General features: G+C 37.1%; 1 long non-coding RNA gene and 1 pseudogene across 1 annotated transcript; one reads left to right on the top strand and one right to left on the bottom strand.

The window, feature by feature from the left end:
• Positions 1–34138: 34138 nt before the first annotated feature.
• LOC145111723 (uncharacterized) lies at positions 34139–35089 on the bottom strand. The gene is made up of 3 exons (XR_013710347.1): positions 34562–35089; positions 34406–34463; positions 34139–34245 (listed from the first exon to the last, which is right to left on the bottom strand). It is a non-coding gene; the product is annotated as an uncharacterized LOC145111723 (long non-coding RNA).
• A 16869-nt stretch (positions 35090–51958) lies between these two features.
• Positions 51959–53535, top strand: LOC145113266 (E3 ubiquitin-protein ligase AIP2-like; annotated as a pseudogene).
• The last annotated feature ends 18554 nt before the right edge of the window (positions 53536–72089 follow it).

Genomic DNA, 72089 nt, shown 5'->3' with positions numbered 1-72089 from the left:
TGACTGGGAGGACCAGATTCAGGCACTGAATATTTCAGGACCTGAAAATGCTCACTTGGCTCAAATCAATGATATTCCTGTGGAAGAAGCTGAAGTTGATCCTGAAGAAGAGATGATGGAGTTGCAGTTTTCCTTTATGGTATCTTCTACTTCAAAACCTGAAAAGAAAGAGGTAAGTCAGTCTTCTTGTTCTCAAACATGCATTGATAATGTTAAAAATCTTCTTGAGCATATAGAATTATTACGTAGAGAGAACAAGGACTTGAAATATGAAAGGTATCAACTTAGGAAAGGACAGAACCCCTGAAGGCTGAATTAGAAGCAAAAACCAAAGACTTTAGAAAACTTCAGGAAGTGTATAGCAATAAGAATGCGAATTATAGATATGTGACTGAACAACTTGCTGAGGTAACTGCTGAGCTTGACACATTGAAAAACAAATTTGAAAATGCAGAATTTACTTTTAGAAAATTTGATGTGTCAAGTGAAGTAGTTGCATCCATGATAGAAGATAATTTGCAATTCAAAGAGAATCAGCAAAAGGGTTTAGGATATGACAAAGTGCCTCCTCCTTATAATCATAATTATCAGTTTAAGCCATTGACTAAAGAAGAGATGGACAGAGAACCATTTCTTAAATATGGATTTGTGTCAGGAGGTAGTATTAATGTTGAAAGTACTAATGTTTCTACTTCTTCTGCAGATCAACCACTAAGTCATTGCAAGCAAGCAGCTGAAGAGAGTATGTCTGATAATGAAATTGTATCAAAGTTTGATGACTTAAATTTTTTTCGATATATTTGATGATATCTTTGATAATTCTGACGTGGATGTGCCAGAAAGTGTTGAGCTGAACGATTCTAATGCTTCTACTTCTTGTGCAGGTAAAGTAACGGAATATGAGAACAATGAGAAAACTGTTGAACAAACCAATGTCCCCTTGAACTCTAAATTTGTTGCTTCGAACTCAGTTGCTTCTGATCAACCTTCCGTTGAGAAGTACATGCCACCAAACCAAGTGAAACAACCGACTTGCTGCAAGTGTGCTTGTGGGAACAATCAGAGACGAGGCAAGGACACGCCACCAGGGGCAGGAAGAAACAATTTCCCAGTGAAGAAAATGACATGTTTTCACTGTGGAACACCTGGACACATTGCCAGAAATTGTCCAAATCGCGCATACGTTCCCTACTACGCACAAGGCTGGCCGAACGCGCCAAGAGGGAGATACTCCAAAAGAAACCCCTCGAGGCCACGTTCAAGTAATGGCGAGTGGAATGCCATGAAGGGCAATAATTCAAATCCTAAGGCCAAGAATCCATCTCCCAAGGTCAAGAAGGGAATGCCAGTCAAGAAGCAAAAATCAAAGTCATCTCAACGATCGGCTTCCAGTTCAAAATCAAGTGTCGAGGCACCCATCCGCTCGAAAAAGAAATGAGTTAAACCTGACTACAGATGGGTTCCGAAGGTTCACTCTCCTAAATCTCCTAATGCTTCTAATATTTCTACATCTTTTGTTTGTGATAAACAGGATATGTCATGGGAGAGAGTACCGTGCAAGGATGAAAAAGGTCGACCCAGTTTCAAAATGGACTGGGTTCCAAAGACCAACTGATCCCGTTCTGTGTCGGAGCAGCTATGGAGGCATATCATCAGACTTCGATTTGTTGATAGTGGCTGTTCCAGGCACATGATAGGAGGCATCTCTCAACTGTGCAACACTCAGAACTTTGTTTGAGAGTATGTGTACTTTTCGAGAAAGGAAGAAAGGAAGGGATCACACATGGGGTTTGTGCTTAACGATGTGAAGAATTTTCGGATCTGTTATGAGATTATGCGTGCTGTTCTCAGACCTTCTGGATGAAAATTCAATTGGTGACTTACGGTTTGAGTTTTCTTCTCTATACTCCTGAGTTTATCTTACATTGATTCATTTCAAAGACATTTTTCTTTAATTTCCTTATATGTCTTTCTTTAGTAGGTTGTTTTGGGAAGTGATATGAAGTATAGTGCTAAAGGGCAATTTATGATGCGTGTAATACACTAAAGCCGAATTGTCTAGACTATGTATTCAATGTGCTGGTAGGCACAAAGGATTCAAAAGGACTAGACATTGATTGATCATGAAAGGACTAGACAATATAGACTTAGATAGTTTCATTTGGATTGACCATACGACGCTCGTGTAGATTGAGTAGTGAGATAAATATGGGAACCTGCGAGATACACTAAAAATTAATTATCTAGAACTGTGGCTTAACTCTTCCTTGATGTATGGACTCATGTTCTTAATTCCGGTATTGATAGGGCAACTGGGGGGTTCTGATAAAGTAGGTCTGTAAGAAATTATTTTCTTGCTTTCTATCTGTCAGTCATATGTTGTTTCCTTTGCGTGATTGGAACATATCCGACCTGGATTGCAACATATGCAGCTCTAATTCTATGCACCACCTTATCTATGAAATTCTTTCTATCTGTTACCCATATGTTGTCCCCTCTGCGTGATTGGAAGATCCGACCTGGGACACAGCATATGCAACATTCTATCTCTCTAAACCCCTATCTATGTTAGTCATATGTTGTTCCCTCTGTGTGATTAGAAGACATCCGACCTGGGATACAACATATGCACTTCTATATCTGACTTCTTTCTTAATGATTGAATACTCACCTAAAGTAAGGAGTTCTTTGGAAGTTCTTGATTACCGGGGTATATCGGGAAGTGGGAAACACGTTCTAGCACATCTAAAATTGAACCATTTAATAGGTTGTCTGTAGATCTTGCTGCTTAATTTAAGTGGACAACAATATCCTTGGTCGTCGTCAGCTAAATGTCCATTTAGGAATATATATCACAATGACTTGTCACTTATAATCTGTCCAAATTGTCAACATCCTTTGTGTTTAAGTGGACCACAATACCGGTGATTGACCAGATCTAGACATGCAGGTGTGTGATGATAAACAATATTGGATTGCTTGACAACTTTGATCCCAAATATATATTTTTTTTGTTAAATTTGTTCATAGTTTTCCTCTATGCACAAATTTAGGGGGAGAATTAAAAAAAATTCAAAAATCAAACAAAAATCAGAAAATAAAAAAAATCCAAAAATAGTGTTATTTCTATTTTATTTCTTGTTCAAGAAAATCAAAAATCCAAAAATATTTTGTTTTTGTTTTATTTCTTTCAGAAAATTAAAAAAAAAATCAAAAATATTGTGTGCTAAGTTTTCTTTTAGTTTTGTTTTGTCTTAAAAGTGAATTCAGATGTAGATGAGACTCATGGAGACTGAATCGAAAATTTCTAAGCCAAGGCTTCATCCGTGAGCATCGAAGAATTCTCATTCGAAGGAGCAAGAAATGAATATTATTCTTTCAACATTCAATCCTTCAACCCCAGAATCAAGGTGAAGTTGACTTGAAGATTATGTGACAAGTTGCATTGAAGCATCATCAATGAATTTGCTGCTATTCTTGAACCTGCTGAAGTGATCAAGAAGTTTCGTTCTCTATTGTTCTTTCTGAAGATTCTCAAGCTAAAAGTGCTATCTTTCAAGAATCTTATCAAGAAGCCTCCTCACCCAACGTGCGTTCAATGCCAAATTCTGAAGAAAAGCCCAACTGCTCAAGATGAAGTCATTCATTGAAGATTCATATGTTCATCTTGATGTCATGAAGAAATTGAAGATTAAAGCTGAAGCCAAGCTCCCATTGAAGATTGACGAGAAAAGCCAGCTACTTTTTAGGGGGAGTTTGTTGGGTCAGTTAGAAAAGAAAGCTATAAACCAAGGGGGAGATTGTTGGGTCAAAATATTGGTTTATACTTTGCTTTTCTAGGAAAATATATTTTTATGTAGTTTTTGTTATTTGTGTACAGCCGTACTCCTGTGTACGACCGTACACTGGTGTACAGCTGGTGATCCTATATATAGGGTGAGGGGTGCATGAGAGTGTAAGGCTAAAAAAGAGGAGCATGTTCTAGAGAGAGAAACTAGAGAGAAGAATAGTGTGTGAGAGAGAATCTTGTATAAAGAGCATCATTCATATCTTCAATACATTCAAGATTCAAGATATTCTTCTTCTCTTTCTCTTCTATTTTGATCTGGCATCATCCGTTTGATTGAGATTCCGCACCATCAAACGGATCTGATTGATACACAAGCAGATTGGGGACTTACAAGTGGTATGCATCATCCTCTAATAAGCAAAAGTATCTATTCAAGAGGAACTCAAATCAAAATGTTCGTGGAGGCCGACCCCAAATCACTGTTACAGATCTTGAACCGAGATGTTTTGGTGGCACATACGGAGATAGATCTGGAATTGTGTCATGGGGATATCATGATGAATTGAAATTATGGCTTGTAACGGAAAAGTGCCAATGTGGAGTATTACAAGAGCATACATGATTTCAACTCTTTTACGAGAGTTGACATGTCTGAACTTGCTGATGCTCCCTTTCTCAATCCAGGAAATGTTCCTCAAGCGACTAAATTCAAGCATTTCCTGGAAGATCAAGTAAAAAGGGGATTTCCAAGTATGAAGACTGCTGAATCTTTTCTTAAGACCCACCCTGACGTTCTTAATCCAGTGACTGGCAAACCTATCCAAACTGTGATGTGGCCAGCCACTAATCAAGTGAAACAGATCCCTATCTTGCAAAAATTTCATGATGGTTCTTTAAAAAACATGTTCTACTGGGTATTTGATGAAGCCACAGCTTCTGCTGTCATCAAATTCCCAGATGGCTATTTTCGTTTGTTTGACAAGAAGGATCTTCTTCAATTTGGAAAGCAGGATATTCATCAATTGGCTCTTCATCAAATCCAGGTTGCCGAAGAGATCTTTGAACCTGCCTCTAAGGAATACACTGGAATGGTTGCGGAGATCATTAAGGAGCAGATGTGGTGTGGGGTCATTGAGGGATCTGATGTACTAATCATTGAGAAAAACTGAGTTTATGCTAGCCACAAACCAAGGGGGAGATTGATAGGTCCTAATATTGTGGTTTGGGCTAGGCATCCATCTGTATAAGTCTTGATAGGGTATTGGGGTTTTGTTTTGGTGTTTGTAACCTTTGTATGGCTGTGTACGGCCGGACATGTGTGTACGGCCATACACCCTGTGTACGTCCGTACATACGTGTGCGGCTGTACACTCGTGTAGTGCTGGGTATGCTATAAATAGTAGGTGTCTGTGTCTGTATTATGGTGACGTATGTGTGTGTTTTCCAAGGTGTATTTGACGTTTATATGATATAAATGTGTGCATGCTTGGGTTATTTCTTCGTCTACTCCTTCTAAACTCTGATTGATTGCAATATCATTTGATCACTAATTTAGATCTTAGAATTCGGGACTTACACCTGTTGAACAGGTCAAAAATGGCTAAAGTGAATAAATTAGCCTGTTTGGTTTTTTTTGAAGATTTCTCTTTAGAGAATGACAGAACATTATAACATTGTTACGGGAGTGGGTAGGTTCCTTCAAATTATTGTAGCTATTCTTTTGTATTGATAGGGTAAAAAAGTCATGAGAAGAAGTACAATGGGCTATCTGTGAGGCCAATTAGCTAAAAAAATGTTGAGATATATGTTTCACTTCTCTTGCTCCATTTCTCAATTCCCGTACTACAGTAATAGGTCCAGCGTTTACCATTAAAAGATCATACACTTGATCTTAGAATTTGTGTGGCCCAAAGATTTCATTATGTTAGAAAAACAAATATAGATCACCTGTATATTTGATGTGAACATATAAAATTAATGTTGGTTTAGGAATACTAAGAGATACTGAAAATTTAAAACAATAGCAACTCCATTAAACAATCAATATTATTTTAATAAAAGAACATTATCACATTGTTACGGGAGTGGGTTGGTTCCTTCAAATTATTGTAGATATTCTTTTGTATTGATACGGTAAAAAAGTCATGAGAAGAAGTACAAGGGGCTATCTGTGAGACCAATTAGCAAAGAAAAATATTGAGATATCTGTTTCACTTCTCTTGCTCCATTTCTCAATTCTCGTACTACAGTAATAGGTCCGATGTTTACCACTAAAAGATCGTACACTTGATCTTAGCATTTGTGTGGCGCAAAGATTTCATTATGTTATCAAACAAATATAGATTACCTGTATATTTGATGTGAACCTATAAAATTAATGTTGGTTTAGGAATACTAAGTGATACTGAAATTTTAAAACAATAGCAACTCCATGAAACAATCAATGTTATTTTGAAGTGTTATTATTAAGTTTTACATATTTTTCCAAGATTCACAAGATACTAATTATCTATCACTTCATACCATATAAAAAAAACAAACATTTATAGTATAATTTAATAAACAAATATCAATGTTATTAATTTATTAAATAGTATACAAACCATTTTAACCATTTATCAGTTCATATGGTTCTAAAAAATTATAACATTTATAAAAGCAAAACACTCTATGAGTTTCACATTTTCATGAAAAAATAAAATACAAACAACAAACAAGTATAATTATTTTTACTCTACAAGTATACATACAGTTTCAAGTACAAGAGAACACTACAACACTACACGTAAACTAGTTAATACAGGGTTGTGAGGCACTACTTCAATTGTACCTCTTGGGGTGCGGAACTAAATCCTACCACAGTATAACCAGAGTCTCATGGAGGGAGATCGTGAGATTTGTGAATAGATCTATTCGGGACTGACAATCCTACACCTAAACTGCTAGCTACAGTTAGGCAGGAATGCATGGGGTGACAAATGTTATAACGTCCGACGCCTGAAGAACGTCATAGAGGTCACTAGGTCATATCAAGCATGGTTATACCAAACTCACAACAGTATAAACTAACCATTTGTTTACGGGATTTCAATTCTTCAAATAATTTTATTTTCATTAATAGAACTATCATACACTACAACTGGAGGATTCCAGGGAATACAAATACATGGTTTTATTTTAAGTAATAAAACTACTATACATACTGGTGGTAGCCAGGGTTTTCATATAGAACACATTATACATTACTGGTGATAGCCAGGGTTTTTATACAAAGGTTTTCATACAGAACACACTATACAATACAACTGGTGGTAACCAGGCATGCTGACTAACATTTTCATATACTACTACAGGATACGGTAACGAACGTACATTTTGGTCTTAGGGTTTAAGACTACTTTTCATTACTAAAGAAAATATTGGATTTTCTTGAGAACATGCAAACATTTTACAGATTCACAGACATGTTTTCATTACAAAAACATACTTATGAACTCACCAGCTTTAATGCTGATACTCTTTCAAAACCGCTTGTATTCTCAGGGAACCGGTAGACAGGTACACCCGCAGGCTTTTGAGAAGACGGAGCGTATAGAGTCGCGTCTTTTATACTTTTGTTACACTTTTGCTGTTATACAAACTATGTATCAAACAGATGTAAATACCTTATATATATTCAATGTAATGGTTGTGTTTACTTTGGTTACTATGATGCAATTGTTGTGATATTGTACATGACGTCGTCCGCCCCCGAACGTTTCCGCCGTTCCGGTTTGGGGGTGTTACAGATTGGTATCAGAGCATTGTTCATAGTGAACTAAGTAAATCAAACCTTGCATGATATACAACTATAAAAACTATGGGGCCAGAGCGCTCTGAACTAAAAGTATACTTTTATAAATATAAGTATTTTATAAGAAGTATACAAGTATACATACATACCAGAAGCAGTATCACAAGAAGAACAAAACAAAAGTATTTAGATGTTGGACACTGCGGTCAAACCTGGGCAGTCATGTATTCATATCTGGGATAAATATAGCCTGATCAACTATATTTATTTGAGATATGACCAACATGTGTTTGGGAGTGATAGTGATGTTGCGACAAGTCTAAAACTTACCAAACTCCATACAAAAGAGATCAATAGAACATAACACACAACCTAAAATACTATAGGAGTATTTTATCTAGAGCCAAACACATTGTAGACATTTCATTCCAAGTGTTTCTAATTATTTTCTAGCGATTGTTTACTTGTATTAGTAGATTTCCTCTGTAAAATCGCTTAATAGAACACTTTATCTATCAGGTTGAGATATATCTTGTTCAATATCACCTGACTTCTGACCACTATAGAGGACTTATCTTCATTTTCCTCATAAATTATTATAGAGAAAGATGCCCCCGAAGAAGAAGTCCAACCAAAAGAACAACAATCCTCCACCACCGCTACCTCCTCAGTTCGACCCTACTGTGTTCCAAGCAGCAGTTACATCTGTTGTGGCTGCCGCCATGTTGCAGATCAATTCTAGCAGCACTAGCGGGTCGGGTAGTGGTACACATCCCCTTAACCTCGATGGTAGCCACGCACACCCGAAGGAGTGTTCCTACAAGGATTTCATGAACGCGAAGCCCAAATCCTTCGACGACAATGGAGGAGCCATTGCTCTAACTTGTTGGTTTGAGAAAATCGAATCAATATTCGAGATCTGTGCATGCCCCGAGGCCAGCAAGGTAAAATTTGCCACATGCACCTTCATCGATAGGGCACTAAATTGGTGGAACAGCCAAGTCAAATCCCTAACTCTTCCGGTGAATGCCATGAGTTGGGACGATTTGAAGGAATTGATGCTCGCCGAATACTGCCCATGGGGCGAGATGCAAAAGCTGGAGCAAGAGCTGTGGAAACTGAAGATGAAGGGTTCCGACATTGCTGCATACACTGCTAGATTCAGTGATTTGGCTCTACTTTGTCACGGGATGGTCACCCCCGGAGAGAAAGAAAGTGGAGAGGTACATTTGGGGACTAACTCCCCCAACTCAAGGGAATATTCTGGCCGCTAAACCACTTACCTTTAACAGTGCCAAGCGTCTGGCACAGACACTGATCGATCATGGAGGTAGCCAAGACTCCGTGACAGTCATTCCTGAGTAGCCCAAGGAGAGTGGCAGCAAGAAAAAGTTCTGGAACAAACGGAAAGGGCAAGCTTCGCAAGAGCCCTCGAAGAAACAACAAATATTGGCAGTCCACGCCGCTACTGTTCCTACTGTCGTTCCTGCTGCTCAAGCACCTCCCAGTAGATACGCTGGGAATCTGCCAAGGTGTGACAAATGCAATATCCATCATCACGGGCCTTGCCGTGACATGCAATGCACCAAATGTGGCAAAAAGGGACACACAGTCCATTTTTGCAAAACACAAGCTCAACCAACCAATCAGTCTCCTGGAGCTGGAGCAGGTCAAGCCTGCTATGGGTGTGCTGAAACAGGGCACTACAAGAGGAATTTCCCAAAAGCAACGACTATTGGAAACATAGGGAAGGTGCTAGCTATGGGTCAGGAGGAGGTAGTCGCTGATCCCACATTAGTTACGGGTACGTTCCTCCTCAACAACTCTTATCCATGCATTCTTTTTTATAGTGGTGCGGAGAGGAGTTTTGTCAGTCATGCATTTAAACACCTACTCAAGCATAAATCCCAACCTCTAACCAAAATATGATGGGTTTTGAGCATTCTAACACTCCTACTGTGACATCCCCATTTTCACGGCCAGAAAAGACCGATTTTGTTTATGCTTTATAAAAATCAAAGAACTTCTTTTAACAAAAATGTTGCGGAATTTGTTCACAGAAAACATGATAAATAGGTTATCAAAGCATTTCCGAGGAAATGTATTTTTATTCATTTTCAAAACATTGGGATGTCATTGTCAATACAGAAACATAAGCATAAACAGAACTTACATTATTTACACTAGTGATCTACATCTCTTTTAAATCTCTCAGTGTAAAGTAGCTTCGTATCGACACCTGTGATACAAATAAGCTTGAGTGGATCAGGTTGGGAAACCTGGTGAGTACATAGGGTTTTCAACCCACAATAATATAATTATTATGTTTAAACAACAAACAATCAACCCCATTTACCCATCCCCATTATCTTCCTTACTCTCAAGGGTCTACCCTAAGAGTCATCTATTCGTTTATTCCGAAGTACCTTGCTTCCAGGGTTATAAGGCCAGCACTAAGTCCATAGCTGCCAATGCACTAATTCCATAGCTGCAAAAGTTCTTTCACCGGGTACTAAATCCATAGCTACCAGTGTAGGTACTAAGTCCATAGCTACCAACGTTTATCTAACAGGTACTAAGTCCATAGCTACCAGGTACTAAATCTATAGCTACCAACACCTAACAAGTACTAAGTCCATACCTACCTATGTTTACCTAATAGGTACTAAGTCCATAGCTACCATCATTTGTCCAATAGGCACTAAGTCCATAGCTGCCGGTGTTTATTTATTGGGCACTAAGTTTATAGTTGCCAATGTTTACTCACATCATCTTTTATCTCTCATCATTCATCTACCCATGTTATACCCAACATATTTGTAGATATAAAATACATATACAGTTTAAATCATTTAAAACATGTATAAAAATCTTTCACCCAACATAGACAACAAGTATTCAGACAATATGCACACATAGCACGTAATTTAAATAAAATACTTCATATCTGTGTAAGATGAAAGTAACTATGCACTCACCTGATTAGGTGGTGACTCGGTACTTGAACAGCGCTTCGTTATCTCAAAACAATTTTTCCTTGACCAAAACCTAGTATCAATACCACTAGGGTTTAGTGTTAACGTTACCCGTGACTAATTAATAGTCTAGCTATTATTATTATTATATAAGCGTTAAATAACACCCAATATAACTCATAATAATAGCCTAAATAATTATTTTAAGGACCTAATAATATTACTATAATTATTAAAAGTTATATTAAAAATTGCGTAGGCGTAGCTCATTTACAGCGGATTTTAAAGAAAACCGGGCTTTGCTCGGAGCAGCGTTTCCGAACCGAAAGACCCTTTTTTTCTCGGGACTCCGGGAGCCTCGGGGCTTCCTTCGGGTGCTAGGGGGTTAACCTAGACTTTAGGGGGGGGGGGTTTGGGGTCTTAGAGAGAGAAAGAAATTAGAGAGAGAATGAAGAAATGAGTGAGAAATCCGGAAAGGCTCGCATGGTATTTATAGGGCCGAAGCTGCTGGGAACGCGCTGTGCTCCTCGGACCTACGCTGGGCGTTCCTCGGACACAGGGCGTAGACTTCCAACGCGGTGCGTTCGTACGATACGTGTCTGAAGCCTGATGGTGCGACGTGGGCTGCTCCGAGACCAAGCAATCCGAACGCGGGGCGTTCCTTCTACATGCTGCGTAGCGAGGCCAGGTGTCTCCATCCGAAGCGAGGCCTGTGAACATCAAGGGACGGTTGGGATAGCGCCACGTCATCGATCTAGCAACAGCTTCACAATTTTTCCTTTCTGACTTCTAAAAATCATAACTTTCGCATACGAGCTCCATTTTCGACGCTCTTTATATCCACGCGTAGGCGGGAATGTACTCTACAACTTTTGTTTAGACTCCGTCGGCTAATTTTGAATTTATTTTAAATTTTATATTTTTAACAGGCCGGGACAGGATTGGTCTGTTAAAAATCCATAACTTCTTCATCCGACGTCCGTTTTCGTCTGTCTTTTTATCGTTACACTACTATTAACGAGATCTTCGATTCTCGTTTAGGTTGTGTCGGCTAAAAACCGCTCGATCTAATATTCGAACTTCGGGCTGTACACTGCTAAGCCGAAACTTCGAAAAATCATAACTTCATCGTACGAAGTCAGATTTAGGCGTTCTCTTTATGGACGCTCTCGGTTTAACGTTTTCTACGACTTTCGTTTAGATCGCTAAGGCTAAAAGTCGCTCTATCATAAATTCACTATTTACGTCTCCCGGTGCCGTGCCGGTTTTGCCGTAAAACTTCGACGAGTCATAACTTCTTCGTTATAACTCGGATTTCGGCGTTCTTTATATGTACGGAAACCTTGAGACATATTCTACAACTTGGTTAAGATTATTTATTCTAAATAATCTTTTGTCGAAAAGTCGTTTTCGACCCCTATTATCTCTAAATTGACTAGCCCGGATCTACGGGCGTTACAATTATCTCCCCCTTAGGATGATTACGTCCCGGAATCATCAACGAAACAGGGCTCACATGATGACTCCATACGTTATCTCTTCATCCTATGTGATAACCATAATTTTGATGTTTCTTCGAACGAGTATCTAACTCTTAGACTCCTTGACTACAGGCGGTGCTCGATCTTGCACCCACTCTCTATCTCATGTTAGACTTCTAATCATGATCTTCATGTCACAATCTCGATCTTTATTGGAGACTCCTTCTTTAACAAACTCGAGATAAGTTTCTTCATTCGATTTTCATAATAGACCGATGGGTCATGTTCTAATGACCTCTCATCGTATGATGCATTACTTGGACTCAGGTCTTTTAGAGTCAAATTCCAGAACAGACTATACCTTCCTTCATGTTCTTATATGATTTAATCACATCCTAGTACGTAGTACTTCTAACTACAAGTTTCTTACTTTAACAACGATCACAATCGCTTTGACTATCTTCAATCTTCTGGCTTAAGTCGGATGCTACATCAAACTTGGTTCTCTGAACCACATAACATACTCAGCGTAGTCGGACTCAATTTGATATGACCACTAGGGTCGGAATAACAATCAATTTCTTAGTCATTACCGAAACGATGGTAACGACATACTTGAATAAAACGAAATGAATTGCTAGCTCCTTGGTAACCTTGTGACTTTCCCTGATCCAAGCGTAAGTCTTCTACTTCCGGTAGTATATGCATCTACTACCTTTCACACCTACTTATACTCGTCCCAAGTATTGTCTCGTAGTCCCCAAGTCATCAAGAAAATCACATAACAGTTTAACACATCAGATAACAAAACGAAGGCTTTATTATTTCTTGAAACTATTACATAGGTGTTCAAGTTCAGCCTAGTCTATGCCTCTAAAAGGCTACATCATATGATTCTATCCCTTTGGCTACTTCATAACTCGATCTTCGGGTATGAATTCCTTATCCTTGATTCCTCGCGTTATTGTCTGCTTCGTCGAGGATCATGTGGAATGCCCTTTGTAACGCCCGTGTTTCTAATCTAGGCATTAATATTGACATAATGGTCTAGGTTAACCTTTGTAACTCATTTGGAAGAAATGAAAGGGAATTATGTGAATATTATGTGTTTTATGCTTAATTATTAGGGTTTAATTAATTAAGAATAAAAATGAGCGTCAAAAATAAATATTAGATAAAGCCGATATCAATTAAGAAACTTGTAGTGGGCGTGACAAGGATTACGGACATATAAAGAATGCCGAAATCCGAGTTATAACGAAGAAGTTATGACCTGTCGAAGTATCGCGACAAAACCGGCACGGGGCCGAATGTCGTAAAAAGTGAGTTTTCGATAAACTACTTTTTGGCCTTAGTGATCTAAACGAAACTCGTAGATTTCGTTAAACCGAGAGTAAGTATAAAAAGAACGCCCAAATCTGACTTCGTATGAGGAAGTTATGATTTTTCGAAGTTTCAGCTTAGCAGTAGACAGCTAAAAACTCGAATTTTAGATCGAGTGATTTTTAGCCGACACGACCTAAACGAGAATCGAAGGTCTCGTGATTAGTAGCACAACGGTAAAAAGTCTGACGAAAACGGACGTCAGATGAAGAAGTTATGAATTTTTAACGGATTTCCTGTCCCGGTCTGTTAAAAATAATAATATAAAAATTAAAGTCAAAATTAGCCGACAAAGTCTAAACAAAAGTTATAGAGCGTAATTTTACCTACGCGTGCATATAAAGAACGTCAAAAACGAAGCTCGTATGCGAAAGTTATGAATTTTAGAAGATTTTGGCACAAAATTCGAGAAATTTCGCATGGATGAGCTTCACCCGGAAATGCCACGTCACCTTCGCTCGTAGCGCGCCACGTGTCCGAATTGCTGAGTCACCCGAGGCCAGCTGGCGAGGCGTGTTGCTTCCTGATTCGACCGAAGGCTCGACCCTCGCACATCCGACGCGTGTGCAATGACTCCTCGTATCCGAGGTGCTGGACCAACTGCGGAGCAACGCGTGTCCGAGCTTCGCATGAGCCGCGTGGCCTTCGCTGCTGCTGCCACCTGCCTCGCTGACTCGCCCTTCTGATCGGCCGACCTCGCATCCTCGCCCTATAAATACAAGGCCTACGAGCCTTGCCGAGGAATTTTAGACTTTTGCCATTTTTGACCCGCAAATCAATATTTTTAGCATTTTGACATCCCCCGATGCCCCGAGATCATTTCCAACGCCCGGAACACGTCCCGGAGTGCCCGAAGGCCCGGAAAATTTATTTTCTTCGGTTTCGAAGCTCGACCCTCGTAGAGCCCGGTTTCTCAATAAAACTCCCGGTTTTATTAGAAAAGTTCGTTTTAGGAAACGAATTGCTACCCGATTTTCATTAAATCAAGTGAGTGTATAGTCACTTTCACCTTACACATAGATATGAAGTATTTACCTTAAAATACATGCTATGTGTAAATATATTAATTGTTTATTTGAGGTGACTGTTGAATTGATGTTTTATACAAGTTTTAAACTGTATATATATTTTTATCTACAAATATGTTGGGTAAAACATGGGTAGATGAATTAGATGATGTGTGATGAAATAAAAGTGATGAGAGGTATCGATGTTTAAGATGATCTAGTCATCTAGCAGAGTATAGACAACGGCCACAGACTATTTTAGATAGCCCAGTGGAACGTTAGTAGACTTGTAATTGGTACGTATGTTTGAACTATATGTTCATTAGGTGTTTTTGAACTATGTGTTCATCTATTAGTTCTTCCTTTTGACACTATTACGTGTCAGGGTACGGGAGCGTACTGGAGTACTTTATCAGTATTTTCCCTATACTTTTATTTGGAAGAGATTTGGAGTCTTTGTTCTTTTATGAAGTGATTGGACAAGCTTCATGAGTTAGTGATATAGATCATGAGTTAAATAGTGGGTGTGTGATGAAAGGTGAGTTGGATAGATGAGATGATCAGTGATATAGATCATGAGTTGAGAGTGAGTGGTGAAATATGGGAAAAGCTTTTACCCAAATGTTGGCGTGAGTGGTGCAATATGAGAAAGGCCCTTACCCAACGTTGACCCCCGTCATTCAGCAGAGCAGGGATGACAACCATGGACTGTTCTAGACGGTCTGCGGAACACTAGCAGGCTCGCAACCTGTAGGTGTTAATGGACTTGAGTGTTCATTCGTTGTACTCTAAAACCCCCGTCATTCAGCAGAGTATGGATGACAACCATGGACTGTTTTGATGGTCTGTGGAACACTAGCAGGCTCGTAACCTGTAGGTGTTAATGGACTTAAGTGTTCATTCGTTGTACTCTATTCCCCTCATGAGTGCCTTTAGGGCATGTAAGGCTGGGGAAACCCCTTAAGTATGTTCATTAGCTGTATGGAAAACCCATTGACATGTATTGCGGGGAAAACTCCCTTGGGAAATATCGTCGATAAATAAGAGCTATGGACTTAGTATAAGGAAAACCCATTGACATGTATTGCGGGGGGGGGGGGGGGGGGAACTCCCGTGGGAAATACCGTCGATGAATAAGAGCTATGGACTAGCACATGGCGACGATGTGACTTCGTGCCTATTTGACATAAATTGCTGAAGGAAAGCAATGTTGTTATCTTGTTGGTTGTTTTATGTTAGGATGTCTTGTTTGACATAACTTGCTGAGGGAAAGCAATGTTGTCACCCCGATGTTTGTTTTATTTGACATAACTTGCTAAGGAACCCCCAAAGCAATGTTGTCACCGTTAGTGATAATCCTTAGGCTAGGTCCCTTGTGATAGTTGTTTTAGGGACGTAAAGTGAGGATAATGGGAATGGGTAATTAGGGTTATTTTTGGTTGGTGAAATTAATAAATTTATTATTGACTGAGAACTTAATAAGTTTATTATTTATTGTGGGTTGAAAACCCTATATGCTCACCAGGCTCCCAAGCCTGACCCACTCAGTTTGTTTGTATCACAGGTATCGATACGAAGTTGCTTTACACTGAGAGATAAAAAGAGAAGTAGATCACTAGTGTAAATGAATGTAAGTTTTGTTTATGCTTATGTTTTTGTATTGACAATGACATCCCAATGGTTTAAGTGAATAAAATACATTTCTTCGGAAATGATTTGATAACATAGTTATCATGTTTATCTGGGAACAAATTCCGCAACACTTTTAATCAAATGATTACTCTAAAATTATTTTAAAAGCATAAATTAAATCGGTCTTTTCTGGCCGTGAAATTGGGGATGTCACAGTTGGTATCAGAGCATTAGTTTAAGCGAACTAGGAATTTGTAGGATTTCTAGACTTAAACTTAGAATGCTAAGTGATGATTGTGAGATGAGTGTCTACCATAATTTAGGCACGAGCATAAGTTTATTTTAGGAAAGATGCCTAAAATGTTTTATGTGTTAAATATTTTATGTTATAGCTATAAGGATGCCTTATATGCTATTAATTGTTCGGATCTATGGTCTGTTGCCGACCGGATCTGGAAACCTTATGTGTGTAGGATTCTAAGCGTATGATTACGATATTAGAACTAGCATATAAACGTTTCGAAGTGATAAGGAGATTTATACGTCTATCGTAAATAAAGCTTTCCTATCTTAAATTCTCGCCCAGTACACCGAACGTTTGCTTGAGTGTACAAAACGGTATGGTGAACACTCGTAGAGAATTGAGTAGTTGGTGTTGGATAAGGTGTCTAAGTCCATAACTATTTCTGGTATGTACTTGACCCAACCCGGCATGGTCCATTTGGGTTGCATGGCACCATGCAATTGGATAAACTAAAATGAGAGAAATAACACTTATGGTTTATTAATATATTATAAGTTCTAATATATTAATAATATTATTTAATTAGTTTGATCAAGAATTAATTTAGAATTAATTAAGTGATCAAAAGATAACTAATTAAATATATGGGTAGATTATGTAAATCTTCCATATCTTATATAGTGGGCTAAGAGGCTCCATGGATTATCAAATTGGGTTCCACCCATAGGATGCTCCATGGGAGTTACAAACCCATGGGTCATGGAAATGAAGAGTCATGACACATTACGGTTTACATGGTGTAACCCTAGATGTGTCAACACTATATAAGAAACTCATTCTCCACCAAAATAGGCTACACTAAGAAACAAGAGGGCTAGAGCCGATTTTGCAAGTGTAAGATTCTCTCAAAGTTTACTCCTTTGCATTTGGTGTTGTGTGAAGCATTTGAGGCATCACACTTGGGGTGCTAGGCTCACAAGGTTTCAAGGATCATAATCAACAACAAGGTAAGTTATTCTATCTTTCATTCAAGTTAAAAATGTTCCCCATGTATGCTAGATAGGAATATAACCTTGGAATTCAACTTTGCATGATTATTAGACAAACATAGATCCAAGGTTATTAGGGTTGTATGTACACTTAGGAAGTGTTAGAATGCTCAAAACCCATCAGTGGTATCAGAGCCTAGGTTTGTTTGTTGTTTTTTTTTGTGTGCAAACAGCTTGAAAAAAAAATCGTTTTTCTGTTTTTTGCTCGTATGAAAGTTTGCACAATTGTTGCTGGAAATGGACTAGAAACATTACCCTAAACTATTTTGATGTTTTAAAGCTTGTTTTAGATGGTGTAATGTTTATGCTAATCCATTTACAATGGCAATTATTAAAATTACAAGTTTTTTTTAAGTGTAATTTTTGATTCTTGAAAGTGTTCATATTCATGTTCTTGAACTTATGAAGATTAGATGATCATAGGAATTGTTTGTAACCTTCATGGTAGTTTAATTCATTATCATAATGTGTTTTAATGGAGTCCATAACTTGTCCTCAAGTTATGGAAAACCAAAAGTCTCACTTTTATTAAAGCCATTAAAAGAACACAAGAGTTATAAAAGTGAAGAGTCTTCATTTTTATTACTCAATTAATTCATAAGTTATAAGAAATGAAAAGTTTTGGAAGTTTACAAAACTTGCCCTCAAGTTTTGGAACATGTAAAGTCTTGATTAAAACTTTAGTTCCAACCCTTAGAATTTTAAAAAGTTAAAATTCAACCCTTATACTTTATAATATTATAAGTTACTAATATATATATGTATAACAAGTCGTCTTACCGCTAGTACGCCTCATTCACGAAGCCGGTCTATAAGGGGGGTATAAGGTTGTTGCCTATAAAATGGCAACTTAATGGGTGTCCACTCTCACCCACCGCTTCCTTGATCGGTGGAGGGCCGTTAGCTGAACGGGTAAGACAAGGACTTATAAATTCTCATTAAAAGTATGATGAATATTATAAAGTAACTAAATGCTTTTATTAAATTCCCAATCTTAGTTACTTTAGGAAAATGTGAATAAGGTGCTAATCCATGAAATTACACTTTACACTTTGTTTAAGTCGTTGGTGGAGCGTGTGTGGTTAACCGGCACACTAACTTGGACTTAACAAGGTAGGTAAAGGGTGACTTAAGGTTTACCATAGCATCGGTGGAGCGTGTGTGGTTTACCGGCACATCGATTGAGTGATAAACCTTGAGGGTACCAAGTGATTTGCATGGTTACTTCACACCTCGTTTTGTGATCCTCGGTATCCCAGTCACAAAACTTGGAGCGCACACTCGAGATTGAAACATGCCTTTGAAAAGTTCATTAAATCTCAAAAAGAATCTAGGAATTTCTAAGAACCAATTAAAAACCTAATATTTATATTTCGTTTTTCATGGTGGAAATTGGTGAATCGTCATTCACCTACATTTCAAATATGTTATAGCTTGGATTACGGCATACCTCTTCTAAGTTATAATATATTGTGATTGGATCCTAGCCTTAATATTAGATTTGGGTGTTTTATTAAGGACTCTCTTAATATCTAAACTAATCTTGTCCTCTTCTTTCAGATGTCTTCAAACAATGCTGCTTCTGGCTCTAATCCTAATGGCTCCTTTACCCTTATGAACTTGTGTGGGAAAGTCACTTTTGATGGATCCAACTTCAATGAATGGATCAGAAACATCAGGATGATTACCCGCTACGAGGACAAAGAATATGTCCTTGACAAGGAGCTTAAGGAGATTGATGAGACCACTGCAACTCCCCAGGAGATCGCTGAGTTCCAGGCACATGAAAGGGATGCTACAAAAGTGGCATGCATCATGTTGGCCACCATGACAGCGGAACTCTAAAAGTCCTATGAGGACTTCTACCCTTTTGAAATGCACCAAGATCTGATGGAAAGATACCATCAAAGTGCACGACAAGAGAGGTATGAAATCATATGCTCTATCATAACAACCATGATGAAGGACGGGGAATCCGTCACGAGCCACATGCTGAAAATGAAAAGGTATGTGGATCGGTTGCTGAAGCTTAATGTGAACTTCCCTGAGGAGCTTGCAATAGATATCATTTTGCACTCCTTACCATCGTGCTATGATCAATTCCGCATGACATATCATATGAATAAGGAAGAGGTCACACTAAGCAAACTTCAGGGACTCCTCAAGACCGCAGAAACAGGTCTTAAGGGTAAGTCGGTTGTTAACACTCCTACTCCAAACTCCGCCCCGGTTTTGGCAATCGGGAAAGGTAGAGGGAAGAAGAGGAAGAGCTCTTCGAAGGGTACCAAGGCTAGGACCCTTGATGGCTCTTCTTCAAGTGGAACCAAGAAAGGTTTTGTCACTCCTTCTCCTGACCCTAAAGAGGCTGAATGCTTCTATTGCCATGAAAAGTCACATTGGAAGCGGAACTGCCCAAAGTACCAGCAAGATGTGAAGGATGGGAAAGTTAAACCCAACCATGCAGGTATTTACACTATCTTATCTAATAACTCACCCCATTCTAACTCTTGGGTCCTTGATACCGGTTGTGGTATTCATATCTGTTCTGATTTGCAGGGACTAAGAAGAAGTGAGAATGTGGAGCATGGAAGAATAAACTTAATCATGGGGAATAGGAAAGCTTTACCTGTCACCAAGATTGGAGTTTATACTTTATCGCTAAGTAGTGGGTTTACTTTAGATTTGAATAAATGTTGTTATTCGCCAGAAATGGCAAGAAATATTATTTCCTTTCATGCATTGTATAAACAAGGTTTCACCTTTTCATTTGATAATGAAGTTGGTTCGATTAATGCTTTCTTTAATAATGTTCTTTATTTTAAAGCATTACCTTGTGATGGTGTGTATGAAACTATATCTGTGGTTGATAACTTAGGAAATAATGTATTGTGTATTGATTCTGTTAATGATAATAACTTGGATAAAGCATCATTATGGCATTGTCGTCTTGGACATATAAGCAAGAAATGCATAGGCCAACTCCAAAAGGATGGAGTATTGGAGTCATTTGACCTAAAGTCAGATGATAGTTGCGAATCATGCTTACTTGGAAAAATGACAAAGTCACCCTTCATAGGTTTTTGTGAGAGGAGTGAAGGTTTGTTGGATCTTATACACACAGATGTGTGTGGGCCCTTCAAACATGCCACAAGGGATGCTAATCGTTATTATTTGACTTTTACTGATGATTACAGTAGATATGGATATGTCTACTTAATCAAGCATAAGTCAGAGACTTTTGAGAGGTTTAAAGAGTTTAAACAGGAAGTCGAGAATCAATTGGGCAGGAACATTAAGATGCTTCGATCCGATCGAGGTGGTGAGTATCTTAGTTCAGAGTTCCTCGACTATCTTAGGGAATGTGGGATTGTCTCACAATTGACACCTCCCAGGACACCGCAGTTGAATGATGTAGCTGAGAGGCGTAATCGAACCTTGTTGGATATGGTTTGTTCCATGATGAGTCGATCTTCGCTACCAATCTCATTTTGGGGGTATGCCTTAGAGACTGCCGCCCATATCCTTAATCTAGTTCCCACAAAGAAAGTTGCCAAAACTCCTCATGAGATGTGGACTGGTAAAGTACCCAAACTAGACCACATTAAGATTTGGGGTTGCGAGGCTTTCGTGAGACGCGAGACTCATGATAAGCTCGAACCTCGAAGTGAGAGGTGTATTTTCATCGGCTACCCACAGAAATCCTTTGGTTACCTCTTCTACAGACCTAGTGAGAATGTGGTCTTTGTAGGTAGGAGGGCTTTCTTTCGAGAGAGAGAGTTCATAAGCCAAGCAGACAGTGGGAGGCAAGTTGACCTTGAAGAAATTCAAGAGTCAAGTGGTGAAGGAAGTTCAAACCCTAGCACTCAACTTGAGGAGGAAACTTCTGTTGAGCCAATTGACAAGTCTGTACCTCTGAGGCGTTGCACAAGGGTTAGGAATGCACCTGAGCATTACTATGGATTCCATATTACTGCAGAAGGTGATACACTTATCGGTGATGAGACGCTGATAGGTCTGGATGAACCTAACAGTTACGCGGAAGCCATGGCATGCCCTGAGTCAGCCAAATGGAAAGAGGCAATGGACAGCGAGATACAGTCCATGTATGACAATCAAGTTTGGAACTTGGTTGAGAATGTACCAGGTCGTAAGACTGTAGGGTGCAAATGGATCTTCAAGAAGAAGACCGACATGGATGGTAATGTACACACTTATAAGGAACGACTGGTTGCAAAGGGTTTCTCACAAACTCCGGGAGTTGATTATGATGAGACCTTTTCTCCAGTGGCCAAGATTAAGTCTATTAGGGTTCTGTTAGCCATAGCCGCATTTCATGACTATGAAATATGGCAAATGGATGTCAAAACCGCTTTCCTTAATGGAAAGTTGGCTGAGGATGTTTACATGAGTCAGCCAGAGGGTTTTGTCAACACAGAGTACCCTAATAGAGTGTGTAAGCTTGAGAAATCCATTTATGGGTTAAAGCAAGCACCTCGCAGATGGAATCTTTTCTTTGATGAGAAAGTCAAGGAATTTGGCTTTTCTAGGAGTGAAGATGAATATTGTGTATATGTCAAGGCTAGTGGGAGTATAGTTAGCTTTTTGGTATTGTATGTGGATGACATACTACTCATAGGAAATGACATCCCAACTCTGTAGGAAGTTAAGTCCTAGCTTGGGAAGTGTTTCTCTATGAAGGACCTAGGAGAAGCTGCCTATATTCTAGGGATAAGGATCTTGAGAGACCGGAGTAAAAGACTAATTGGACTTAGTTAGAGTACTTACTTGGATAAGGTGTTGAAGAGATTCGGCATGCAGGACTCCAAGAAAGGAGAGTTACCCATCCAGAGTAACGCCAGATTGAGTAAGACACAAAGCCCTAGTACTGAGGCTGAGATAGCAGAAATGAGTCGAATACCTTATGCTTCGGCTGTAGGATCGATCATGTATGATATGACGTGTACTCGACCTGATGTAGCCTTTTCTTTGAGCATGGTTAGCAGGTATCAGGGGAACCCTGGCAAGGCACACTGGACTGCGGTAAAGAATATCCTCAAGTACCTACGGAGGACTAAGGACTGGGTCCTTACCCTCGGTGGGAGTGAAGAATTGAGAGTTGTAGGGTATAGTGATGCTAGCTTTCAGACTGATAGGGATAATTTCCGCTCTCAGTCAGGCTGGGTCTTTACCTTAAATGGAGGAGCAATTTCTTGGAAGAGTTCCAAGCAAGAGACAGTGGCTGATTCAACTTGCGAATCAGAGTATATAGCAGCTAGCGAGGCAGCAAAGGAGGCGATATGGCTGAAGAACTTCATTGGAGACCTTGGAGTTGTACCAGCTATTAAAGAGCCAATGGAAAATTTCTATGATAGTGAAAGTGCAGTTGCCTTAGCCAAGGAACCAAGGGATCACGGGAGATCTAGACACATCGACAGAAAATACCATTTCATCAGACATCGAATAGAAGAAGGACTCCTCGTGGCAAAGAGGGTATCATCGGATGAGAATCCAGCAGATCCCCTCACGAAGGGACTGACTCGGGTTAAGCATCTCCAGCATGCTCGGAGCATAGGGCTGAAGGATGATATTAGATTTAGTAGTTAGATAACCTTGAAATTTGTAAAGTGTAATTGACATTAGATGATGAATAAAAGTTGTTTTATTTATGAGTAAAGTGTTGCTATCTCTTGTTGATCGTTTACTATATTTCTTTTGCATGTTTTGACTTCCAGAATAATTATGTTTGGTATATCATATTATTGGAAGTAGGTATGAATCAAGACTGTCATGAATCAAGACTCAACCCACGCTCACTGGAATCACTTCATGGAATTTATCTCGAGTGATCGTGAGACGGTAATATCATATAAGTCTTCAAACCTAGAGATATGATTTGTTACTTATGAGTTGGTTATGCATTGATTGTACGTTAACGCATTGGTAACTCGATGTTATAAAACGTGCTTTTGTGTATAATTCAATGAGTGGTAGAACAAACATATGAGTCGAAGTTTATCTGTTCCTTCTTGGATTAGAAGCTGATATCTGGGCCCATCGATGATTTTGTTTTGACCTATGTACCGGGCCCGGTCAGAACTAAGTTGATGTGTTCAATTAAGTTCTTTGTCAAACAAATCGGAAATCGGGAAACAAACTGCTGGACACAAAGTAAGACACTGTTCCATGTATTTGTCCGGCTGATATCTAGAACAGAGGATTATATGATCACTTATCTTAAATGGCGTATCATCATCTTCTCAGTTCCGAGAGACCTTGAAAGAGCTACGATTGCCGATCGGTTCCTGAAGTATTGCAGTTATAGTTATTAGACTTATCCAAGTGGGAGACTGTTGGATAAGGTGTCTAAGTCCATAACTATTTCTGGTATGTACTTGACCCAACCCGACATGGTCCATTTGGGTTGCATGGCACCATGCAATTGGATAAACTAAAATGAGAGAAATAACACTTATGGTTTATTAATATATTATAAGTTCTAATATATTAATAATATTATTTAATTAGTTTGATCAAGAATTAATTTAGAATTAATTAAGTGATCAAAAGATAACTAATTAAATATATGGGTAGATTATGTAAATCTTCCATATCTTATATAGTGGGCTAAGAGGCTCCATGGATTATCAAGTTGGGTTCCACCCATAGGATGCTCCATGGATGCTCCATGGGAGTTATAAACCCATGGGTCATGGAAATGAAGAGTCATGACACATTAGGGTTTACATGGTGTAACCCTAGATGTGTCAACACTATATAAGAAACCCATTCTCCACCAAAATAGTCTACACTAAGAAACAAGAGGGCTAGAGCCGATTTTGCAAGTGTAAGATTCTCTCAAAGTTTACTCCTTTGCATTTGGTGTTGTGTGAAGCATTTGAGGCATCACACTTGGGGTGCTAGGCTCACAAGGTTTCAAGGATCATAATCAACAACAAGGTAAGTTATTCTATCTTTCATTCAAGTTAAAAATGTTCCCCATGTATGCTAGATAGGAATATAACCTTGGAATTCAACTTTGCATGATTATTAGACAAACATAGATCCAAGGTTAGTAGGGTTGCATGTACACTTAGGAAGTGTTAGAATGCTCAAAACCCATCAGATGGAGGAGATGAAAAGCTTATGATAGTGAATGATACCTATCAGAAGGTATCGTAAGAGTGCTATCTTACCTTTAGAATATGTTTGATAAAATAATGAAACGTTTAGAGGAGTATGGTACGTCTGAAGTACACCTTCGATTGGCAGGATGATGGAACGATTGGTGTAATTCTTGAATTTGTCCCATCGTTTCGAATTTCCATCACCAACCAAGTTGAAGTAGAATTGATGATTGAAGATACGCATGGAAGAAGTCCTAGTAGAGTCTAGGAAAATTTATGATTAATTGGACACATTCGTATGTGTTAAATTGTTTTGTGATTTTAGGATTTGGGGACTGCGAGACAGTACTTGTGACGAGTATGAGTAGATGTGAATAGTAGTAGAGATCTATACTACTGGAAGCACAGGACTCACACTTGGATCAGGGAAAGTCACAAGGTTACCAAGGAACTTGTAATTGATTCTGTCTTATTCTAGTCTGTCGTTACCATCGTTTCGGTAATGACTAAGAAGATGATTGTTATTCCGACCCTAGTGGTCATATCAAATTGAGTCCGACTACGATGAGTTTGTTACGTGGTTCAGAGAACCAAGTTCGATGTAGCAGTTGACTTAAGCCGAATTGAAGTAAAGGCTGATCAAAGCGATCAATAGAAGTATCGCGTGCGTTGTTAAAGAAGTTGGGTTAGGTTGTGTTTTGACCCAAAGGGATAAAGTGATAGCGTATGCATTGAGGCAATTGAAGGAGCATGAAAAGAACTACCCCACTCATGATCTGGAGTTGGCAGTGGTAGTATTCGCCTTAAAGATAAGGAGGCACTATCTTTATGGTACTAAATGCAAACTTTTCACTGATTATAAGAGTCTTCAATATCTCTTTAATCAAAAGGAATTGAACATGAGGCAACGGCGCTGGCTAGAGTTATTCAAGGACTATGACTGTGAGATACTTTACCACCTTGGTAAAGTAAATGTTGTTGCTGATACTCTCAGTCAGAAGGTAAATCTTGAAAAGAAGAGGCCAAGAGCGTTGAGAATTTAAGTTGTCTCGACAATTGTGGAAAGTATAAAGAAAGCTCAGGAGGAAGCTTTAGAGAAAAATGACCGAAAGGAGGAACGTTTGGTAAAAACGTTAGTGTTTGATACAAACGGTCAAGGATTGAAGGTATTCAAAGGTAGGATTTGGGTACCTAAGATGGGAGGAGTAAGAGGTCTTCTGATGGAAGAAGCTCACAAAACCATGTACTCGATTCATCCCGGCAGTGCGAAAATGTATAGGGATCTAAAACCCTATTACTGGTGGCCGATGGTGAAGCTCGATGTTGCTAAGTATGTGGCTGAGTGTGTAACTTGTGCTAGGGTTAAGGCACAACATCAGAAACCATATGGGAGTTTAGATCCTTTACCTGTACCCATGGGTAAATGGGAAGGTAACATTATGGATTTTGTGACTAAACTGCCCAGAATAAGGAACGGTCACGACATGATTTGGGTGGTCGTTGATCGCTTCACTAAGAGTGCGCATTTCATAGCAGCCAACGAGAAATGGTCTATGGATAAAATTGTGAATTCTTATGTGAAGGAAAGTGTGAGGCTTCACGGTGTTTCGTGAACGATTGTATCCGATCGTGACAGCCGTTTTACCTCAAGATTTTGGAGGAGTCTATAAGAGGAATTGGGTACCAAGTGTGTTTGAATACAGCTTACCATCCACAAACTGATGGTAAGAGCGAAGGAACAATTCAAACATTGGAGGATATGCTGAGAGCATGTACCCTGGAATTCCAAGGTAACTGGGTTAAACACTTACCTCTAGTAGAATTTTCCTATAGTAATAGTTTCCACTCAAGCATCAAGATGGCACCTTATCACGCTTTGTATGGGGAAAAGTGTCGAATGCTGTCATGTTGACTGGAAGCTAGGAAAAGCAGTTTATGGGACTTGAAATAGTCCATCGGACTGCTGAAAAGTTGAAAGTGATTAGGGAAAAGATGTTAGCTGCTCAAGAGAGCTATGCTGACAAGAAAAGATAACCGATATCATTCAAAGTTGGAGATTCGGTTTTACTTAAAGTCTCACCGTGGAAGGGACTTATAGGATTTGGTAGAAGGGGAAAGTTGAGTCCAAGGTTTATTGGACCATTTAAAGTTCTTCTGAGAATCGGGAATCAAGCTTACAAGCTAGAAAACCCGGAAGAACTAGAGGGTATTCATAACACCTTTCGTGTGTGTTATTTAAGAAAATTTACGGGAGATGTGCCCGACATAATTCCCATTTCTAAATTAAGGTTGGATGAAAACAAGAGATTGATTAAAGAACCCGAGGCAATCGTTGACCGTAAGACTAGGAAGTTGTGATATAAAAATGGTCGATTTAGTGCTTGTGCGTTGGAAACATACGAATGGGCCCAATTAGATGATGTGTGATGAAATAAAAGTGATGAGAGGTATCGATGTTTAAGATGATCTAGTCATCTAGCAGAGTATAGAAAATGACCACAGACTATTTTAGATAGCCCAGTGGAACGTTAGTAGACTTGTAATCGGTACGTATGTTTGAACTATATGTTCATTAGGTGTTTTTGAACTATGTGTTCATCCATTAGTTCTTCCTTTTGACACTATTACGTGTCAGGGTACGGGAGCGTACTGGAGTACTTTATCAGTATTTTCCCTATACTTTTATTTGGAAGAGCTTTGGAGTCTTTGTTCTTTTATGAAGTGATTGGACAAGCTTCATGAGTTAGTGATATAGATCATGAGTTAAATAGTGGGTGTGTGATGAAAGGTGAGTTGGATAGATGAGATGATCAGTGATATAGATCATGAGTTGAGAGTGAGTGGTGAAATATGGGAAAAGCTTTTACCCAAATGTTGGCGTGAGTGGTGCAATATGAGAAAAGCCCTTACCCAACGTTGACCCCCGTCATTCAGCAGAGTAGGGATAACAACCATGGACTGTTCTAGACGGTCTGCGGAACACTAGCAGTCTCGCAACCTGTAGGTGTTAATGGACTTGAGTGTTCATTCGTTGTACTCTAAAACCCCCGTCATTCAGCAGAGTATGGATGACAACCATGGACTGTTTTGATGGTCTGTGGAACACTAGCAGGCTCGTAACCTGTAGGTGTTAATGGACTTAAGTGTTCATTCGCTGTACTCTATTCCCCTCATGAGTGCCTTTAGGGCATGTAAGGCTGGGGAAACCCCTTAAGTATGTTCATCAGCTGTATGGAAAACCCATTGACATGTATTGCGGGGAAAACTCCCGTGGGAAATACCGTCGATAAATAAGAGCTATGGACTTAGTATAAGGAAAACCCATTGACATTAATTGCGGGGGGGAAAACTCCCGTGGGAAATACCTTCGATGAATAAGAGCTATGGACTAGCACATGGCGACGATGTGACTTCGTGCCTATTTGACATAAATTGCTGAAGGAAAGCAATGTTGTCACCTTGTTGGTTGTTTTATGTTAGGATGTCTTGTTTGACATAACTTGCTGAGGGAAAGCAATGTTGTCACCCCGATGTTTGTTTTATTTGACATAACTTGCTAAGGAACCCCCAAAGCAATGTTGTCACCCTTAGTGATAATCCTTAGACTAGGTCCCTTGTGATAGTTGTTTTAGGGACGTAAAGTGAGGATAATGGGAATGGGTAATTAGGGTTATTTTTGGTTGGTGAAATTAATAAATTTATTATTGACTGAGAACTTAATAAGTTTATTATTTATTGTGGGTTGAAAACCCTATATGCTCACCAGGCTCCCAAGCCTGACCCACTCAGTTTATTTGTATCACAGGTATCAATACGAAGTTGCTTTACACTGAGAGATTAAAAGAGAAGTAGATCACTAGTGTAAATGAATGTAAGTTTTGTTTATGCTTATCTTTTTGTATTGACAATGACATCCCAATGGTTTAAGTGAATAAAATACATTTCTTCGGAAATGATTTGATAACATAGTTATCATGTTTATCTGGGAACAAATTCCGCAACACTTTTAATCAAATGATTACTCTAAAATTATTTTAAAAGCATAAATTAAATCGGTCTTTTATGGCCATGAAATTGGGGATGTCATACCCTTGGCGTTGGCGGTGCCTCTAGCCTTGCTGCTTTATTTTTCTTCGGGCAGTCTCTAGACATGTGCCCCTTGCCTCCACATCCGAAGCATACCTTATCATTTTGTGTACAATCTTTGGAATAGTGGCCGATCCTTCCACATTTGTAACAGGTTACCTCTTCGTTGCATCTTCCAAAGTGCTTCTTCTTTCACTTTTCACACCACTTGGCTCCATACCTTTGGTCATCCAGGTTAGACTTTGAGAACTTTCCCTTATTATCAGGTCTTGAGGATCCTTCAAGCTTCCTTTTCTCGCCAACTTCAGCTTTCTCCATACCATTTTCCCTTATTTGGGTCTCAACATTCTTGGTTGCCCAGATGGCGGCTTTCAAAGTGGTTGCTTGTTTGACCATTGGACCAAAGTCCGCTGGTAATCCATTGGCAAACTTGTTGACCTTGGAAAGTTCCGTTGGAACTAGGTAGGGGACAAGCTTCATCTTTTCCGTAAAACTTGCAGCATACTCGGTGACACTCATCCTTCCCTTCTTTAGATTCTGGAACTCATTGTTGATCTCCAGAAGATCCTGCTCAGAGCAGTACTGCATTTTCGGTTGCACCAGGAAATCTTCCCAAGACATCTTGCTTGCTTCTCCCTTGGGCATTGTGTTAGCTAGTAGCTTCCACCAGCTTAGTACTCCAGACTTTAATTGTCTGACTGCAAAGACGGTTTTCTGCCTGTCGCTACAGTCACAACTTTCAAACACCATCTCCATTTCGGAGATCCAGTCCATAATCTCAACAGGCTTTGGGCTTCCTGAGAGACTTGGTGGCTTGGCACCCAAGAAATTCTTATACATCCGCCCATCCTTGTCGTTTCCCCTCTCCGGGTCATTCCTTCGTTCTCCTTGAGTCCCAACTTGACTCACATGGCGGCTATAGTTATCTTCCTCCGATTGCTCGGGAATCGTCTCTTGTTGTACAATGGGCACGATGGCTTCGTCCCTATTCTCTTGCATCATTTGCCTCATTTCTTCCCTTTGTTCAGCTAACATAGCTCGTATCATGGCTTGTACTCCAGCCATGGTGATTGGCTCAGGTGCAACTTCTACTACGATTGGTATTTGTTGTATCACTGGGGGTTGATCTCGGTTCCCATTTGCATTCATGTTTCCGCTACGGGTCCTTGCCATCTTGATCTATACAATGAATAAGGTGAATTTAGATCTTTATTTAGGATAGTCATTTAAACCGTCCTTATCACTCCGAAACGTTTACATGTTAGTTCTAATATCGTAGTCGTACGTTTAGAATCCTAAACACATAAGGTTTCCAGATCCGGTCGGCAACAGACCATAGATCCGAACAAATAACAGCATATCAGGCACAAAGCATTTAGCACATAAAAGCATTTTAGGCATAATTCCTAAAATAAGCTAGTGCTCACACCTCACAATCATCGCTTAGCATTCTAAGTTTAAGTCTAGAAATCCTACAAATTCCTAGTTCGCTTAAACTAATGCTCTAATACCAACTGTGACATCCCTATTTTCACGGTCAGAAAACACCGATTTTGTTTATGCTTTATAAAAATCAGAGAACTTCTTTTAACAAAAATGTTGCGGAATTTGTTCCCAGAAAACATGATAAATAGGTTATCAAAGCATTTCCGAGGAAATGTATTTTTATTCATTTTCAAAACATTAGGATGTCATTGTCAATATAGAAACATAAGCATAAACAGAACTCACATTATTTACACTAGTGATCTACATATCTTTTAAATCTCTCAGTGTAAAGTAGCTTCGTATCGACACCTGTGATACAAATAAGCTTGAGTGGGTCAGGTTGGGAAACCTAGTGAGTACATAGGGTTTTCAACCCACAATAATATAATTATTATGTTTAAACAACAAACAATCAACCCCATTTACCCATCCCCATTATCTTCCTTACTCTCAAGGGTCTACCCTAAGAGTCATCTATTCGTTTATTCCGAAGTCCCTTGCTTCCAGGGTTATAAGGCCGGCACTAAGTCCATAGCTGCCAATGCACTAATTCCATAGCTGCAAAAGTTCCTTCATTGGGTACTAAATCCATAGCTACCAATGTAGGTCCTAAGTCCATAGCTACCAACGTTTATCTAACAGGTACTAAGTCCATAGCTACCAGGTACTAAATCCATAGCTACCAACACCTAACAAGTACTAAGTCCATAGCTACCTATGTTTACCTAATAGGTACTAAGTCCATAGCTACCATCGTTTGTCCAATAGGCACTAAGTCCATAGCTGCCGGTGTTTATTTATTGGGCACTAAGTTTATAGTTGCCAATGTTTACTCACATCATCTTTTATCTCTCATCATTCATCTACCCATGTTATACCCAACATATTTGTAGATATAAAATACATATACAGTTTTAATCATTTAAAACATGTATAAAAATCTTTCACCCAACATAGACAACAAGTATTCAGACAATATGCACACATAGCACGTAATTTAAATAAAATACTTCATATCTATGTGTAAGATGAAAGTAACTATGCACTCACCTGATTAGGTGGTGACTCGGTACTTGAACATCACTTCGTTATCTCAAAACAATTTTTCCTTGACCAAAACCTAGTATCAATACCACTAGGGTTTAGTTTTAACGTTAACCGTGACTAATTAATAGTCTAGCTATTATTATTATTATATAAGCGTTAAATAACACCCAATATAACTCATAATAATAGCCCAAATAAATATTTTAAGGACCTAATAACATTACTATAATTATTAAAAGTTATATTAAAAATTGCATAGGCGTAGCTCACTTACAGCGGATTTTAAAGAAAACCGGGCTTTGCTCGGAGCAGCGTTTCCGAATCGAAAGACCCTTTTTTTCTCGGGACTCCGGGAGCCTCGGGGCTTCCTTCGGGTGCTAGGGGGTTAACCTAGACTTTAGGGGGGGTTTGGGGTTTTAGAGAGAGAAAGAAATTAGAGAGAGAATGAAGAAATGAGTGAGAAATCCGGAAAGGCTCGCATGGTATTTATAGGGTCGGAGTTGCTGGGAGCGCGCTGCGCTCCTCGGACCTACGATGGGCGTTCCTCGGACACAGGGCGTAGACTACCAACGCGGTGCGTTCGTACGATACGTGTCCGAAGCGTGATGGTGCGACGTGGCCTGCTCCGAGACCAATCAATCGAAACGCGGGGCGTTCCTTCTACGCGCTGCGTAGCGAGGCCAGGTGTCTCCATCCGAAGCGAGGCCTGTGAACATCAAGGGACGGTTGGGATCGCGCCACGCCATCGATCTAGCAACACCGTCGTAATTTTTCCTTTCCGACTTCTAAAAATCATAACTTTCGCATGCGAGCTCCGTTTTCGACACTCTTTATATCCACACGTAGGCGGGAACGTATTCTACAACTTTCGTTTAGACTATGTCGGCTAATTTTGACTTTATTTTAAATTTTATATTTTTAACAATCCGGGACAGGATTGGTCCGTTAAAAATCCATAACTTCTTCATCCGACGTCCGTTTTCGTCTGTCTTTTTATCGTTACGCTACTATTAACGAGATCTTCGATTATCGTTTAGGTTGTGTCGGCTAAAAACCGCTCGATCTAATATTCGAACTTCGGGCTGTACACTGCTAAGCCGAAACTTCGAAAAATCATAACTTCCTCATACAAAGTCAGATTCGGGCGTTCTTTTTATGGACGCTCTCGGTTTAACATTTTCTACGACTTTCGTTTAGATTGCTAAGGCTAAAAGTCTCTCTATCGTAAATTCACTATTTACGTCTCCTGGTGCCGTGCCGGTTTTCCCGTAAAAGTTCGACGGGTCATAACTTCTTCGTTATAACTCGGATTTCGGCGTTCTTTATATATACGGAAAACTTGAGACATATTCTAAAACTTGGTTAATATTATTTATTCTAAATAATCTTTTGACGAAAAGTCGTTTTCGACCCCTATTATCTCTAAATTGACTAGCCCGGATCTACGGGCGTTACACCTATGGTGTACATGCAACCCTATAAACCTTGGATCTATGTTTTCACTATTATACATGCAAATATTCAATATTCCAAGGTTTCACCCTAACTAACATAATAAGAAGTATATACAATACAAGTATCTAGTAGAAGGACATACCTTTTGATGAAGCTTAAATCTTGAACCTTTAAGAGCCTAGTGCCTCAAGTGTTGCACCTCAAATGGTTCACACAACACCAAGAACCCTTGGAATAACTTGAGAATAAGGATACTTAGGTTCACACTCATGAAATCGGTTTTTGCCCTCTTTGTGTATACACACTCTAGTGCCTAGCACTTAACCCTATTTCATGAACCATAGAACTCTTTATATAGTGTGGAGGATTAGGGTTACATTCATGTAAACCCTAATACCCATGACCTTTCATTTCCACAGGATCCATGGGTTAAACACTCCATGGACTATCCATGAAAGCTTAGCCCAACCTAAATGAACTTGGCCCACCACACATATATAAGAGTCCATATTTAATTAGTTCATTTTTTATCACTAAATTAACTCTAAATTAATTCTTGATCAATAATAGTTAAATAATATGATTTCATATTAATATATTAGAACTTATAATATATTAATATAAATCACTTAGTATCCTTTTTCTCATTTTGTCTATCCAATTGTTCTGATGCCATGCAACCCAAATGGACCATGCCAAACACTACAATAAAAATGACTTACAGTCACACCAAAAAAGTGTGACCATATGCATATAGTGACATTTTCTTTTTTCACTAAAAGTGTGACGGAAGGTGACGTCATCGTATGGGTCTTATGGTCACTTTAAAATGTGGTGTCCGTATGAAATGAAAACATGAGGCCATATTATAAAAGTGTCGCAAATGTGTATGAAATTTTGTTCCTTAAATATCCAATATTGTAGCGTTAAACCGTCAGTAGACACATTTATTTAGTAACTGTGGTGACTGTATATCACCAACTTGCGACATTCATGATGTTTTAGTGTTGTTGTTTTCTTTGATATTGTCACACAGTTTAAATTTTATTAAGACTATTGTATATCTTTTGTAAACATGTAATTACGGTGAGCATGACCATGTTTGCTAAATGGTCATATGTAATTAATTCCATAAGTGGCGAATTGCTAATAATTAGTAATAAAAAACAATCAATTTTTGTGACTATAGACTATTGTATAGAGACACACAATTAAATGAAATACAATCATAAGTATTATAAAGACATATATTTTGTTAAAATTAAGGACTATTCGGTATCATATTAAGACTATTGAGTATATTTTAGATACATATAATTACGGTGAACATGTCCATGTTCGGTAAATGGACACATAATTAATTTTGTAAGTGACGATTTGCTAGTATTTAGTCACAACACCAATCAATTATGGTATTTATTTGCCACATAAATTGTTTTTCATAAAAATTTTGAAGTGTGATTATTCTTTAACATTCAATGACAATAATTCAATTTGTATTGTTACTTTTGCTAATAACAAGTCTAAAAATATGGTAAAGAAAGCAATAACATCGTAAACCAAAAACTAGATTTCATCTTGTAGGTATTGTTTTTTGTCTTCTTGAGAAGAGTATCGCTCAATATAAAATTTGTTATGCACTTCTTTGAATTTTGAAGTTCATTGTCTTGAGGTGATTTCATATTTGGTACCTATACCAACAATATTGAAAAAAATTGAGTAAATAAAAAACTTAGTAGAGAAGCTTATGAAGGAAAAAAATGTAATGCACAAACAAATTAACAAAATTTAAAAAAAAAACCTTTGAGGACTATAAATGAATTCAACAGACACATGGCTACTAGAACTTACAACATATAAGATTATGATATCTTCTTCTCCTTTGTGAAACATCATGGATTTTCAGTAACTGTAAAAAAAATCATGAAGTTTCATATGCTTGTAACGAAGATTCTTTTCAATCAAAAGAACTTTTATAATATAGGGAGATACAACACCAACACTAACCTTTCATTTGTGTCATGCTATAAACATGAAAGAAGATGTATTTAAGGGATCATTGAGCATAGAGTCACAAACGTTAAAAGAAAAGGATTAGATGAACTTGTGACCTACAAAACATTAACTAAAAAACAACAAAAATCAGAAAGACAAAAAAATAGTTGCACATAACTAAGATATAACAAACAATGTACCTTATAAAGTTTGTGCACAATCTTAATCACAGTAGACACTTAAAGCATGTTTCTTTTGCTGTCGGAATCATTACCTTCTTCTCTTCCACCAAAAAATATTTATAAATGAATATGAACCAAACATTAGCCCATGAATTTCCATAGCTTTTATCTGTCGCATTTTCTACATCTAAGATTTGATTCTGATAAAATTTCCAATTAGGGAAGGAACTTATTCTTAGATGCATTATGTATTGAACATTCAGTATATGTTTAGAATGACCCCAATAATTCTATCTTTCAAATAAGCTACTTCCAAAGAAAAATTTACTAGAAATATGTCCACAGATATTGACTCAATGTGCATAGGCTCAAAGTAAAATTTGAGCAGAGGCTATAATTATGAAAAAAAAAATTAATATAGGCTTACTTTGTTTTTAATGTTGCAGGTAATTGGCATTCATATCCAATGAGAATAAGAAGCTTCATTCTGGGATGTTGACGGGGAATGATGACCTTAGACTCTTTCATCTGAGTCGCTTCATCTATAACCAACTTCAAAGGCTCCATTTTGAAATTTTGCAACTGATATGAAGTGAAAGTTGTCCAGAATATAAGAGATGAAACTTTTGTGTTGAAAATGTGAGAAAAAGGGGGAAATAGGACTAATCGAAGAGATGGTGACCAGATGGCTCACTCACTGTAGGAATCATACCATATTGATTCTATAAAGTCATGGCATCCATCATGGTTGTTGAATTAAGCTACCACTGCCAACCAAATCATCATCACCATCTTCATCTTTTGTATGTCTACCAGAAAGCATATTGATCCAAAATCATGAAGCTTCCAATCATGTGACATCAAGGATAATCAGGGGTGTGACTATTGGCGTCAGACAACTCTTTTAACTCAATTGGCCTGTCCTCTTGCACAAAATCATGCTTAAAACTGTTCAGTCACATGATGATGATGTGGCAACCGATTACCACATTTTCAAATAATACCACATAAGCAAAAAACTTCAAAAAAGAAATCCAACGCATTTGATGATATAAATGGATGTAATTCTGAGACTATAATGCGTAATTAGTAAATATTTGAATGTGTAATGCTATAAAAAGTGGAGAAAGGTGGAATATTATGGCATAAATTGGTAAATGTGTGAAACAGTACAACCTGCCTTTTGTCGTCCACCTGGTGTCATGTTAGGCACAAATGGGATGGTTTCGGCTGTTTGGGTACAACAAATCAATAGCAACAACAACATTAATTGCCACCACTCACTTTAACTAAATAACATAACACTACCTACCCACCATCACAATCCAAAGTATGTATGGATTTAAGATTACAATTAGACATGAATTTTGTATAAAAGTTTGGATTTTTTTTTTATTTTAGGGTTGTAATGCAGATCAAGTTGTAAGATTATTTGATGGTGTCTGCATGAGAAATTTAAGGTTATTAGCCTAAACCCATGAGAAATTTAAGGTTATTAGCCATAACTTAATGAAGTTTTCTTGTTTATTCGAAAGTACAAGAGTATTATGGTCAAAAAAGTAAGTATACTTGTCATTTACCAAATGGCAATAACACGTGTACATACCTCTGCCCCAACAGCGATATTCTGCTTCCCTAAGTTCTCCTGCAATAGCATTAAACCATTATAACATAAGATAACATCATAAAACAATGGAAAAAAAACTCATGTCCTGATGATAAGACAGAAAGAAACTTACTTGAAGCGACTTTGAAGCTGTATAGAAGGTACATCAGAGATTGAGAACCACTCAAGGGATGCTATACTGCACACTATACCTTTCAGTTCCAACATGAATTAAGAATCATATCCCAATTATATATTAACATATTGATCTGTAAAGAAAAGACTAATAGCTAAAATTAAAAAAAAAACTACAAAAACTATTTGTGTAAAATGTTGTGTGGATAATATTTAAACTTACCTTTACAGGAATTTTGTCCACAGACAAATGGTAGCTCATCCTTTTGCCTACGGACCACAATCGCTAAATACAATTTTCACTTCTCGAGGTATACAGTTCTACAGCAGTAAAAAACACCTTATTAAAAACACTGATATGCATTGAAAATTCAATTTCACAGTTAATAAATAAATAAATAAAAATCCGAGCCAATTTACGTGTATAATGCATTGGGATCCTTAGCCTCATCATCTTTACCAGGAGAAAATGCAGTTGATAAAGCTGAAAACCGTTCTTCTGGATCCATGAAATTAAGCAGATACATTAGTACCTTTATTTAATTTGGTGCTATGCTCTTGAAACGACTCTTTGTTGCTTTATACAACTCATACATTATCGATTTCAAACAAAAAGCTTACAAACTTTACGTATCTATGTCTTAATCTCTCTACCAACAGCACCTTTGCCAGATTTACTGATGATGGAAGCTGGTAGAACAACCTAAAAGAAAACAGACACAATTACAAACCAAATCTAAGAACCACAAACCCTAAATGTATAAGCAACGCGAGAAATCTGAGAAAAAAATTTGATGGTACCCTGTAAATGGATACCTGGGTAAACTGAAACACATGATTAGAATCCTTCGCACTTAAGTCCATCTTACTCTTGGATGCAATAAAGAATGACTTAATCGGTGCAGAAGCAGAAGCAGAAGCAGAATCACCATCATCCACATATATCCGTAAGAAGCCATAGACCGTATCAGTTGAAACCAGCTGATTAATTGAAATCTTTGTGTTGAAAAAGAGATGGATGTTGGACAGGACCCAGTAGCGAAGGGCATGAAAGAGATGCTATAGTTTGAAGATCTCGGTGGTTGAATTGGAGCTGTATGTGGGCGTCATTGAGAAGATGAGACTCACGGTAGAAGGTGATTAAGAGGAGTGAAGGTGGAACATGGAAGCATGGGAAAAGTAGAAGAAAAAAAAAGGAAACGACATTAGAGGGGTGGTCGGTGTTGTTCCGGCTAACCACAACAAGATGGCATAAATCAGGCAAGAGAGACAGATCAGTGGGTTGCTTGTGGTGTTTTTCGATTGTTGAATATCCCATCGATGAATTTATTGGAAAAAGATGGGGTTGGTGTGCTGTGGACGATTTATGTGTGATTGAGATAAAGGTAGAGAACGCAAGGAAGGCTGTGGGGATGGAACAAATCGATATTAGGTTAAAATACATTTTGGGGCGGGGAAACTGATCTAAATTTTTAAAGTTACGGGGGAACCTCAAACTTTTGGAATCGAATGGAGGGAATAAAGTAAAAATTATCGTATTTGATTTTGAAAATTAATACAAAAACTAAAATTCTTAAACTCTCAAAGTTTATGTTGATATATATTATTTAATAAATTTTCAATAAATGAACCATATATATATATATATATATATATATATATATATATATATATATATATATACATACATATACACACACATAACTAGAGATTATACTTTTGTTGTGTGTCACACCCCCAAACCAAATGGCGGAAACGTCCGGGGGTGGAGGACTTCATTTGTAGTATCACAACACATGCATTATAGTAATCATAGTACAAACAACCACTGTATTTTAAAAGTATAAGTATTTACATGTGTTTCATCATAGTATACTGAAACCAAATAGTTATACAAAGGAAGAAGACAAGACATAAATAGCTCCATCTTCTCAAAAGCTCGGGGAGTACCTGTCTACTGGTTTCCTGAGAATACAAGTAATTTGAAAAGAGAGTATCAACATAAAGTTGAGTGAGTGCATAAGTATTTATGTTTGAAAGAATGTTTTCTGTTTCTTGAATATGTAAACTGTTCCAGAAAATCCTATATTTCCTGCTGTATATGAAAAGTAGTTTTAGTTACATAAAACTATTCTATTTGTAAACCAATGTCCTGTAATAGTAATCCTTTTGTAAACTTGTATCTGAGAGTGTGCCTGATTTCATCAACTGTTATTGTAAACTGTAATGTAATACTGTAAACTGTATCTTGTAAACTAGTACTTTGAAAATGTACTTAGGTTTAGTTAACTATACACTAATGTATTGTTAATATCTTTTATATGAGTTATTATAACCATACTGACTAGATGGCCTGACCCAACTCTATGAATGCGCTGAAAGCTGTTGATAACAATTGTCACTCACAGGCGTGTATGCCTGACTATAGCTAGCAGTCCGAGTGCGGGGTTGTCAATCCCAATATAGATCTATAAACACATTGTTTCGATCCCCCGCTGGAGATTCTGGTTATAATTTCAGGACTTTAACTATATTGTTTAAATGAATTAAACAACCTGTATCACTTGACTCATAAAAAGCATATAAACGTCACATGTATAATAGTTATGAAAAACCCAACCATTCCGAAATAAATGACTGACAGTATGTTCTTGAATTAGTATTCTTAACATGTATCTGAAAGATGTATAACCTTGAATAGTTTTGAATCAAATCTTTGTTCTTGTAAAAAAAATGTACTTTAGTATACTTGAATCGTGAATTAATGTTCTGTGAATCATAAATTATACCTATTATAATTTATATGTACTTTCTGATTTGATAATGAGTATTCATGAATGCAACCCTTTGCTCAACATTTTACAAAGGGTAATTGAATTTAATGAACTAACTTTTATACTTGTATACATATACAAATATATATAAGTAAAATTTAAATGACACTCAGACAAATAACTGATGCTTATAATCCCACATCCAAATAAGGAAAAGGAACCAAAGTGGATTATCAGTCCTAAGCCTTTCAAATTTTATATATATATATATATATATATATATATATATATATATATATATATATATATATATATATATATATATATATATATATATATATATACTAGTATATTTTTTTGGGAGAAATATAAGTTTATAAAAACATTTAAAAGAAGTTTGATATTTTGAAATTCATTTTGGTGACTTGATGTCATTTTGATACAATCATTGAAAACCATTTGATTTGATGATAATTGAAATCCATTTTGATAAGATATTTGAAACCATTTGTTTATAACACAAAATCTTTGTGTTAGACTTGTATTCCCCCCCCCCCCCCTTAAAACAGTAAAAACTATGAAAATACGGGGGTATGAACTCACCTGTAGTGAGTGATTCGAGTGAAAGGTTGAGGTAGGATGCTAAGTGTCAAGTGAAGTCTTGAACACAAACGAATCCTATTAAGCATATAATGAGACATGTATGGATATAATTAGTGTATATAACAACTAATTATGACAGAAAACCACTTTAGGGACTAGGAAACACTTAAATTTAAGTGTTACAATCACATGTGATTGCATTAAAGGGGTTTATGGTCACTTAAGGAAGTGTACGACCATGAAGTGTACGGCCCATGTAGTGTACGGCCATGATGTGTACGGCCATGGAGTGTACGGTCGTACACTCATTGAAGAAACATGCAAAAATGGGTGTTTATGGTCCTAACTAGCATCCATTAAGTGTTCATGATCTTATGTTGAAACATGGGGTGAGTTTGACGCCTATACATGCATTAAACAAGGGTTTACGGCCATATGAAGTGTGTACGGCCGTACACCCTTCATGTTCATGCATTAGATGATGAATAAAGGCTAGGAATCAAGTGTTTCTCAAGCTTAACAAGCAGATAGAAGAGATACTCACACTTTTGAAGGCTTTTAAGGAGTTCAAGGCTCAAGAACAAGTATGTGTTCTTGGTGTTCTTGGTGAAAGTGAAGAAGATTTGAAAATCTAATCAAAAGAGAAGTTTCATGGATGAAAACATGGATCTTCACTAGATAAATCCATGTATCAACAATTCAATGGAAGGAATACTTACATCTTTGAAGATCAAGGTGTAAAACTTGATGATAGATGAGAGAGAATCGGATTTTCTTGAGGTGAAAGTGTGAGAAATGAGAAAGAATGAAGGGAAAACATATATATATATATATATATATATATATATATATATATATATATATTTGGGTTCATGGCCACCTTGGGTGTACGGCCGTACACCCATGTGTACAGCCACACTCCTTTTGATGGAGTGTTTGGCCTGAATGCAATACGATGAACTTTAGTTATCTCATTCCTAAACCCAAACCTTGAATGCACTATGCTTAGAACACTCAAACAGACCCTGAACAATGCTAAAAGATAGTAGAAACGAGTCTGACTGTGATTGAATTTGAAAGACTATACAAGATAGAAATTTCGGGTTGTCACATTATCCCCCCGTTAGAGAGAATTTCGTCCAGAAATTAGAGTTTAAGCAAATTAAGCAATTACAAATAATTAAGCAAAAAGATGAGGATATTTCAGTTTCATTTGATCCTCGTGGTCCCAAGTGAATTCAGGTCCCCGATTTGCATTCCAGCGAACCTTCACTATAGGAATACGACTTTGCTTCGTTTGCTTGACCTCTCGGTCCATGATCTCTACTGGTTCTTCCATGAAGTTGAGGCTCTCGTCGATATCGATTTCGTCGAGTGGGATAACAAGAGTCTCATAGGACAGACACTTTTTCAAGTTCGAGACGTGGAAAACAGGATGTATGTTACTTAGTTCTTGAGGTAGTCGGAGTTTGTTCGCTACTGGACCGATTCTAGAAAGAATCTCGAATGATCCTATGTACCTTGGATTCAGTTTGTCACGCTTTCCAAAGCATATCATGCCTTTCCAGGGTGAGACCTTCAACATGACGCGGTCACCAACCTGGAATTCCAAAGGTTTTCTTTTTTTGTCAGCGTAGCTTTTCTGTCTATCTCTGGAAGCTTTAAGTCACTCCCGGATTTGTACGATTTTCTCCGTGGTTTTGCGAATGATTTTCGGACCAGTGAGAGTACTGTCAGGAACTTGACTTCTAGCCAGCTGCGTGTCACCCACTTTAGCCCAACACAAAGGTGATCTGCACTTGCGGCCATAGAGAGCTTCGAAAGGAGCAGCCTTTATGCTAGTGTGATAACTATTGTTGTAAGAGAATTCGACAAGGGGTAAATGAGTATCCCATGCCTTACCAAAGTCTATCACGCAAGCTCACAACATATCTTCTAAAGTTTGAATCGTCCTCTCACTTTGTCCGTCAGTTTGTGGATGGTAGGCTGTACTCATGTCCAGCCTAGTTCCCAAAGATTTTTGTAAAGACTGCCAGAAACGAGAAGTGAATCTACTATCTCGGTCAGAAATAATAGATATTGGCACACCATGCAGTCTAACGATTTCTTTGAGGTAAGTTCTTGTTAGCTTCTCCATCTTGTCGGTCTCTTTGATTGGTAAGAAGTGCGCGGATTTTGTTAATCTATCGACGATTACCCAAATAGTATCATAACCACCCGATGTGTTGGGTAGCTTGGTTATGAAATCCATTGTAATCCACTCCCACTTCCATTCAGGGATTTTAGGTTGTTGCAATAAACCTGAAGGTTTCTGGTATTTTACCTTGACTTTGGCACAAGTAAGGCACTTGCCCACAAAGGTAGCAATTTCTGCCTTCATGTTTGGCCACCAGTATAGTTTCTTGAGGTCCAAGTACATTTTGTCTGAACCTGGATGAATGGAGTATCGGGTTTTGTGTGCTTCATTCATAACCACGTCTCTGTAACCATCAAACTTTGGTATCCAGATTCGGTTCATGAAACAGTAAACTCTATCATCCCTGACTCTGAAGTTTTTATCCATTCCTCTCAAAGTTTCACCTCCCACGTTTTCAGCTTTTAAGGTTTCGAGTTGAGCCTCTCTGATCTGTGTGGACAGATGTGAATGGATTGTCATGGTCAACGACTTTACTCAGCGTCCCAAGTATTCTTTTTTGCTAAGGGAATCAGCTACTACGTTAGCTTTACTAGGATGATAAAGACTCTCACAATCGTAGTCGTTCAGTAGCTCCACCCACCGTCGTTGTCTCATGTTTAGCTCTTTCTGATCGAAGATATGCTTGAGACTTTTATAGTCCGTGAATATTGTGCATTTCGTGCCATATAAGTAATGTCTCCAGATCTTCAGAGCAAATACCACTGCTCCTAGTTCAAGGTCATGTGTTGTATAGTTGACTTCATGTGTCTTTAGTTGTCTTAAGGAATAGGATATAACCTTTCCTCTTTGCATAAGAACACATCCAAGCCCTTGATTAGAAGCATCACAGTACATAACGAAATCCTCTGTCCCTTAAGGAAGAGACAGGATCGGTGCACTACACAAAGCTCGCTTCAGCGTTTGGAACACTGTTTCTTGTTTTTCTCCCCAGCTAAAAGTTACACTCTTTTGTGTCAGGGTGGTAAGAGGCTTAGCTATTCCAGAGAAATTCTGGATGAATCTGCGATAGTAGCCAGCAAGACCTAAGAATTGACGGATTTCTGTAGGTGTTTTGGGTGCTGACCAGTTTTCAATTGCCTTTATTTTGGAAGGGTTAACGTGTATTCCTTGTGAACTGACCACGTGACCTAGGAAATCAACCTTCCTGATCCAAAATTCACACTTTGAAAACTTCACATAGAGTTTCTCTGATCTAAGAGTTTGCAATACTTGACGAAGATGTTGGCCATGATCCTCTTCACTTCTTGAGTAGATAAGGATGTCGTCAATGAAGACTATGACGAATTTGTCCATGAATGGACGACACACTCTGTTCATTAGATCCATGAACACAACAGGTGCATTCGTCAATCCGAATGGCATCACTACGAACTCATAATGACCATAACGAGTTCTCAACGCGGTTGTGGGAATGTCATCCTCCAAAATCCGTAACTGGTGATACCCGGATCTTAAGTCTATTTTTGAGAAGTAGCTCACACCTTGAAGTTGGTCGAACAGATTGTCAATGCGAGGCAGAGGGCATCGATTTTTAATGGTAAGTTTATTCAGCTCGCGGTAGTCTATGCACATACGGAATGATCCATCCTTCTTCTTCACGAACAAAACCGGTGCTCCCCAAGGTGAGAAGCTTGGTCTTATGAAACCTTTGCTAAGGAGTTCGTTAAGCTGGCTGGATAATTCCTGCATTTCAAAAGGTGCAAGACGATAGGGGGATTTGGCTACAAGGGTAGCCCCAGGGATTAAGTCGATTCTGAACTCGACTTGTCGTTCGGGAGGCACTCCTGGAAGATCATCGGGAAAAATGTCGGGAAAATTGCAAACCTCAGGAATGCTCGCGATATCTTTCACTTCTTGCTTTTTGTCTACCACGTGAGCTAAGAAAGCACATTACTCTTTGCGAAGGTACTTCTGTGCCTTGATGCAATAAATGATTTGGAGGTTTGTTCTGGGTTTGTCGTCATAAATAACAAGAGTTTCGTCAGTTGGCAAGTTCAGACGAATGGCTCTTTCATAACATAGGATGTTAGCATGGTTAGGGCATAACCAATCCATACCTATTATGACGTCAAAACTTTTGATAGAGACCAACATAAGGTCTATTAGGAACAAAAAGTTATTCAAGGTAAGAGTGCATCCTATGTATATATCGTTGGTGGATTCGGATTTCCCGTTAGCCATTTCGACTGTGAATGTTTCTTTTAATGGTTGGGACTTTTGATTTAGCAAGTGTTTGAAATTATGGCTCACAAAGCTCTTCTCAGCACCACAATCAAATAGAATGATAACATAAGTGATGTTGAGAAGGAACGTACCCGTAACCACTGCAGGGTTTGCTACCGCTTCTTCATGACCCAAGGCTAAAATTCTCCCAACTCCACCGGCATTTCCAGCTTTAGGACAATCTTTCTTGAAATGCCCCACTTCACTACATTGGTAGCATGCTTGACTTACTCCAGCAGCAGGTACTTGGTTAAGTGGTTGAGGTGGTGCTCTACAGAATCGGGCAGTATGCCCTTTTCTGTTGCAGTTACGACACTGCATTTCCCGGCAATTTCCATTATGGTGATAATTGCACTTGTTGCACTTGGGGAGGTTACCAGCATAAGTCTTAGCTGGTGCAGGGTTAACAGGAACAACAGCAGGTATAGTAGCAGCGTTGACTGCAATTAGTTGTTGCTTCTTTGAGGATTCCAGTGAAAACTTGCCCTTCCTCTTGTTCCGACCCTTCTTCTTGCTGTTGTTGTTGTTATTGTTGTTGGTGTTGTTTCCCTTCGGTTGTTCTGGTATAGCAACCAATGAGTTTTGATGGGCTTCGTGTTCGATTTGTGCCAGCTCTTTGGCACTGTCAAAAGTAACAGGCCTCGAAGCTAAAACACTTGACTGAATTTGGGGCGACAGTCCCCAAATATATCTCTCAATTTTTTTGCTCTCCAGAGCAACCATATCCGGACAAAGAATTGCCAGATCATAGAATCTACTGGTATAGGTTGATATGTCAGAACCAACCATTGTAAGACCCCAGAGCTCCTGCTCGAGTTTCTAAACCTCCCCTCGCGGACAGTATTCTCGCATTAGCATGACTTTTAAGTTCTCCCAGCTTATTGAGTTAGCCACTACTAGAGTAAGTGACTTAACATGGCCATTCCACCACGTTAAAGCTCTATCCGAAAAGGTACAAGCAGCAAATTTGACTTTTCTGCTCTCTGGACAGGAGCAGATTTCTAAAATTGCTTCTGTCTTCTCTATCCACTGTCTTAATTCCATAACTCCTCCATTCCCATTAAAGGTCTTGGGTTTGGCATTCGAAAAATCTTTATAAGTGCACTCTCGCGAATGCCCATGACTCTTGCCATGGTTATAAGGATGTGCACCAACTCCCGACCCACTAGCACTAGGAGTATTGATATGAGACATGGCAGCAGCTACAGCCTTCGTGATCACCGCTTGGAACATAGCAACGTCGAACTGAGGAGGTGGTGGCGGAGGTGGCGTCGGTGTTTCATTAACAGTGTTACGTCTTGGATTTCTACGAGGAGGCATCTTTTTCTATAAAAGTTAAAAGATACAAATATGATAAGATATAAAGAGTGAATATGAATTTTTATATCTCTGAACTAAAACATATAGTTCAACATGAATCTTGTAATGAATTGGAAATAGAAGTCTACCACAAGTACGACTTGTAACAGAATGATATGAAATTGAATGGTTATTTTTCAAAGAGTATGAAAATGCATGTCGATTTAAATTGGCATATTTAATACATAAAGTCTGGAAAACTTGACCCTAAACATGTCTACAATATAACAAATTCTGGGAAAACATCGACATCATACTGACCTACCGAAAATGAAATTTTCGCGGTCGTACTGAAAAACATGAAAAAATAACGCTAGAACCTATCCGTAGACTTAAACTATAACCAAAAGAATGAACAGGAAACGAGTAGAGCATCTCCTACTAGCGACGGGTATCATTTGGACGAAACCTCAGCTCAACCAGCTGACGCTCCATAGCAAGTAGATGTCTTTCATACACCACCAGGCATACTCGAAGTTCTATGACTTCAGCTCGAGTTACAACTAACTCTTGCAGTAAGGCTTCATTGTCTCCCATTGCTCTGTCACGAGCATCTTCAAGACGACGAATGCGGACTGTATTAACTCCCGCATTGGCATCAACTTCCATGATTCGGTTGATGGCTGTCCTACCCTGTATTTCATTTCGAGCAACTCTGCGGACCAGAATTGGCAGGACTCTATCTGCTGAGCCTCCTTCGCTCAGGTTGTAGAAGCTTCTGTCTCCGTTGTATGTCATGGGTTGACCCTGCTCTTGACTCCATGTTTCCAAGCTTTCCGCCCACAGAGGCGTCGGGCCTTGAAAAGCCGGACGAGGGTTAGTATTTTGGGCAACTGGTGGTGGATTATAGGCTTCTGATCCGGAGTCATTGTCTTCAGGAAAATTTTCTGCAAATTCATCATTTAAGGGAATTTCATGATTTTCTTCTGGCTCTGCATCTTGTCCTTAACTGGGGAAGTACGGGTCTCCAGTTAAGTGAAATCCAGCCATTGTTATCTAAGCGAGAATAGGGATAAGAGATATAGAATATAGTTAGTAACGATTGATTAAGGATACAAGTTTCTACGAGAGAGACCTACAATTAATAAGTAATATATTTTGTATGACTTGTTCTAGGTATTACTATAACTATAAAGTGTATACTAATTATATATAACTTGAGTATAATCGACCTTCGATTAAATGATCCGGATCTAAATCCACAACCAAACAAGGAACAGGAAATGAAGCTAGATCACATATTCTAAGTCTATATAACTTTAATTATATCTAACTGTAATATACCCTTAATATTTATAGTTCTACCCTTAATTGTTCTTTTGTTTTCACATGTTTGTTATTAGTATATAGTGCCTAAAATACCCCTATAGTATTTTAATCTTTATGTTCTGTTCTATAGTTCTTCTGAATATGTATGGTTGGTAAGTTTTAGACATGTCGCAACACCACTATCACTCCCAAACACATGTTGGTCATATCTCAAATCAATATAGTTGATCAGGCTATATTAATCCCAGATATGATTACATAACTGCCCAGGTTTGACTGTAATGTCCAACATCCAAATACTTTTAAGTTCTTATGACTGTGATACTGTACTTGTAGGTATGAGTGTTAGTATACTACTTGTAAAACTACTTAAATTTTTAAAAAGTATACTTGTAGTCAGAGCTCTTAGCCCCAAATGTATTTATAGTTTGTATATCTTTTATGGATTGATATACTGACTTCACTATAAAGAATACTCTGATACCAATCTGTCACACCCCCAAACCAGACGACGGAAACGTCCGGGGGTGGAGGACTTCATTTGTAGTATCACAACACATGCATTATAGTAATCAGAGTACAAACAACCACTGTATTTTATAAGTATAAGTATTTACATGTGTTTCATCATAGTATACTAAAACCAAATAGTTATACAAAAGAAGAAGACAAGACATAAATAGCTCAATCTTCTCAAAAGCTCGGGGAGTACCTGTCTACTGGTTCCCTGAGAATACAAGTAATTTGAAAAGAGAGTATCAACATAAAGTTGAGTGAGTGCATAAGTATTTATGTTTGAAAGAATGTTTTCTGTTTCTTGAATATGTAAACTGTTCCACAAAATCCTATATTTCCTGTTGTATATGAAAAGTAGTTTTAGTTACATAAAACTGTTCTATTTGTAAACCAATGTTCTGTAATTGTAATCCTTTTGTAAACTTGTATCTGAGAGTGTGCCTAATTTCATCAACTGTTATTGTAAACTGTAATGTAATACTGTAAACTGTATCTTGTAAACTAGTACTTTGACATTGTACTTAGGTTTAGTTAATTATACACTAACATATTGTTAATATCTTTTATATGAGTTATCATAACCATACTGACTAGATGGCCTGACCCAACGCTATGAATGCGCTGAACGTTGTTGATAACAATTTTTCACTCACAGGCGTGTATGCCTGACTGTAGCTAGCAGTCCGAGTGCGGGGTTGTCAATCCCAATATAGATCTATATACACATTGTTTCGATCCCCCGCTGGAGATTCTGGTTATAATTTCAGGACTTTAACTATGTTGTTTAAATGAACTAAACAACCTGTACTACTTGACTCATAAAAGCATATAAACGTTACTTGTATAATAGTTATGAAAACCCAATCATTCTGAAATAAATGATTGATAGTATGTTCTTGAATTAGTATCCTTAACATGTATCTAAAAGAATGTATACCCTTGAATAGTTTTGAATCAAACCTTTGTTCTTGTAAAACAATTTACTTTAGTATACTTGAATCGTGAATTAATGTTCTATGAATCATAAATTATACCTGTTATAATTTATATGTACTTTCTGATTTGATAACGAGTATTCATGAATGTAACCCCTTGCTCAACATGTTACAAAGGGTAATTGTACTTAATGAACTAACTTTTATACTTGTATACATATACAATATATATATATATATATATATATATATATATATATATATATATATATATATATATATATAAGTAAAATTTAAATGACACTCGGACAAATAACTAATGCTTATAATCCCGCATCCAAACAAGGAAAAGGAACCAAAGTGGGTTATCAGTCCTAAGCCTTTTAAATCTGATTTATATAAATATATATATATATATATATATATATATATATATATATATATATATATATATATATATATATATATATATATATACTAGTATGATTTTTGGGAAAAATATAAGTTTATAAAATCATTTAAAAGAAGTTTGATATTATGAAATCCATTTTGGTGACTTGATGTCGTTTTGAAACAAACATTGAAAAACATTTGATTTGATGATAACTGAAATCCATTTTGATAAGATATTTGAAACCATTTGTTTAGAACACAAAATCTTTGTGTTAGACTTGTATTCCCCCCCTTAAAACAGTAAAAACTATGAAAATACGGGGGTATGAACTCACCTGTAGTGAGTGATTCGAGTGAAAGGTCGAGGTAGGATGCTAAGTGTCAAGTGAAGTCTTGAACACAAACGGATCCTATTAAGCATATAATGAGACATATATGGATGTAATTAGTGTATATAACAACTAATTATGATAGAAAACCACTTTAGGGACTAGGAAACACTTGAATTTAAGTGTTACAATCACATGTGATTGCATTAAAGGGGTTTATGGTCACTTAAGGGAGTGTACAGCCAAAAAGTATATGGCCCATGTAGTGTATGACCATATGTGTACGGCCATACACTCATTGAAGAAACATGCAAAAATGGGTGTTTATGGCCCTAACTAGCATCCATTAAGTTTTCATGATCTTATGTTGAAACATGGGGTGAGTTTGAGGCCTATACATGCATTAAACAAGGGTTTACGGCCATATGAAGTGTGTACGGCCGTACACCCTTCATGTTCATGCATTAGATGATGAATCAAGGCTAGGAATCAAGTGTTTCTCAAGCTTAACAAGCAGATAGAAGAGATACTCACACTTTTGAAGGCTTTTATGGAGTTCAAGGCTCAAGAACAAGTAGGTGTTCTTGGTGTTCTTGGTGAAAGTGAAGAAGATTTGAAGATCTAATCAAAAGAGAAGATTTCATGGATGAAAACATGGATCTTCACTAGATAAAGCCATGTACCAACAATTCAATGGAAGGAATACTTACATCTTTGAAGATCAAGGTGTAAAACTTGATGATAGTTGAGAGAGAATCGGATTTTCTTGAGGTGAAAGTGTGAGAAATGAGAAAGAATGAAGGGAAAAAACACACATATATATATATATATATATATATATATATATATATATATATATATATATATATATATATATATATATATATGGGTTCACGGCCACCTTGGGTGTACGGCCGTACACCCATGTGTACGACCGTACACTCCTTTTGATGGAGTGTTTGGCCCGAATGCAATACGATGAACTTTAGTTATCTCATTCCTAAACCCAAACCTTGAATGCACTATACTTAGAACACTCAAACAGACCCTGAACAATGCTAAAAGATAGCAGAAACGAGTCTGACTGTGATTGTATTTGAAAGACTATACAAGATAGAAATTTCGGGTTGTCACATTGTGATTAAAAACCAATTTCAAATGTGTTTTGCTAGTCTTTAATACTTCACATATAAAACTATACCTCGCATTTAGGACGCATGGTGTAGGGGTTAGGTGGAGTGGGTGAGTCTAAATTCATGGGGTGATGTGTATGTGATTTTGGATGTTAGGATGGGCAGTGTAGGGTGAGGTGGGTTAGGGTAGGGATAGGTATGCAGGTGGGTTGATGGTGAAATATTATATATATATATATATATATATATATATATATATATATATATATATATATATATATATATAACTTAACATGAAGGGTCAAATATGACAATGAAACGTAAACCATATTTATAGAGTAATACATGTAATTGTTGGTGTGAGTATAAGGGTTGGTGGATGAGTGCGGTTGGTTGGTGTAAGGGTGGGGTGGGAATGTAGGTGTGGTTATGTGTATTGGTATGGGTGGGGGTAGAGTTGGGTTGATGGGTCGGTGGGTATGGTGTGTGTGGTGTTAAGGTGGAGTGGGCTCTAGGCAATAACGTATAAACCAACACATATAGCCTATCATATTCTAAATCCCTATATCCACCTACCCTACCCAAATCCACTCAAAATATATACACTTAAACTTGAAAGGTCAAATATGAGTACAGGAAGGTGGCCGGAGGTTGGTGTGGGGATATGATGTGTAGCGTGTGTGATATGGAGGTGTAGGTGGGTTGGAGGTGAGGTGAGTCGGTAAGCTACAACGTGGGCTTGTGGGTGTGGGAGTGTGGTTATGGACATGGGGTGAGGTGGGTGGTATGGGTGTAGGTGTGGGTGGGGATAGAGTTTGGTAGATGGTTGGGTGGGTATGGGGTGTGGGGGTGGTTGAGGTGGAAGTGAGCCTTTGCTTATAAGTCGATGCCCTAAGTATGCCTTATGCCTTATGTTATAAGCCATATTCCCTAAGACCTAAGTTTTGACACTTAAGCCTTAAGAATTAAGCCACAAGACATAAACCATGAGGCATAAGCTATAAGCAATAAACCATAAGTCATAAGTTATAAACCATAAGTTAAACCCCATAAGCCCTAAGCCCTAAGTCATACTATATAATACTTATGACATAATCCCTAAGTGCTAAGCCATAAGGCATAAGCCTTAAGTCATATGACCTAATCATAATCCTCATGCCATAAGCCTTTAATCCTTAAGCCATAATTTCTAATATCCAAGCCATAAGCCATAATATCCAAGACGTATGCCCTACGCTATACGTCATGAGCCTTAATCCATAAGCTATAGGCCATAAGGCCTAAGCCCTAATACATAATCCATAAGCCGTAATACCTAAGCTATGAGCCTTAAGCCTTAATTCATAAGTCATAACTTGTTACCCATTTGGCCTGCCCTAGGCTAACCTAAATCATAAGTCATAATACATAAGCCATAATACATAATCCATAAACCCTAACTTATATGTATTAAACCATACATCATAAGTCATAAGCCATAACCTATAATCCTTAAGCCATAAGCCGTATGACACACACACACGCATATATATATATATATATATATATATATATATATATATATATATATATATATATATAATAAAACCTTATTTAACCCTTTTTATGTGGTTAATTTAAAATCCATTCAAACAAAAATTTAAGCATAAGGCATCTGCTACCCGCAAATTCATTTTCCCGCTATAACTGACAGCACACACCGCCACCAATTGGGCATGTGTGTTCGCTAAATTCAGTAGGAAAAATATAGGAAAGATGAGATTAAGAGAAGAGAGGGTGAGGAAACAAAAGAAATCAGGAGAGGAAGAGATATATTTAAAAGGAGAAAGAACAAGATCGGTGAGGGGAGGAGGCAGTTCCCACCGACACTACTGTAGAGGTCGCCCCACAACGACAGAAGTGATCTCTGCTCCATTAATTTTACCCTTCCGCTTCCCCTTCTCTTCGTAAATCGGTAAGTTAAACATTAACCATTTCTTTTGCAGATCAGGTTACCCTTAGGCAAAGGTTTAAGAACTTTAGGCCTTTAATCGAATATAAACAATGGATTGAAAAAATACATCTTTCATATCTTTTGATCTATTACTTATAAAAAAGTTATGGATGCCACAATTTTTGACAGTCATATCTCGTGTTGCAACCATATTAAAGACAAGATACACCTCACCCAGATTTTGGAATGATGGATTAGGGCTCTTTCTAGAAGCTGAACAAATGGTGTCTGAATCTTCTGAAAAGCAACATCTAAAGACTTGCATAGTTAACTGATTCTTGATAAATTGTATATACATTGGTCACTTCTAAGCAAGGGTAAAACGGTCATTTATTGCAGGGTATTTGTTTGAAGAACATTTATGTGGACCAAGAGCATCCACAGCCTCAGTGGTTGGTTCAATCAAATCTGATGACTGCCCTTGCTGCTACAATGTCTCAAGCTGAAACATTTGAAAACAACACGTCAGATGGGCCCACCAATCTCCCACGAGAGCTCATGGATAGACTTCAAGAGCTTGTGCCCAACAGATGAGATATCGCGAGCGAGTCCATGTCTCACCTTGTTCCATCTTTTTTAGTGGGACAAAAAGTTACAAATTTTGTCCGATTGAAATCGGTCTTAGTCCCAATCCAATGCATGACAAACAGAGTATACGGCTCTCATGTTGTGTCTGGTCCAGGGGAGGGGCATAATAGTAATTTTTTATTGATGTTTATATACAGTTTCCAGAAGGGGATTCAACAGCGAGAGCACCACCAGCAAGTAAAGAGGTGGTTTCAAAGCTTCTGGTTATTGTTATTGCAAATGAGATCTTAGCCAAGTTAGAAGTAGAGTCCGAATGTGCCATTTGTAAAGATAATTTGGTGGTAAATGATAGTATGCAAGAAATTCCATGCAAATACACGTTTCATCCTCCTTGCCTCAAGCCATGGCTGGTAAATTTTAATAAATTCAATTTTTTATTCAACATCATTTTTATATAGAAGGGTAAAATGGTCATTTACTCTTATTCATAAAGTTTATTTGGTCAAAGAAAAAAAGAGTCTCTAGTCTCTGTTCATTTAACACCTAATGGAGAAAACATCATTTCACTTACTTTCTCTATTAAGTTGTTATTTCAGAATGTGAGTAAATGACCATTTTACCCTTGAGTGTTTTGAGAATTTGTAGTTGTGTTTTGTGTCAGGGTGAGCATAATTCGTGCCCGATTTGTCGACATGAATTACGGAAAGACGATCATGAGTATGAAAGTAGGACGGAGAGAGAAAAGGAGGCTGAAGAAGAGAGGAAAGGAGCTTCAAATGCAGGTGGAGGAGGTGAATATATGTATGTATAGGTCAAAAAAGAAAAAAAAAAACTATTATTTAGGCCATAAATGTGATCCCTTCATATTGGCCTCTCAAGCACAATAAGTATTTTACGTGACAGACCCTCTCGATCAAAGTATTTTACTGTAATGGTGGATGACATGTTATAACATAAACTGCATATTATAGCAATGTACTTTTGTCATGCAATGTTAGACAAACTTGTATTCTTTTCATTTATTTATCATACTTTTCTGTTAAAGAAAGTTGTATTATTTTTATTTTTTAATGGTGTATGATCTGGTGCAATACAAAAAAGGGCAATTTGGACCTTTCTTATGGCTGTTACCGAAACTCCACCATTCAATACAACTATATTGTTATTTGTTTTTGTTTTTATATTCATTTTTTTTTTGGTTTTTCACAAATTGTTTCTGTTAAGGTAACTTTACAAAACTATCATTCAATTTCTTTCATTTATTTATACATCCCTTTAAATGAAAATAAAGCAATGTACTTTTGTAAAATGGCATGATTGACCTTTTTGTTCATATTTAATTCTGCCAAATGATATCAAAGAAAAAAATGGTCAATTTTACCAGTCGTCCAAAATGTCTAAATTTGTCATTTTTTGGAATAATAACTTAACCAGGAAAAAAATTATGTTTTACAACAACAAATTTTCATTTTGTGAAGACTATTCTTTAAACTTACAAATACAATAGTACAACCAGAATGAACATTACATAATTATAGTAACATATTCAATGAACGACCCCTAATTATACCGATAAGTCATTATTGTTCTTTTATAAGTATATTTACATATAGACACATATAATAGCTATAATCATAACTAAATGCTACCTACACTCACAATATTTGTTTCTTTTCAAAGCCAAGTCATCATATTTTGACACACATTATAAAAGGTACATGACCATAAACAACCAATACTAACTTGTTTTCTTTTCTTGCGTTAACTAAGTACAACTAGCACAGAATCGCCCTATGGACACACAAATATTTAGTGTGACCATGTGTATCACCTTTTAGCTACTTTGTTTGTTATGTGTCTAAAAAGGCACCAGGTTATAGACACACATACAACTGCTTCATGTCACAATATGTTTATCTATTGTCTCTTATAAAAAAAGTATGACAATCTTAATCGATACATGTGGCTGATTGTGACCTATGGCCTCAATGTTCGAGTGTGACTAATATTTGCCACATTTGGTATAATTAAGTGTGGTTAAAGTTTTGATTATCTATACAATGACCACACAAACTAATTTAAATGTAACCAAAAACAGTTTGTAAACTTTTTTAATGACCTTTGGCCACACTTTTAATAAAAAGTGTGACAGGCCGTTTTTTTGGAAAGTGTGACCGTAGGTCATTTTTGTACTAGTGAAATCGGGTCAAGTACATACGAATTATAGTTATGGACGTAGACACTAATCCAATAGTCTCCCACTTGGATAAGTCTAAAAGTATTATTGCGTATGACTCCAAAACCTGACTAGCAATCGTAGCTCTTAAAGCCGCTGTCGAACTCTGACCTAGTCAATGACTTGTCCATTCGATAAGGGATCATATATTCCTCCATTCTAGATATCATATGGACTGAGACATGGATTATAATCATTCTCTCTGTCTATTTGTTGTTTCCCGATTTCTGATTTATGACGACTGACTAATTGAACTAATCAAATCAGTCCAGGCTTAGCCAAGCACTTAGGGGTGTCATCACTAAATCATCGAGGGGCCCATAGATATCGCTTTTATCCCTCCAAGGGTAAAAGGAATGGATAAACTTCGACTCATATGCTTGTTCTACTACTTGTTGAATCATACACAAAGGTACGTCTTATAACATCGAGTTACCAATGCATTTTCGTACAATCAATGTATAACCAACTCATAGTCAACAACTCATATCTCTAAGTTTGAAGAATATAAGATATTATCGTCTCATGATTCACTCGTGATAAAATCCATGAAGTGATTCAAATGAGCGTGGGTTGAATCCAATACTCGAATCTCATTCCAGGCGCACTCGTGAATGTTGTAGCAACTCTGGCTATGTCCAACACCTTAGACATTTACAAACCCAATTCATGACAGTCTTGCCTTAATACCTACTTCCAACGTATTATTGACTGTGGATGGTTTGAATAACTTAGTCATTCGGGAAGAATAACCTAGTTATTCTATAATTCAAAACATGCAAAGTGAAACACAAGAATAATCAAATCCAATATGGTCTCAGAACTTATGAATATAAATAAAACACCTTTTATTTATCACCATACTAATTACACATTATTCATTGTATAATGTTTCGAATAATCAACTTAATACTTGAATTAAAACAATAGTCATGCCATGCTCTAAGCATGCACACTATGTTTATCCAAACAATAGTCATGCCATACACCAAGTATGCACACTATGTTTGTCTATGATCCTTACTTTGTGGAATAGATCAATTGAACATAATTCCAATGATTCTCATTTCACAATCCCAAAACCTTAACGTAAATGTTAGAATTCCAAATTCCTGCCATTTACCGAAATCTGTTAGATTCTAAACTTATATGCACTGATCCTCTTGTAATGATTATGCACAAAGTCACAAAGACTTGTCAACATACATTACAGAGTATTCCAATGAAGGTCAATTCCATGGAAACGAAGTCTCATATTCAAAGTACTTTGCTTTGAACATCCTTCATGCATTAAGTTTTCTAATCTTACACAGATTGAATAACTTCCACCTATGGAGACATCTCCATATTCCCATTTTGACTATCACTTCTGAACAAGAGTTGCCTCTTTTCAGAATATGTCAATATGGTCCTTCAAAAGTTAACACTATACTTCCAACTGTTCATAAGCAACCAATCCTTGGTAAACCTTATATTGTCCTCAATAATTGCTTAATCATTTTAGTCATATCCAATTCTAGACCTTTTCGCCTCTTAATGCCCTAGGCATTTGGAAAATTTAGAAAGGATGAATATTATATCACATGCAATCGATCCTATATCCGAAGCATATGGGACACGATTCATGATGTCTCTCATAAAGACATGATACTAGACCAGTCTTTTGATATAATATTTCTATTTCTATTTGCCATGTTCTCATAATTCAGATTATGAAAAGGGATGTCGTAATCGAATTTTAGAACGCAAATAATGTTCCCATATATAGAATTTCCTTATGTTGAACCATTCAAACATAACATTCATATATATACTTGACTAAATTTGATTAAAATCTCATGATCTAAGCTTTTAGATTTGAAATGAAATATAATTTCCTCTCCCTTAATTATAGCAAAACAACTTTTCCCAATTGAAACTTTTGTTTTCTATAATTAACATTGCTAACTTGCAACACTTATTATAATTATCATGCTCCCACTAACATCATGATTATGAGCATAACACTTCTGCTCCCACTAGCTTTGACATGTACTCAGAAATCAGCTGGACTTCTAGAAATCAATAATTTATTGACTTTCTTACCAAAGTTCAGATTTCCGATACGAGATGCTTTGATAAAACTTTATCAAAATCATACCCCTTTCCTTAGATAGCTCACATGTGTGTCTAAACAATTTTAGAACTATGAAAATGGATGTCGTAATCATAGTCTCAATTGTTTAGACCTTTGCCATTTCTCACAAGTTCATGTTAGTGTGCCGGTTACCCACACGTACTCCACAAACGACTTTGAGAATGCAAATATCACAATTGCTATCTACTTAAAATCTACTTAGTGAAAGCGTTTCCTCACGATCATTTTCATGAATCGGAGAGAAACCTTATGACACTTAGATTTTATGGTGTATGTGTTCCTATCCATGTGAATTTGTCAAAACCATAATCACAAGACAGGGTTAGTGACAAATCCAAACTTATATGGACCGAACTTGTGCAGTCTTAACTTCTTGCTACCTGGCAGCACAAGGGCCTGCCATTGCTTCCAAGTTGTTATGCAACCGATTGAGAACTCTCAGAACTCATATGCAAAGCCAACTTTAACTGGAATGGGCACAGAAGTAGGAATATGTCAACACGATAGGTTATAAACCTCAAGTCGTGTGCTAGTGATAAACTACAAGTTTTATTCTTGATTAGTTCTTGAAACTCTTTCAGGATTTTTCTTATAGACTCCCACTGTTCTCTTGACATATAAGACTCTCTTGCCAAGAACCATTCCTTGACAAAACAAATATTCAAGAGATAGTACGGATTCTTATCAAGACAAACACTTCACACAATTGGCCTTAGTTGGTCTTTGTTTTATCCAAAACATCACATCTTACCAATTTCAAATGTACAAGAGTAGAACACATTTTACTCTTACATTTGACAAGTGTTATAAACCTTCTTTAAGACATGCCACTCATGTTACAATCTTGGAGTATGAGTCTAAGAATTGTTTTGGAACGAAGTATGACTCATCTTCTTGATTTAACCACTTCAACAATTCATGACTCCTCTTCTTAGCCATAAGAATGCACTAAGATGTTCTTAGAGCATGAATTGTGATATGGTTTTATAATCATTAAGATGATCATAAACAAGATACTCAAGTACTCTCCCATCTTTTCAGGATTTGAAAAACTTTTATCCTTCTGCCTAATTTGATTCTTCTCATTCGCTCCGTCATACATTGAAACTTTTCCAATGTACCAGAATTACACTTAAACTTGTAAGTATAACCATATTTACTAAACTTTAGTAAATCACGACGAATAGTCTTATCGATCTTTTTGTGGTGGACCTTGACCAGCGGACACCCAGTGTACCCGATCCCCTAGTCCTTCACTTGACTCACATATACATGTGCACAAGGAATTAGTCTTAATTTCCCAAAGATGAAAATTCTCATTCATCATACAATACAAGTTGCATGATTCCAAGTTTCTATCCAACTGAAACTTGGGTGATGAGAATCTTTCCTTATTTGGTAAATTATGACACTACCACAAACGAAAGAATCAAATCTATTTTTCCAATATTGCTATCAATGGAAACATATAAACAACAATTTTTTCACAAATGCCATTGTAAGGATACTTAAAATAAATAAAATCAAAATTTTTTCTTTTATTTTAAAGCTTGCGGAAAAACTTATCCTTACAATGCAAATGCATATGAAAAACTATGTTGTTATGAATTCCTAAGCAATCTATCACAACTCTTTAAGCAACAACTCAAAATTCTGATCACCGAACCACGCGATCGAAATCCATCTTCGCGATCAGAATCGGCTTACTCTTCTTCAAGCTTCGTCTCTTTTCTTTGATTCTTAAAACTTCAACATGTGACCCAGTCACATCATGTAATAAGAATCTCCAAATAGGAACTTAACAGAGTTAGATAGTGGACTTACCTGAAGTAGAGTCAAACTTTTTGACTTGACCAACCTTATGATCTTTCAGGTAAATAAGGCAGCTTCACAACTAATGCCCCTTCCTTTGGCAATATAAGCATATGGAATCTTTAGTAATGGTACATCGGACTATCTCATACTTAGCCTTTCTCTTGACCATTTGGTCAACCGGGTTGACTATGGCCGATCCCTTTTCCATTGGGAAGAGAAAGTTTTTATAGATTTCCAATGTTACCATTTTCAATATCCATGGAAGTTTGGGAGGTCGATCTTCCAACCAAATTTACTTTACCAGTGCTGCAAATCATTGCTGATTCAGCAGCATCAAGCAAATAGGTAAGATCATGAAGGGTCATGTCATAGTCTGTTACATAGTAGTCCCAAAGAACTCACTATGTGACTTAGAAAGTGATTGAAGAACCTAGTCAACAACCAACTTCCTCAAGACTTTGACACCCAACTCTCCCGACTTATCAATATGTGACTTCATCTCCAAGATGTGAGCCCACATAGACTTTGTTTGCCAATAGGGCTTAAGTGACCTTGAACTTTTCAAGAACTTGTGGGTTAGGGAGAATAATTGGAGGAGGTGGAGGAAGTGAAGTATGATTTCCATGACCCAACCACGAAACATCATCTTCATTAGGAAAGTTTGTTCCAAGAGATTTGGGAAGATCATAGTTGTCTAAACCAGACATCTACAATGGGAGATATTCAAGTTGGTTGATTTAAGTCCTTAATATAACACCCAATATGAAATATTAATCCTAGGACCCAACACAATATTTTATAACTTGGAAGAGGGATGCCGTAATCCAAGCTACAAAATATTTGAAGGTAGGTGAATGACGATTCACCAAGTTCCACCATGAAAAACGAAATGGGAATTAGGTTTTAATTGGTTTTGAAACTCCTAGATCTTTTGAGATTCATTGAACTTTTCAATGGCATGTTTAAATCTCGATTGTGCCCTCTCAAGTTTGTGACTGGGATGCCGAGGATCACAAACAAGGTGTGAATAACCATGCAAATATACTTGGTACCCTTAATATTTATCACTTAATCGATGTGTCGGTTAACCACACGCGCTCCACCGATCCTATGATAAACATTAAGTTACCCTTTCCCTACCTTGTTAAATCCAAGTTAGCGTGCCGGTTAACCACACGCGCTCCACTAACGACTTAAGCAAAGTGCAAAGTATAATTTCACGGGTTAGCACCAAATTCACATTTTCCTAAAGTAACTAAGATTGGGAATTTATAAAAGGTTTAGTTACTTTATATTTATCATTATACTTATAATGAAGGGAGAATTAGAGTCCTGTCAAACCCGTTCGGCTAACGACCCTCTACCAGTCAAGGAAGCGGTGGGTGAGAGTGGACACCCATTAAGCTGCCATTTTATTGCAGCAACCTTATACCCCCCTTATAGACTGGCTTCGTGAATAAGGCCTACTAACGGTAAGACTGACTTTGTTCTTATACATATATATATATATATATATATATATATATATATATATATATTATTGTTAACTTATAATACTATAAAGTATAAGGGTTGAATTTTAACTTTTAAAATTATAAGGGTTTAACTTGGAATTAAAGTATTCATGAGGGGAAACTTTACAAATTCCAAAACTTGAGGGCAAGTTTTGAACCATTCAAAAACTTTTGGATTTTCATAACTTATGAGTTTTAATTGAGGTTTTAAAACCTTTAATGAAGAGACTCTTAAACATTCATAACTTGAGGACAAGTTATGGAGTTCATAACACAAAAGACTCTTCAATTTTGTAACCTATGAATTTTAATGGATCTTTAAAAGAAATGACTTTTGGTAATCCATAACTTGAGGAAAAATTATGGACTCCATTAAAAAACATTTAGATCAAGAATTAACTAACAACCAATTTGCAAATAATTCCTATGATCTACCAAACTCATAAGTGTATGAACAATCATATCAGTAATTTCAAGAATTACATAAACACACATAAAACTTGAAATTTTGATAACGACCTTGAAATTGGTTTACCATAATCATTACCACATCAAAAACAGGTTTTATAAGTCTAAAACAGTTTAAGGTAATGATTCTAGACCAATTCTAGCCTTAAAACTCGAAGATATGCTGTCAGGGGGTCCAACTCGTCGAGTGCATGAACCAACTCGACGAGTTGGATGAATTTAGGCATGGACTCGGCGAGTCAGTTGTCCAGACAGCATACAAACTTCGATTTTCAGCAATTTGCATCAAGTATAAATGAAAACAAGCCTAGGCTCTGATACCACTGATGGGTTTTGAGCATTCTAACACTCCTATGGTGTATATGCAACCCTATAAACATTGGATCTATGTTTTCACTATTATACATGCAAATATTCAATATTCCAAGGTTTCACCCTAACTAGCATAATAAGAAGTATATACAATACAAGTATCTAGTAGAATGACATACCTTTTGATGAAGCTTGAAGTCTTGAACCTTTAAGAGCCTAGTGCCTCAAGTGTTGCACCTCAAATGGTTCACACAACACCAAGAACCCTTGGAATAACTTGAGAATAAGGATACTTAGGTTCACACTCATGAAATCGGTTTTTGCCCTCTTTGTGTATACACACTCTAGTGCCAAGCACTCAACCCAATTTCATGAACCATAGACCTCTTTATATAGTGTGGAGGATTAGGGTTACATTCATGTAAACCCTAATACCCATGACCTTTCATTTCCATAGGATCCATGAGTTAAACGCTCCATGGACTATCCATGAAAGCTTAGCCCAACCTAAATGAACTTGGCCCACCACATATATATAAGAGTCCATATTAATTAGTTCCTTTTTTATCACTAAATTAGTTCTAAATTAATTATTGATCAATAATAATTAAATAATATGATTTCATATTAATATATTAGAACTTATAATATATTAATATAAATCAATTAGTATCCTTTTTCTCATTTTGTCTATCCAATTATTCTGATGCCATGCAACCCAAATGGACCATGCCAAATCGGGTCAAGTACATACCAATTATAGTTATGGACTTAGACACTAATCCAACAAAATATTCATCGTCGAAATGGCTAACAGAAAGAAAGAGAGCACTAATGACGTATTCATAGGCTGTACCCTTACCCTAAATGATTATTCCTTTCCTATGGACCTTATTTCGGTCTCCATAAAAAGCTTTGATGTCATCATTGACATGGATTGGTTGAGCCCCAATCGTGCTGATATTCTTTGTTACGAAAAAGCCATTTGCCTCAATCTGCTATCTGGTGAAGCCCTCGTTATCTATGGCGACAAACTCAGCACGAACCTTCGCATCATTTCTTATACTAAAGCCCAAAAATACATGCGAAAAGAATGTCACGCATTCTTAGCCCATGTCATTAACGAAAAACAAGAATTTAAAGACCTCGAGAGCATACCCGAAGTCTGTAACTATCCCGATATCTTCCCCGAGGATCTTCTAGGAGTTCCTCCTGAACGCCAAGTCGAGTTCCGAATCGACTTAATTCCCGGAGCTACCCCCGTAGCCAAATCCCCGTATCGTCTAGCTCTAGCGGAAATGCAGGAATTATCCATCCAACTTAATGAACTGCTCAACAAGGGATTCATTAGACCAAGCTTCTCACCATGGGGAGCACCGGTCTTGTTCGTTAAGAAGAAGGATGGATATTTCCGGATGTGCATAAACTATCGTGAGCTCAACAAACTCACTATCAAGAATCGCTACCCTCTACCCAGAATCGACGACCTTTTCGATCAACTCCAAGGAGCCAGCTACTTCTCAAAGATAGACCTGAGATCAGGGTACCGTCAATTACGAGTCCATGAGAGTGATGTTCCTAAGACATCTTTCCGAACTCGATATGGGCACTACGAGTTTTTTGTAATGCCCTTTGGTCTAACCAACGCACCCGCCGTATTCATGGATCTGATGAACCGGGTGTTCCGCCCATTCCTAGACAAATTCGTGATAGTATTCATAGACGATATACTTATCTATTCACGAAGGGAGGAAGAACACAACCAATACTTAAGACAAGTCCTAGAAACACTGAGGGCACATGGTTAGAGAAGAAGGCATACACGTGGACCCTTCCAAAATTAAGGCAATTGAGAATTGGTTAGCACCGAGAACGCCCACAGAGATCCGTCAATTTTTTGGACTTGCTGGCTACTATCGCAGATTTATTCAAATATTCTCCATAATCGCTAAGCAGCTTTCCACCCTAACTCAGAAAGGTGTAACCTTTAGTTGAGAAGAACAACAAGACAATGTGTTCCAGACTCTGAAGCAAGCCCTGTGCAGCACACCTATCTTGTCTCTTCCTGAAGGGACAGAAGACTTCATAGTTTACTGCGATGCATCCAATCAGGGACTAGGCTGTGTACTTATGCAGCGAGGAAAGGTTATTGCCTATGCCTCGATACTGCTAAAGTCACACGAAGTCAACTATACTACTCACGATCTTGAGTTGGAAGCAGTGGTCTTTGCGCTGCAAATATGGAGACATTACCTCTACAGAACCAAGTGTACTGTCTTCACTGACCACAAAAGCCTCCGACATATTTTGACCAAAAGGAGCTTAACATGAGGCAGTGGCGATGGGTAGAGCTACTCAATGATTATGAGTGTTAAATACACTATCATCCCGGCAAAGCCAATGTGGTAGCGGATGCCCTCAGCCGGAAAGAGTACTCTGGTCGCAGAGTGAAGGCACTAACAATGACAATCCATTCCCATCTGTCCGCCCAAATCAGAGAGGCTCAACTGGAAGCCTTGAAACCAGAGAACATGACGAATGAAGCCTTGAGGGGAATGGAGAAGAACTTAGAGATCAGGGGAGACAAAGTTTACTACTTCATGAACCGGATCTGGACCCCAAAGTTCTGTGGTTACAGGGAGATTGTCATGAACGAAGCTCACAGAACTCGATACTCTGTTCACCCAGGTTTAGATAAGATGTATCTGGATCTCAAGAAACTCTATTGGTGGCCAAACATGAAAGTAGAGATTGCTACCTACGTGGGCAAGTGCCTAATTTGCGCCAAAGTCAAGTTAGAATATCAAAAGCCCTCAGGTTTACTCCAGCAGCCATAGATACCTGAGTGGAAGTGGGAGCGGATCACAATGGCTTTCATTACCAAGTTACCCAAGACACCGGGTGGTCATGATACTATTTGGGTGATCGTCGACAGACTGACCAAGTCCGCCCACTTCCTGCCAATCAAGTAAACATACAAAATGGAGAGACTGACTAGAACCTACATCCAAGAGATAGTACCACTGCACGGGGTACCCGTATCCATTATTTCGGATAGAGATAGCAGATTTACCTCGAGATTTTGGCAGTCACTGCAGAAGGCTCTTGGAACTAAGCTGGACATGAGTACAACTTATCATCCTCAAACGGACGGGCAGAGTGAGAGAACCATTCAAACCCTTGAAGACATGCTGATAGCGTGCGTTATCGACTTTGGCAAGTCATGGGATACCCATTTTCCCATGGTCGAGTTTTCCTACAACAACAACTATCACACTAGTATTAAGGGTGCTCCATTTGAAGCCCTCTATGGTTGTAAGTGCAGATCCCCTCTGTGTTGGGATGAGGTGGGTGACACGCAGCTAGCTAGAAGTCAAGTCCCATATAACACTCTCACTGGCCCTGAAATAATTCGAGAAACCACTGAAAAGATCGTGCAAATCCGAGAACGACTAAAAGCCTCAAGGGATAGACAAAAGAGTTACGCCGAGAAAAGACGAAAACCCTTGGAGTTCCAGGTTGGCGACCGCGTTCTGTTGAAGGTCTCGCCCTGGAAGGGCATGATACGATTCGGAAAGCGTGGAAATTTGAATCCAAGATACATTGGGCCATTCGAGATCCTCGCTAGGATCGGCCCCGTAGCCTACAAACTCTGATTACCCCAAGAGCTTAGTAACATTTATCCTGTCTTCCACGTGTCAAACCTTAAAAAGTGTCTATCCGACGAGACTCTCGTAATTCCACTCGATGAAATCGATATCAACGAGAGTCTTAACTTCGTGGAAGAGCCAGTCGAAATCATGGATAGGGAAGTCAAACGAACGAAGCAAAGTCGCATCCCGATAGTGAAGGTTCGCTGGAATGCCAAGCGGGGACCTGAATTAACTTGGGAGCGAGAATATCAAATGCAACAGAAGTATCCGCATCTCTTTCCCTAGTCCATAATTATATTCATTATAGAATTTCGGGACGAAATTCCCTTTAACAGGGGGATGATGTGACAACCCGATACTTTCTAGTCAACAAAAGTCAATTTCTGTTAAATAAAATTTCGAATTTTATTTGTTCCGTTAAGTTCTTATGGGTTAGAAAATAATCTAAAATATATAATTAGGGGTTATATAAGTTTTCGGAACCAAAAACGCTCGAAAAATCAAGATTTCCCTCGAAAAGTCGACAAACTCGTTCAGTCAGACGTTTACGGTCGTAAACCCATGGGCTGTAAATCATGGGCCGTAAACTCCAGGGCTGCAAACCCGTTTACAGCCGGGAACCCATTTCCGACCGTAAACCCAACCGGTATAAAGGTTTTTCCCAGAGAGATTCTCTATTCTCATCTTTTTCACTCGAAAACTCTCTCAAGTTGCTCCCAAGAACATTCATATCATCAAGAAAAAACCTTCAAATCTTCATATTTTCACCAAGAACACCAAGAACACGAAGAACAACCTTCATATCTTCAAAGACTGCAAACCCAGTTCACATCCGCAAACCTCGTTCACAGCTGTAAACCCAGTTCACGGCCGTAAACCCAGTTCACGGCCGCAAACCCAGTTCACGGCCGCAAATAACCTTGAGCCGAGAACCTTGGCTGAAAGCTCTCTTTTTCCACTTCAAACAAGTCTCGTTAACATTCCTAACCCAAAAGCAAGTGTTTTCTAACACTTTAGTTAATGTTGTCGCTAATTTAAATGCAATTATGTGTTTAATTATCATTAGGACACCATTAACTCCGCGTACTCCAACTCGAGGGTCATCTTTCCGGTTTTGGCTGTCAAGCACGTCCACATAATCAACAGTGACTTCATACCCCTACACTTTTACTGTTTTTAACGTTTTCAGGGGGAATACAAGCAAAACACATAAAAAATTTGTGTTCTTATATAAAGGATTTCAACAGGATTAAAACTTATGCAATTGATACAACCAAGAGATCACTACATTTAATAAAATATTTAGATATTTTATCCCTTTTGTAACATGCTGACCATAAGGGAAGTTTTCAACATACAACCATAATTGCAAAGTTTTCAGTACAATACTTGAATCGAATACATAACATACATGCAAGCTATAATAGGTATAGTTTGGGATTCAACACATGGTTTTATCAACTCCAGAGCTTATAGATTAACAAACATATAAACTATGATAGATATAGTTTATGGCATACAATACTATTTTCTGAAAACAAGAGTACAATACTAAATAATTATTTAAGTATAATTATTTTTACTCTACAAGTATACATACAGTTTCAAGTACAAGAGAACACTACAACACTACACGTAAACTAGTTAATACAAGGTTGTGAGGTACTACTTCAATTGTACCCCTTGGGGTGCGGAACTAAATCCTACCACAGTATAACCAGAGTCGCCTGGAGGGAGAGCATGAGATTTGTGAATAGATCTATTCGGGACTGACAATCCCACACCTAAGCTGTTAGCTACAGTTAGACAGGCATGCCTGGGGTGACAAATGTCATAACGTCTGACGCCTGAAGAACGTCGTAGAGGTCACTAGGTCATATCAAGCATGGTTATACCAAACTCACAACAATATAAACTAACCATTTGTTTACGGGATTTCAATTCTTCAAATAGTTTTATTTTCATTAAGAGAACTATCATACACTACAACTGGAGGATTCCAGGGAATACAAATACATGGTTTTATTTTAAGTAATAAAACTACTATACATACTAGTGGTAGCCAGGGTTTTCATACAGAACACATTATACATTACTGGTGATACCCATGGTTTTCATACAGAACACACTATACAATACAACTAGTGGTAACCAGGCATGCTGACTAACATTTTCATATACTACTACAGGATACGGTAACAAACGTACATTTTGGTCTTAGGGTTTAAGACTACTTTTCATAATTACTAAAGAAAATATTGGATTTTCTTGAGAACATGCAAAAATTTTAAAGATTCGCAGACATGTTTTCATTACAAAAACATACTTATGAACTCACAAGCTTTAATGCTGATACTCTTTCAAAACTGCTTGTATTCTCAGGGAACCGGTAGATAGGTACACTCGCAGGCTTTTGAGAAGACGGAGCGTATAGAGTCGCGTCTTTTATACTTTTGTTACACTTTTGCTGTTATACAAACTATGTATCAAACATATGTAAATACCTTATATATATTCAATGTAATGGTTGTGTTTACTTTGGTTACTATGATGCAATTGTTGTGATACTGTACATGACGTCCTCCGCCCCCGAACGTTTCCGTTGTTCCGGTTTGGGGGTATGACACACACACACACACACATATAAATATATATATATATATATATATATATATATATATATATATATATATATATATATATATATATATATATATACCGCACACATATTACAAAGGAGCGCCAATACTATACAAAGAGTATAAAGCAATAAAACATACTAATATTCTTACACTTAGGATCTAGCAATCCGTCCTTTGTCATCATTGTTTAAAACTAGTCTACAGAGGTTCATCTAAATATAACCAACATATATACACATATTTAACAAAATGGGCGTTCAAGGTTTCTCGGTGAAATGAGATGCCAACTAATATACCAAGATGTTAGTTGCATATATAGGAGAGATAAAAGGAGATATTTATAAATTTTACGAGTTTTTTATAAAAATAGGTTGACTTTGGAAAGCCTTTGTAAAAATGGATTGGTTTTTATTCCATTTGTAAAAATGGGTTTTTTTTGTGGCCCAACATAAAAACAAACGTATGAATATATGGAATTTACATTTGACACCTTCAACTTTCATAATAACTCCACAACTTATATGTTATTTTCTTTTTATATCTTTTATTTTTTAAAGTTTATATTTTAATCTTTATTACATATGATATATAAGTTTATTATTAAAATTACACTGTCGGATTTTATGCAACACTTTAAGCAATAGATATTAGTATAAAAATTTAGACAAAGACTTCAAATCTACAAATATCAAATATTTCTTTTAATTTAATATATATATAATTTTTATGTCAAATTATTTTTAGAAGAAAACAAAAGTCATTGAATTGTCATTCTTTAAGTGCAAAGTTGATGTCTCAATTGTCACTACCTCAAAGAAGACCAGTTTTACTGTCGGCCTCTACTCCTTCGCTTCCGGCGCCCTTGTTCCCATGAGATTGCATGCTTAATTAAGAAGACAAGGAGACTGGGACAATTACGATGCTACCTTTGAGGTTTTTCTGATTCATTAGTTTTTCTGGTTTATAAAACGTGCAATTAATTAATGATTGTTTCTTGGACTCTAATTCCTTTGCACCAATCAGATCACAACTCCATCCCCTCTCTCCTCTCGGTACGTACGTAGCGATTCCTCCTTCGCGACTCCTCTAACGAGTGCTAGGGGGTGGTGTTTTGTGTCCATAGCGAGGCTAGCGATCGGTGGTAGCGAGGGCCACTCCGTTTAGTCTAATACAATATATATCTTTTTTATTTTAGTATTTAAGAGGAAAATATATATGGGTGTGATCAAAATTACGATATATGAATTAAAAACAAAAGAAATATAAATTTGTGATGAGCTGTAAGTTGTAACACATTTGATATAGTATTTTCCATTAATATACAATAAAAATCAAACAAAAGACCAAAGAAAAGAAATGTTTATTTGTTTTCTTTTCATTGTACCAGAAGTCTTTTCCCTTAAATTGCTTTCAATAACGTTAATTTTTTTTTATTAAACAAACGTTATGCTTTCAAATATTAAAAAATAGGCTTTTGTTCAAACATGTTTTTTAATGAATATATATATGATGGTTTTTCCCTTAAAAGACGATGAATTTTATTATGATGGTTTTTTTTTATAATCATGGGTGTGACTTTTTTTACTTTGATCAAAACAACCTCCAAGTTTTAGAAAACGGAAATGTACAGAAAAGTCTCAATATTTTAGGGAAAAAATTAATAAAGTCATAAATTTTATTTTTTGAATAGAAATGTCCCGAATTTTTAACATTTTGAATAGAATCCCAAGAAACCGGTTAAATTATTCATTTAGCCCTTTTTGACCTATTCAGCAGGTCATATGACTAAATCGTTAATTTTTCCAAAATAATGAGACTTTTCTACAGATTTAGTCAAAACATATATATATATATATATATATATATATATATATATATATATATATATATATATAATGTATAAACATATTTTTTACGTATTTATATATATTTTTACATATTTATGTCTATTTTCTAAGTTTTTATATGTATATGTTTACATTGTTTATGTATTTTAAATGTATAAACATATTTTTTACATATTTATATGTATTTTAAAGTATTTTACATATTTTTATGTATTTTGATGTGTTTTTTATGTATTACGTATTTATATGTATTTTTATGTATTTATGTATTTTTTTAAAGTTTTTTACATAGATATTTATGTATTTTAAATATATAACTGTATTTCTTTTACGTATTTCTGTATTTTTTACTTCAAGTCGTCTTCACCATTTCATCCAATTTGTACAACTTCTTCGAGTATGTCTAGATGATTTTACTACATACCCACATGTTTTAAGTTTTTCCCATTAGCCTATTTTGAAATTAAACATGGAATGAGAAAAGCATAAAATATATGGGTATGTAGTAAAACCATCTAAACATACTCGAAGAAGTCGTGCAAATTAGATGAAATTGTGAAGACGACTTGAAGTAAAAAAATACATAAATACGTAAAAATAATGCGATTAAACATTTAAAATACATAAAACTACATAAACATCTACATATGTAAAATGGTTTAAAATATATATAAATAAGTAAAAAATACGTTTATACATTTAAAATATATAAAAATACGTAAATTTATACATATAAAAACTTAAAAAATACACAAATACGTAAAAAGAGATATAAATACGTAAAAACTATGTTTATACATTATAGACAATTTTTGACGAAAACTGCAAAAAAATCCCATGATTTTCGAAAAATTAACAATTTGGTCTCATGACCTGTTGAATAGGTTAAAAATGGCTAACGTGAATAAATTAGCCGGTTTGGACTTTTCTATTCAAAAAGTGAAAAAGTTAGTATTTTTTTTGATTAAAAAAAATTTAGGATTTTATTAAAAAAAATTTCCAAAAATATTTAGACTTTTCTGAGATTTCCTTTTAGAGAATGATAGAACATTATAACATTGTTACAGGAGTGGGTTGGTTCCTTCAAATTATTGTAGATATTCTTTTGTATTGATAGGGTAAAAAGTCATAAGAAGAAGTGCAAGGGGTTATCTGTGAGACCAATTAGCAAAAAAAATGTTGAGATATATGTTTCACTTCTGTTGCTCCATTTCTCAATTTCCGTACTACAGTAATAGGTCCGACGTTTACCACTAAAAGATCGTATACTTGATCTTAGCATTTATGTGGCCCAAAGATTTCATTATGTTATAAAAAAATATAGATTACCTATATAACTATAAAATTAATGTTGGTTTAGGAATATTAAGAGATACTAAAAATTTAAAACAATAGCAACTCCATTAAACAATCAATATTATTTTAATGATAGTACATTATAACACTGTTACAGGAGTGGGTTGATTCCTTCAAATTATTGTAGATATTCTTTTGTATTGATAGGGTAAAAAAGTCATGAGAAGAAGTACAAGGAGCTATCTGTGAGACCAATTAGCAAAGAAAAATGTTGAGATATCTGTTTCACTTCTCTTGCTCCATTTCTCAATTTCCCGTACTACAGTAATAGGTCCGGCGTTTACCAGTAAAAGATCGTACACTTGATCTTAGCATTTGTGTGGCCCAAAGATTTCATTATGTTATAAAAAAAATATAGATTACCTATATAACTATAAAATTAATGTTGGTTTAGGAATACTAAGAGATACTGATAATTTAAAACAATAGCAACTCCATTAAACAATCAATATTATTTTAATGATAGAACATTATAACATTGTTACGAGAGTGGGTTGGTTCCTTCAAATTATTATAGATATTCTTTTGTATTGACAGGGTAAAAAAGTCATGAAAAGAAGTACAAGGTGCTATCTGTGAGACCAATTAGCAAAGAAAAATGTTGAGATATTTGTTTCACTTCTCTTGCTCCATTTCTCAATTCCTGTACTACAGTAATAGGTCCGGCGTTTACCACTAAAAGATCGTACACTTGATCTTAGCATTTGTGTGGCCCAAAGATTTCGTTGTGTTATAAAAAAATATAGATTACCTATATAACAATAAAATTAATGTTGGTTTAGGAATACTAAGAGATACTGAAAATTTAAAACAATAGCAACTCCATTTAACAATCAATATTATTTTAATGATAGAACATTATAACACTGTTACAGGAGTGGGTTGGTTCCTTCAAATTATTGTAGATATTCTTTTGTATTGATAAGGTAAAAAAGTCATGAGAAGAAGTACAAGTTGCTATCTGTGAGACCAATTAGCAAAGAAAAATGTTGAGATATTTGTTTCACTTCTCTTGCTCCATTTCTCAATTCCCGTACTACAGTAATAGGTCAGGCATTTACCACTAAAAGATCGTACACTTGATCTTAGCATTTGTGTGGCCCAAAGATTTCATTATGTTATAAAAAAAATATAGATTACCTATATAACTATAAAATTAATGTTGGTTTAGGAATACTAAGAGATACTGATAATTTAAAACAATAGCAACTCCATTAAACAATCAATATTATTTTAATGATAGAATATTATAACATTGTTACGGGAGTGGGTTGGTTCCTTCAGATTATTGGAGATATTCTTTTGTATTGATAGGGTAAAAAAGTCATGAGAAGAAGTACAAGGGCCTATCTGTGAGACCAATTAGAAAAGAAAAATGTTGAGAT

Source organism: Lactuca virosa, chromosome 5 (genome assembly GCF_052849685.1).
Source record: "Lactuca virosa cultivar CGN04683 chromosome 5, Lactuca_virosa_CGN04683_v6, whole genome shotgun sequence".
In the NCBI taxonomy this organism is placed as follows: domain Eukaryota; kingdom Viridiplantae; phylum Streptophyta; class Magnoliopsida; order Asterales; family Asteraceae; genus Lactuca; species Lactuca virosa.
This window is presented reverse-complemented; position numbering and strand designations above follow the sequence as displayed.